This window comes from Aedes aegypti, unplaced genomic scaffold, assembly GCF_002204515.2.
Source record: "Aedes aegypti strain LVP_AGWG unplaced genomic scaffold, AaegL5.0 Primary Assembly AGWG_AaegL5_hic_scaff_915_PBJ_arrow, whole genome shotgun sequence".
Taxonomy (NCBI): Eukaryota; Metazoa; Arthropoda; class Insecta; order Diptera; family Culicidae; genus Aedes; species Aedes aegypti.
This window is the reverse complement of record NW_018736618.1, coordinates 22,576-94,664: the sequence shown is the minus strand read 5'-3', so window position 1 is coordinate 94,664 and position 72,089 is coordinate 22,576. Positions and strand designations below refer to the sequence as shown.

The window sequence follows — 72,089 nt, the reverse complement described above, 5'->3', positions numbered from 1 at the left end:
CTGTTCATTTGGGGATTGTGAAGATGAAAAGCTTGGCCAGATCGTATTTTGGTGGCCATCACTAGACAAAGAAATTGAAGATATTTGCAAGAAATGTGAGTCATGTATCCAGCAGCGACCCGAACGGAGCGATCCAATCTCACCATGGCGTTTGACGAATGCACCCTGCGACCGAGTGCACGTGGACCATTTCTCGTTCCGAGGGGCGGATTACCTGGTGCTGCTGGACAGCTATAGTAAATGGATCGAAGCATTCCCGGTTCGTACGCAGACTTCGAAAGAATCAATCGAGAAGATTTCGGAGTTTACCAGCAGATTTGGTTCCATCGGTACACTGGTGTCGGACAATGGAACTGCGTTTTTCTTCAGAAGAATTTCAAGCTTTCTGTTCATCCCGAGGAATTAAGCATTTGCGTACAGCACCATATAGTCCCTGTTCCAATGGTGCTGCGGAGAATGCTGTGAAGACTGTGAAAATGCGTTGAAGAAGTTGTCATCGGATCCGGCATTCCAGCGTAAGTCGGTGGCGTTACAACTGAGCTCATATCTGGAGATGTATCGTGCCACCAAGCATGCAACAACCGGAGAGAGTCCATTCAAGCTGATGTTTGGAAGAGAGATGAGAATCCGATTCGATAAGCTGAAGGCAGATCCTGAACGACGACAACGTGAGGCGATTGAAGAATACAACGTCAAGAAAAAGAATGTGAATTTCGAAGTAGGAGAAACCGTGTATGCCAGAGACTACCGAAACCCAAGAAACCATTATGGGATGCGAGCGAGAGTCATCAAAAAAGCTTGGTGCAGTCCTCTATGAATGTCTGGTAGCAGAGCTAGGAGTTATCAAGCGTAGGAGTCATCAATTGCTGAAGTATCCATTCGATGACTACGAGGAAGACACGAAGAGAACTAACAATAACGATGTGCAACTTCCAAACGAGCAATCTGATGACGAGATGGACTATGTTTCAATAAGTGAATCAGATGCTGAGGAGCAAACCGTACAACCACGTCCAGCCGGATCATATGTTACCAGATACAATCGAGTGGTAACACAACCACGTCGCTTTGGGGGAGAGTAGTTGTGGTGTATTGAAAGCAATGCTTTTACGCGCTGCAGCAACAAGCAAGGCGGCACAAGCGTGGCGTCGAAAAGCGTAGCGCGTGGCGTTGTTAACTATTGCGGCGATGCAGCACTGCTACCTTGGAGATCTGTTGCCGCCTAGCAACCAGCCGGTTGTTGATTTTAACTGCTATATAAACCTTCCAATTTCTGTACTCTAGTCAGTTTAAGATTCAGCTTCAATAAAGAAACAACTAATCTTCAAACAAGTCTTCATCAAGATCCTACAACAAGCGATACAAGAACAACAAGCCAAAACGTTCAACAGCACCCACTTAGGCGAAACTGAGAAGGTTCCACCAAAATCTTCTCAGCCAAAGCCGACAGATTTTCTGGAGTGGTTGAAAGACAGGAACAGTTCAATGGATAGTTCAGAGCAGTTAGCAGAACCAAGAAAAGTAGTGGTTGATCCTAGCCAACCGAAATCGTCAGAGAGAGCATGGTCGAAAGTAAATAGCAACCGTTTGCCGGTGCATAAATGGACGATTCGGTATGACGGCATGGACAACGGTAAACGCCTGAATGAGTTTGTGAAGGAGGTTGAGTTCAATGCTCGTTCAGAAGGGTTCTCTGAAGATGAACTGTTTCAGAGTGCTCATCACCTGTTCACTAACAAAGCCAGAGCTTGGTTCATGGAGGTGAATGGTGATTACGAATTAGGGTCTTGGAAAGTGTTAGTTCGCGAACTTAAAAACGAATTCTTACCGATTGACATCGATTACGTCTACGAAAGACAGGCGTATAATCGGAAACAGGGCGCCAAGGAAAAGTTTCAAGACTATTACTTGGACATGGTCCGTATTTTCCGAGGTATGTCCAACCCCTGGGATGATAGGCGCAAGTTTGATGTGCTCTTTCGCAATACGCGTGAGGATGTGCGTATCGCCATGCTTGCTGCCAACGTGACCGACGTAGCTAGAATGAAAGAATTCGGTAAGAAGTTTGATGCGATCAACTGGCAACTATACCAGCGAAATGAAAGATTCTTTAATAATAGGCCAATTCGGGTAGATGAGATTAATCACCACCGACAGAATTTCGCAAATAGACAGGATAGATATAACAAAAATGAATCAGATAGGAGGAAGGAATCGGGAAATTTTAGGCAGAATTTCAATAAAGGTAATGGGCAGAAAGGTTATTGGAAGCAGCGCAGTTCGGGTGAGGAAAACCAAAAAAGGGATGAGTACAAGAAATCGGAGAAATCAGACAACAAAACTCACAATCCTCAGAGACAGAAAAGTCCAACTCCAGGACCGAGTGGAAGTAGTGCCTTACAGCGTATTGTCAAGGCTTACATTCCAATTAAGAAGGGCATTTGCTTCAACTGCCATGAAAATGATCACAGTTTTGAGGAATGTCCTAAAGAGAAACATATGTTTTGTTTCAAATGTGGATTCCCTGGATTCACATTGAAAAACTGTCCTTACTGTCAATCAAAAAATACGCACGAGACTGCTCAGTGAGGCAAGTCAGTCTCCCAAATAACGTAGAAAGTCCTCACGAAATTGTCGCGTCAGAAACTCCAGAAATACTGAACCAACTCGGCTATGAGCAGGTACTCGGTGAGAACTCAGGAAGTGAAGAGATCGCAACCATTGTCACGCTGAGCAACGATCCGAGACCATTTGCGAAGGTTGAGATTCTAGGTATTTCTGTGTTAGGTTTGTTAGACAGCGGTGCGGAGAGGACTGTATTAGGTGTAGGAAGTAGGAGGCTGATTAGTTCATTAAAACTGAAAATTAAACCCACGAACACAAATCTGAGAACAGCAGCTGGAGAAAGGTTAGAGGTGATTGGTTCAGCAGGCATTCCAATTAGTTTCAACGGTGAAACGAAGATCTTACCCGTAGTGATTGCTCCAAAACTCAATCGTAGATGCATCCTAGGGTACGATTTTTGGCGAAAATTTGGGATTCGTCCGACGTTTAGCCAGGAAGAATTTCCTCAACTCAAAACCGACCAAAATGTCACGCAAAGGGGTGTCGTTTAAGCCCTTCAAATACAATCACTTGAAATAGACGGAGTTGGTGATCCAGTGGCTACCGCTTCTGTTTCATAAGCAGAAGGTCATGGGTTCACTCCCAGGCCCGTCCCTTTCCTCGTACTTTGTAGTTGTGTCTTTCACTTGATTCTATCTTTCACTCTTAAGGTGAAACATCTCGGAATCTAAAGATGGCCGTCACAATGGGCGACTTGTGCACCTACTCACGTTTTTAAAGGCACAAAACTGGAGAAATAGCAGACACACATTCCTGATCTTCTTATTTTAAGCTTTCTGCTAGTGCACAAATCTAAAATAAAAAGTGCACTGTTGTTAGATGCTTCCTTCGTGAGATTTGTGCCTTTGCAGTTTTAGTGCAATCATGGAAGTTTGATTCAGAACTGTTTCACCTTAATATATCACAGTTGATCTATCACAGTTCAGCAGTGTTGGATCCGTTGAATCTTTTGCATGCTCCTTGTGGGCGAGCGACGGAATCCGGACACAATGGAGTCCAGTTTGCGCTGCGCGGAAGAAAAAACGAAATGCGCCGGTGAAAAAACAAAAAAAAAACGCGTCAGTAGAGTTTGATACGTTGAATCTGTTGTATGGTCTTGTCGAGCGAGCAACGAAATCAGTATCGTGTCCGGTTTGCGTAGTAACCGCACTATCAGTGTCGGTCATTCGTGTATATGTATGCTCGCGTATTCATTTCGATTTATATATTTATCGTTTACCAAAACGAATCCTTTCCCATATCCAAACTCCCAGTGTTTTAGTTCATTAAAACTGAAAATTAAACCCACGAACACAAATCTGAGAACAGCAGCTGGAGAAAGGTTAGAGGTGATTGGTTCAGCAGGCATTCCAATTAGTTTCAACGGTGAAACGAAGATCTTACCCGTAGTGATTGCTCCAAAACTCAATCGTAGATGCATCCTAGGGTACGATTTTTGGCGAAAATTTGGGATTCGTCCGACGTTTAGCCAGGAAGAATTTCCTCAACTCAAAACCGACCAAAATGTCACGCAAAGGGGTGTCGTTTAAGCCCTTCAAATACAATCACTTGAAATAGACGGAGTTGGTGATCCAGTGGCTACCGCTTCTGTTTCATAAGCAGAAGGTCATGGGTTCACTCCCAGGCCCGTCCCTTTCCTCGTACTTTGTAGTTGTGTCTTTCACTTGATTCTATCTTTCACTCTTAAGGTGAAACATCTCGGAATCTAAAGATGGCCGTCACAATGGGCGACTTGTGCACCTACTCACGTTTTTAAAGGCACAAAACTGGAGAAATAGCAGACACACATTCCTGATCTTCTTATTTTAAGCTTTCTGCTAGTGCACAAATCTAAAATAAAAAGTGCACTGTTGTTAGATGCTTCCTTCGTGAGATTTGTGCCTTTGCAGTTTTAGTGCAATCATGGAAGTTTGATTCAGAACTGTTTCACCTTAATATATCACAGTTGATCTATCACAGTTCAGCAGTGTTGGATCCGTTGAATCTTTTGCATGCTCCTTGTGGGCGAGCGACGGAATCCGGACACAATGGAGTCCAGTTTGCGCTGCGCGGAAGAAAAAACGAAATGCGCCGGTGAAAAAACAAAAAAAAAAAACGCGTCAGTAGAGTTTGATACGTTGAATCTGTTGTATGGTCTTGTCGAGCGAGCAACGAAATCAGTATCGTGTCCGGTTTGCGTAGTAACCGCACTATCAGTGTCGGTCATTCGTGTATATGTATGCTCGCGTATTCATTTCGATTTATATATTTATCGTTTACCAAAACGAATCCTTTCCCATATCCAAACTCCCAGTGTTTTCTTGTGGAAGTGCAGAGGACTCCTCGGCTTCTGTAAAGCAAGTAACACGCCAACATTTCCCTCCCATTCCCAAATTGACCTGCATTCGGACGCAGCCGGCGCCGGTATTGTTTATTATAATAATGAGAGCACCAGTACTTACACATTGAGGATGCAACTGATCCCGAGTAGTGTCTGTTGGTTCCCTGTGTAAGTACAGCTGTTCTTGCAATAACGGAGTAGCAACTGCGGGCGGTCAATCATGCTCATGCTCATGCTCACAGTTGATCTATCACAGTTCACAGCATTTGCTACCCGAGACGGAAAAAACCGTTTCCCTACGCTTCCATTCTTCCATCTGTGTGGTACTGAATGAACATTGTCATAGATCTTGTCTTCCAACCCTGTTTATGATGGTTGACAATCAAAAGCCTGTTGAAAGAACTCCGAGAATGTAACATCGGATCGGACATCAAACGATCTAGTAGGCATGGCACAACTTCGACGCCTCACTCCTATAGTAACGTCAGAATGGAATGCAAGGTTCTTCGTGGTGCTCCCGCTTGCCAACAACGATTCAGAGCTTCACATTTGGCGAACCTGCCAGAATTTTAAATAAATTTTCGTTTTTCCTGGAGAGCCTGGATTCGATAGCAAGCGGGAGTGTCCACTAGGAAATGTGTTTGTGTCGAGTGCTTCTTAAACCGCGTGTGAAAATATGTATTCAGAGTGATTGTGGAGTGAAGTTTGAATCTGATAAAAAAGGCATCTGTAAGTAAACAGCAATGTGGTATTTTCTATGAATAATAGAAAACTGATCGGAGAGGAAATATGACATTAATATGCATTAGCCGCTTCACTAGCAGCACTGAAGCAGCAATGTTCTTGTTGTTGCTCTTATTGAACACCAGCATCACCTCAACTATTTGAGTTGCGCGATGTGGGCTTTGAAGTGAATATTTTGTTTTGCATTCGAATTCAAACAGATTGCTTCGATGGAAATATTTGAATGTAATAGAAAGTGTTTCATCTATTTTATCCAATTCAAAGATTATGATCATTTCGAGCTGATTCATCTAAGTTATGAAGTGCGCATTCTGCTCTTATCAGGGACCTATTTTCTGCATAGGTTGAACGGAAAAAGAATAACGTTAGGAACTGAATTATTTTTTGCAGAAGTCAATTGAACATATCCGTACAAAACGTGTATAAAAAAATATCGTATAATTAAGTATAATTTGTAAAATAATGTGATTTTGCAAAAGAGAACTGAAGTGTTAAAGTTATTAGTGGTTTTCATGAATATTAATCAATTAGTATAACTTATCAATTAGTAATTTCAATCGAAAAAAAAACTCCCGTAACATTTATCAACTGTGCAAATTTCTATATAAATAATAATAAAACTTCGCTTTGGTTGTATGTGATCATTTCATCGTTTCTTCTGTGATGATACATACATTTCTATATTTTATCTCCTGCTTTCAAATAAAAACAAAATAATTTCAATAAAATAAAATAGAGTGAAAAATGAATGTAAGTGTGTGCAAATATTCCTAACCACGGGCGATTTTGAATTGGTGTTCCAAAAGTAGATTTTTCGTTCCAATTAATCGATTTTTTTGATATTGAAACAACATGAAATCCTAATACAAGGGATTTGATCTTATTTTGAGTCGTTGTTCATGTAAATTTGCTTACGAGTGAAAAAATCGAATCGATTTAAAAAAAATCGATACAAAGGACGAATCGAATTTTAATCGATTCAGTTTTATCAATGTTTTGGTCAAATTTGACCAATAATGCACATGTTTGTTTTCTTTCTTATTTGCTTCATTACATTGTGTATCCCGTAATGTTTAACGAACAAGTTAAGTGTGAAGCATACTGAATCGGTGAAATTTGTGAATTTTGTGTCGATAACCGGCGAGATCCAAACTATTCAAATCTACTTAATTCATTAGGCTGATACAAATATTAATTTTCTTTTATGTCACCCCCCCCCCCCCCCCTTCAAAAATCCGAAAATTTTGAAGGGGAGAAAAAAAAAGATTCATCATTTTTTTGACATCAGTTAGGTTTTTTAAATTTTTAAAATAAAAAACAAATAAAATAATGATCCAGATGACGAATGAAAAAAGTTTAAAAGGTATCGTTAAAAATAAAAATTCGAAAAAATAACTTTTTTTTCATTTTTATTTTTTTGTTCCTTATTTATTTTTATCTCCCCCCTCGTACCTTCCAAGTGGTCTCGGACATAAAAGGAAATTAATATTTGTATCAGCCTTATTATTTCTAAATAAATGCCATGTTAAAAAAAAAAATAACATGTTTGAAAAAAATATCCTTAACGCGACTGGTGGTTGCTATGGAAAAAATGCCCTTAACACAATTGGTGTATGTAATGCTAAAAAAATGTCCTTAACGTGACTGGTGGTTGCAATTAAAAAAATATTATTGCCGCGATTGGTGGTTGCATTTGGTTTGGTATTTGGTTGTCTTTAACGCAACAGATGGTTGCAATGAATATGTTATTAACTCGACTGGTGGTCGCATACTTGTTCATAGTAACTGCTATTGATGTTGTTAACTCGACTGGTGGTCGTATACTTGTTCCTAGCAAGTATTATTGATGCTGTAAGCTCGACTGGTGGTCGTATATTTGTTCTTTGCAATGGTGGTGTACACTTGCTACCGCGACTGGTGGTCGCATACTTGTTCATAGTAACTGCTATTGATGTTGTTAACTCGACTGGTGGTCGTATATTTGCTCTAAGTAATGGTGGTGTACACTTGCTATCGCGACTAGTTAGCGTTAGCGTTAGCGTAGTTACGGTATACTTCGTAGATTGGATACTAGCAGTATTCATGTTTTTTTTATTTTGATAGTCTCATCTAAACTGCTTCCAAGAACAAGGCTTGGGAATTAACCTTGATCTAGTCGTAAACAAGAATGTCAAAATCATGAATATCGCTATTCCCGGCCACGCCCATCTTTACCGTAACTTGGGATTGAGGAAGGAAATGTTAATGTAGCACTTACTTAATGAGAGGCCACCGACTCAGCGACGCCCTCATAAGTGGTACGGAGTTGGGGGTTGGAAAAGGTATTAGGTCATCAGGATTCGCCCGAAAAGCCGGCGATGGACCCAGAACATTTGTTGTTTAACTGGTTTTAATTTAATCTCTTGAATGCCGGCAATCAAAAGAGAAAAACGTTTTATTTACATTATTTACATTTTACATTATGGATTGAATGTACAACAAGATGAAAGTCAAACACTGATGCTACTCTGTTGAACGCATATATGTCAGTTTATTAATAGCAATATTTTGTCCAAAATTCGTCTTAGATATGTCATTTCATATAATTAGCTTGCCGTTTCTAATGTATGGAACGACATTCAACCGATCAATAATTTCAACGCCATTCTGATTGTGTGGGTATCCTACAGCGGAAAAATGTTTCAAAGTCGCATGTACAAGTGAACAGTTGAGATATGAAACAGTATACATCGGTGAAGTTCTTAGCGATGTGAAATATACATCCTGAATTCCTGAAAGCTTTCGTGATGACGGAAACGATGTGAAAACTCATCACTTCAAACTTTTTTCTGTGGATAACAAATGAGGGACTAATGTGCTTCAAATCGTTATTTATTTCGATTTTTCTGATTGCTATGTATTGAGTATGAGCGACTTGAAAATTTGCACCAAATGATCCCCTTGCCCCACCCTGGTATACTGAAGTATTGCAGGATTATTCCATATGATGTTTTCGAACAACACTCATTGTTTAAAAACATTAGTTACAATTATTTTTGTTTAAAAAACTGAAATCGTTTTATTCTATTCATAAACATATTTGTATCATAGGGTTTCGTTCTACTTCGTCGTAAGAACTACTATTCGTCGTATCAAACTTAAAATGTTCCACTACGGCGGGTATTCCAACTTACCTGCAACATAGATTCATTTTCCGAATGTAATTTTGTGAAAGCTTTTATGATTCGTCCACCTGTACACCAAAAATGCAATGAAACTACTGTATTTCGATAAATAACTTCAGTTCAATTATCCACTTTTCACTTTTTCACCGAAATCGCATGGATGAACACGATTTGAGAGAAATGCTTAGCGATCGACATCAGTCACACCACTTTCGAACACAAGTTTCTTCCCGCTCCCGTGGGTGACTTACTTCGCCGGGCACTTATTTTCACTATGGAAAACCTTCGTACTTCTTCACTGAAGGATTTCATTCCAATCACACGCCGTAATACTTCAATTAATCACCAAACTTTACGAAATTTCCTCAACCGCCGCGTAAAAATACGGTTCCTTTGATTGTGTTGTTTTCGCTGTACTGTGAGCAAATGCCATAATACGGTCAAAAGGAATTGTGTTCATATCTCGCGGAACATTACTAAAGGACCTATCTAACATTGAGAGGCTCTCTTTGTTTACTTTCTCTTTCATTAATAACTGAGTCACATTAACCTCTTCTGTTGCGTTTTTTGTATGAAACGCTAGTCAAGGAAATTGACTTTCGATCTATAGTGAAAAACTTCCTAAAATCTTTAGTATTCCACTGTTATAATCGAAAGAGAACGAGAGAGGAGAGAATCTCTCATTTGTACATAGGTCCTTTAGTAATATTCCGCGAGATATGTTTGGGCTGAATTTTGATGACGAACAATGAATTTTATAGGAAATTAGTATATTCCATCATGTGAAGCTCTGAATGGTCTTATCCACTGGTGTACTAAACTGACTCGGTTGAAGAATTTTGACACTAGAGCGGGTCCAGATCCCGTGGAGATCATACGGGAGCGTGCCCCGCTCAAGTGTCACAATTCTCAGACCGAGTGAATTTAGTACACCGGTGGATTAGACCATCCAACAACAACAACAACGATTCAGAGCTTCACACCATCATTATTACGTCTTTCATTACGCCTGATACATCGGCAGTCTGCTAATCAAACAGCAAGCCTCTCTGCCATAAAAATTACCGCCCCTCTACATCCTTCCCGCATGAACTTGGCGATAGACTAAAGTGACCAGACGTCCCGGATTATCCGGGACAGAACAATTTTTAGCTTGACTGTACAGTGTCAATACTTTTTATTTCAATTAACTTAGTATATGGTACATGTCTTAGATTGAATACGAATGTAAATTATACATCAAATATAGGCAGCGCTTCATTGGGGATGAGATCTGACAAGCGTCCCGGATTTTTTTCGGGACACATCTGGTCACATTACGATAGACGCAGTGGCATATACGGTCTACCGTGGCAGCCAGTTTAATGCATCATCAATTCCTCCCCTCTTTCCCCTCATTGGTCTGCATTCTGACGTGGCAGGCACCATTGTCGCCTAAAAATAGAAGATTACCAGCACTTATACACTGAGAGTGTCTGTTAGTCCCAAACATTCATCCGGTTGGTTCGTTGAGTAAGTGCAGCTGATCTGGCGATACTGGAGTAGCAACCACGGGCGGCCAATCAAGCTCTAGCTAAAGCTTCAAATACAATCACTTGAAATTTCCAGTCTAGGATTCCATAGGGTTAAAAAATTTTCTTAGCTTCGATGTGCACAAAATATTTGTCAACATATGTCCTACCCATGGTTTTGAACGTGTACGCGCCTCACTTTAGTTATAATTCTACAAAAGCTATTTCTTCCCTGGCCAAGAACACAGGGTTTGACGGTGCCAAAGTAGAAGGTGCACCGTAATAATACCCGTCCGTGAAACATATCACCTTACCAATACTGAGTGCGCATCGTACCTTCGTGCTGTGCGTACACGAATTCTCTCTGCTCTTGGAAGTTTTCTTAAAAACTACCTAAAACGGCACTTTTCAGTGTTACTAAAACAGTACTTTTCAGTACTATTTTTTCTACTATTGATCCCTTTACGATCCTTGTTTGGACCCGTGCCTTTGATTTTTCGTTGGACCCGTTGGCGAAAGCTAGCGGTGGTAATCCTTCTTGGACACCGTCTTGGGAAAAAAACCTCTCGAAGGTCACGTCTTCTTTCGTTTATTCATTAAACATGGTATCAACAACAAACAAGGAAGGGTGAATCTCTGAATTCACTACTTACTTCCATAAAAGTGGGTTTCAAAATTGTCGCTACATGTGGCAAGAATGGAAGAAAGAACGTTTCTCCGGAATGCGAACTTTCTTCCAAGGGTGAAATGAATAATGAGCATCAGTTCGATGCTCTAGACAAAATTTCCGAACACCAAATCGAAGCAGCCTCTAGCCCAGGCTCTTTGATTCAAGTGAGGAAGCAAAGAGTGTCGCCTATCGTGGCCAGTTGTGCCGAATTTTGGGGATTTAGGCAGGAGATCTTGAACTCCATTAGGGGAATCAAGGTTTCCTTCCAAATCGCAAAGAAACGAGACTGTCGCGTTTAGCCGGAACTCTTAAAGATCGCGAACTTCTTCTCAAACATCTTGAAGAGAAGAAGCATATTTTTTTACTGATGACGACAAAACTAAACGTTTGTTCAAAGTTGTACGATATATTTTGCTCTCTCTCTCTCTCTCTCTCTCTCTCTCTCTCTCTCTCTCTCTCTCTCTCTCTCTCTCTCTCTCTCTCTCTCTCTCTCTCTCTCTCTCTCTCTCTCTCTCTCTCTCTCTCTCTCTCTCTCTCTCTCTCTCTCTCTCTCTCTCTCTCTCTCTCTCTCTCTCTCTCTCTCTCTCTCTCTCTCTCTCTCTCTCTCTCTCTCTCTCTCTCTCTCTCTCTCTCTCTCTCTCTCTCTCTCTCTCTCTCTCTCTCTCTCTCTCTCTCTCTCTCTCTCTCTCTCTCTCTCTCTCTCTCTCTCTCTCTCTCTCTCTCTCTCTCTCTCTCTCTCTCTCTCTCTCTCTCTCTCTCTCTCTCTCTCTCTCTTCTCCCTCTGCGGCTGACACAGGCCTCTCCGCCTGCGTGTCATCTGTAGTCGATTGCAAAAAAGTTTGGATATTTTTCCTTCATACTTGCACAAATGGAAGATTTCTCCTAATGCTTCCAAAACTCAACTAATAATATTCCCACATAAACCAAAACCTCTTTATTCAGGATGAGAGGGGTTCCAATAAATTGGTCAGATGAAGTTAAGTAACTCGGGCTCATGCTAGATAAGAATTTAACTTTCAAGTCAAATGTAATAAATATGTAAAATGTCTCTATCCTCTCACTAATAGATATTCAAACAAATTTTCAGGACAGCCATGTTGTATGCTGTACCAATATGGACTAGCTGTTGTAATACCAGGAAGAAAGATCTGCAGTGAATTATAGAATATCGAATGTTGAACCATTGGAACAAATGTCAAATAAAATAATTAATAATTTCAGGCAAAAATCGTTACAATTTTCTATTGCCACGATTAATGCGTTATATGTTTAGGTTAAGTTAGGTTAAGTATATTCAAAGCGTGTTTTTTCTCTTATAAGCAGGTGAAATCAACTCACCTGTAAAAAATCTTGAACTGCTACGGCAAATGAAATATAATATGTTGTTAACAAAATGTTAATGAAATCTTAAATTTGTTTTACCTAATTAGGATGATAGTGTTGTCTAATAACACAGAACACCTAGATATAAGAAAAATGAATGTAATGTGTGTAATGATACTAATAAAGAAATTAAAAAAAACCTTACCAATACTTTGGCACACCTCTAACGGTTCATGATTTATCATGAAACGGCTGCATTCAGGCGGAGGATCTGTTAATATGTTTCGGCATATTCTCAGGTCCTCTTCGAACGGAGGGACCGCCAGGGCTCATTAGTTACTTATAAACCAGTGCTGGTTGTTGATGGTTCAGTTCGTTCGTTTAAACGAGCTGTACAATCCTTTGTACTAATCAGTAATGGTGGTTAAGTTTCGAAGCCAACGTGTGTTCAATCGTTTTATAATGCAACATAAGAATGTGTGTTTGGTGAAACTCTGCGTTACTCGTGGTTATAAAATTAGTGACTGTGAAAGTGCTAATAATGTTGTTTGAAAAATTTGAAAATGGAATTGGAAGAGATTATGATAGTTTTGTAAATATACAAATAATATAAATATGAACCCTACTAGTTTAACAATGGCCATAATATATTTTGCAATAATTTCTCTGGAGATAAACACTATGGCCTAGTTCTTCACACATGTATGATAAAAGTGTTTATAATGACAGCAAATGCAGAAGAATGGATCGAAGTGATTTTTTTACTGTAACTTTCTTGATCGTTGTGCTAAATAGTAGTTTGAATAGTAATGACTCTACAGCAACATAAACAATAAAGAAATTAAATTGAATATCTTCTAATTACTTAGTAATGATAACAGATGGTAAATGATAATAACAATGAATTTATATGAAAATGGTGTGATGTAATTTTGATGAAAATTTGTAGTTGTGATAGTGAAAAGTGATATACCTAATGGATAATATATCTGAAGTGTTTTACGTTGTTGATGAGTGATATTCGGTGGTATACGTGATAGTGTCGATAGTGAGTGATAAAATGAAATGGGGAATGAGGACCTTTTAATAAAACTATTTCGTTCTTCACTTTAACCACTCTAGTAGCATTTCGGGCCTTATCATAGTCCTGATATTCATTTATTAGTCAACGGGCTAAGTAAAGCCCCAATGATAAAACTTAAATTCTAATAGTACACGTTTTTAAAACATTCAACAAATGAACATGTCAACACTAATAGCTTTCACTAATAATAACATACAAGAAAGGCCAAATTAAGAAACACTTGAAAAAAACGAACTAAATCTCGTACGGAGCGAATGGCGGGACAAATTGAAGTCAAACAAAGTGGCAACTCTGTTGAATATTCGCTGCATGCCATTGATAGCACCGTGAGTGCTGTAGTTTGTTCGCTGAAGCGGCAGTCGCAGCATAGACCTGTTCCTGAGAGCACGAGGTTGGGCATTTATGTTGATTTCATTCAAAATATACGGGCAATCAATGCGCCCCTGAAGTACGTCCGATAACAGTAACGCTCTTGCCGTATCTCGACGAATCGATAGTGACTCCAGATCGATCAATTGGCAACGACTTTGGTAGCTAGGCAGGCGAAAAGGATCTGACCAAGGTAATCGTCGCAGCGCATATCTCAAGAACCGTCGTTGAACAGACTCGATCCTTAAGACGCCGTTGTTGTAGTGGGGAGTCCAAACAACCGAACAGTATTCCAGGATGGAGCGAGATAGAGAACAGTACAAAGATTTCAGACAATAAATGTCCGTGAACTCCTTAGCTGTTCTGAAGATGAATCCAAGTACTCTGGAAGCTTTACCAACGGCGTAGTCCACATGTTGTTTGAACGATAGCTGTGTATCCAGGATCACTCCTAAATCCTTGACTTGGCTGACACGTTTGATTACTTCTCCTGACAATGTATAACTGTGCAATATGTGCTGCTTTTTGCGCGAAAACGAAATAATAAATAAATAAAAATAGTTTGATAGTAGTCTGAACTACTAGACTGCAAAACTACGGCAAGGACACCAAAACCACTTACGCCACTGTATGAAAACTCAGAAAATGTTGCCACTTCTATTTCACAGCAACATTATGTAAAAAGGTGATATTTTTTGCAAGCTTAGGAAAACTCAGATTTTTCCTTCCTTTTTTCAGAAGTTCCAAAATTAGCAGTGTTGATAAAATTGTGCGTGGAAACCCGTAACCGTAGCTAAATAATGCATCACACAAACATTTTTTCTTTGACAATAGTCAGGATTTGAAAATGGAATAATTAGAGGTATAAACAAAGAAAGATGTGGAATTAATAATTATTGAATTCCATTAGAGTAAAATTTTCCATTAAAATGTGTCTTCTACAGATTTGGTTGCTCTCAATTTCTTTTATACTAGCATTTTCGCCCCCCAAAATCAGTTTTAAAAATTTTCGCCTCCTTGGGCTTGAAAATCGCCCCCAGGGGGGCAAATTCGCTTATATTAGGGATCACTGTTCTAGTCAATCAAGGAGTAGTAACGACGAATTGTACGGTCATCTATGTTTATGCTTATGTCAATTTTATCAATAATACTAATTGTGTTTAAATAATTTTACAATCGTGGGCCTTAACTATAACTAGACTGGGCCTTCCTTAGCCGAGTGGTTAGAGTACACGGCTACAAAGCAAAGCCATGCTGAAGTTGTCTGGGTTCGATTCTCGGTCGGTCCAGGATCTTTTCGTGATGGAAATTTCCTTGACTTCCCTGGGCATAAAGTATCATCGTACCTGCCACATGATATACGAATGCGAAAATGGCAACTTAGGCAAAAAAGCTCTCAAAAATAACTGTGGAAGTGCTCATTGAACACTAAGCTGAGAAGCCGGTTCTGTCCCAAAGAGAACGTAATGTCCAGAAGAAGAAGAAGAACCATAACTAGACATTAGATCTTTCCTTCTTTATTTTTATTTTGCTGTATACGATTATGGGTAGTCATCATTATGAAGAGTACTATATATAAAGAAATCACTAAACAATGGATGATAATAAATAGTTTAAAAAAATGCACTATCTAGTCAATCAGAGTAAGAAAGCTTCATTAGAGCATGACATCTATTTCAAGAACTAGACTGCCCTAGCCTCTCACAGTAGCGGAATAAGGTATACTTTGGTCTCCCACCCTATGTTACTATAAACAGGGACAGTGTAGGTTTTGAAATCGCATTCCGATAGTAAAACAACGCATATATCTGATTCACATTTTATTTAGTTTTATGGTCACGAAAACTACATCTCAGTTTTAAAACACCTTTGACATATTTCACTTGAATTCCACTGTTTGTTTCCGTTATTGACTATCGAGTATTAGGTATTCATCATCTCTGTTCCTTTCAGACTATAATACGACTAGTAAATTCCATTCGTTTAAAAGGTAAATCTGCTTTTATGTGTATACAAGCGAAAGGCTTGATTCACGGTGGTAGATGTAGTTGTAGATAATAAATGAATTACGGCTCAACATTTGTTCCGACTATATTTGGCGATTTTGGTAGATGAGTAGGATAAGACGGGGTAAAATAGGGGACCGAAATTAACTTTTGAGTATGATATGCTTGCTTTTCGGCATAACCAGAATTGCAAAATGTCCTTTATGTCAAATGACTACACCCAGACGATATTAGCCCGGAAAATTATTTTTGTAATTTTGTAGAAAACGAGAAACGTAAAACAAAACACCCAAATAAGGTACAGTCAACTCTTCATAACTCGATATTCCATATAGTTTTTCTTTCTTTTTCAGTTAATATTTATGTGAAGCTTAGGAAACTAGAGAAAAACGTTTTTGTTGATGAAAGAAAAAATGCATCAGAGCAGATCAGTGAATCAATTGTCAACCAACACGCAGCAGCACAGACAGTGTCCACTTCTAATCTTGTTGCAACAATCTTATTCCTCGAACATAATATGACATGACAATGATCGCTCACGTAAAGATTTCCTAGGCTTTGCATTGCCATTTTACAAAACTTTCTCCGTTTTGGCAAACGTTGCTATATTATTGAATAACAAACACAAAACAAATTTGTGTTTGTGTTCAAAATAACTGATTAATCACGAGTTGAAAATGTTGCAACAAAATGTTTTCTATGTTTGTCATACAATTTTTATTGAGATTGTATCACAATCCGCAAAATGATTGTGAACAGGCTTACATTGTTGTTTGTTTTGCGACTGTTTCAATGCCAATTTGATTCACTGGGACAGAAAGATCGATTCTAAAAGCCGCTTGTGTGTAGATGTGCGTACATCTAAACATGCGTAGCACGCAGCTTCCAGCATATGAACGATTTTTTACATTATTTAACACGGCTACCTAGAGGTATATGTTCAATGGTAAACTTATTCGTACGATAGGGTGAGCTTGTGGACACCTGACTACCGATGGACTTGGGGTCCTTATCATAAATTGTGCGAGAATTTATTTTATGTTCAGAAAGTTTGAAGCGTTCTGTCCATCTAGCCCCGACTTAACCCATATTCGCCCAGCGTTCTAAAAATAGGACAGAAGCCCCGAACGCCCAGCGTCCTATAAATAGGACAGTACTTGTAGTGCAAATATCTTGAAAATAAAGAGGTTTAGGAGAAAACTGTCTTCTGCAAAGTTGATCACAGGACTGCTGACTTCCACTTGGTAACTATTTTAATTCAGAATTAATTCACCAGGTGGCGCACAGACGCCAACAAATGTCGCATATATAAGCAACATATGAAATGACTTTCCAGCGTTCAAATATTTGCTTCGTTTATATCTCAGTTCAGTGATCAGATACAAAATTGGTGTCTTCGACAAAGTTGAACAACTAAATAATATCTATTCGCATAGAACCTTATAAATTCGGAAAACACTCCCAAGATGGCGCTAGTGAGCCAAAATTTTATTTGTTTATATCTCAGTCCAGTTATGAGATACACAAATGGTGTCTTTGATAAAGTTGATAAACTAAATGAGAACTATTCGCCTAAAACCTTATTTGTTCGAAAAACACTCCCAAGATGGCGCTAATGGTCGAACATGTTGATTGTTTGTATCTTAGTTCAGTGATGATATACAACGTTGGTGTCTTCGACAAATGTGTTTTACTGAATGAGATCTATTCGCCCGAAAACTTATTAGTTCGGAAAACATTCACTAGATGGCGCTAGTGGGTAAAGATTTTATTTGCTAATATGCTATTGCTATTGTCCAAAAAAATAGTAGTTTGGAAAACTCTTTCAATGCGGCGCTAGTAGTCAAACATATTATTTGCTTATATCTCAATCCAGTGATTGGATACAAAGTTAGTGTTTTTGACAAACTTGAAGAACTAAATGAGACCTATTCGCCTGGAAACTTATTACTTCGGAAATCACCAAAATGGCACTACTAGGCACACATTTCATTCGCTTATACAGTGCTGTTCTGAATAATAGCAGCGCATGTCGATTTTCATACAAAATGCTCAACTTTGACATGCTGTAGTTTTGTTCCCTTTCAAGCAATCGAGTTGAAATTTTCTCCACAGAGCTACAAATATGCCCAATTTTGTAAACACAAAATTTCAAAATTTTCTAAGCCCCTGCCGGAAAGTGAGATACTAGGTGAAATTGTTCGAAAAAATAGCAGTTTTAAAAATTTGAATTACGGCTTGACATTATAGTTTTAAATTGTATATCACTTACCATTGGAACAATCTCCTCCTACTTATCAAACCAACACCTAAACCAAAAATGTTTAAAATATTTGTAGAAGAAAAATTTTAAAATGAAAAACTGCTATTTTTTCGAAAAATTTCGCCTAGTGTCTCACTTTTCGGCAGGGACTCAGAAAAAACTGAAATTTTGTAGTTACAAAATTGATCATATTTGTAGTTCTGTGGAGAAAATTTCAGCTCGATTGCTTGAAAGGGAACAAAACTACAGCATGTCAAAGTTGAGCATTTTGTATGAAAATCGACATGCGCTGCTATTATTCAGAACAGCACTGTATATCAGTCCACTGATTAAATCCAAAGAAAGCTATTCGCCTAAAACCTTCTTAGTTCGGAAGTCATTCTCATGATGTCGCTAGTCGGCAAATATTTTATTCGCCTATATTGAAGTCCAGTGATGAAAAATTTGGTATCTTCAAAAACGATGATCAACTAAAGGAGATATTTTCGCAAAAAAAAAACATATTAGCTGGGAATTGCCTGTATGTGCGAAACATCAAGGAAACAACCAATAAGCAATTGGTCTGCCTAAATCGAAAGGGAGTGAAAAACGAAAAAAAAGACAAATTGACTTATCCATCCATGAACTGAACTCCAAGGGTGAAGGGCGGCTGTCAAATGAGAGTAAAATTAAACAGCCGCCAACTTAAGTCTAGAAGCAGTTTTATGGCTAAACGTGAAAACATAAAAATTATTATTCGCAAAATTACAGGTAATAACTGCGCTTGAAAGATATTGTTTGCAAGCAGTTATTTACTACGCGCTACTGCAGAATCATAAAATTCAAATGTGTCAAAAATCTTGGACCGCGTGGATTCGGTTCTATCGGCAGATTAGACCATATGCATCAGTGATGCAGTAACTTCAACGTTATATAATAATGTTGGCTTCAAATTATTCACGTCTGTAAAGCATGTAATAGTTGGAGTCCAAAATTTGACTGTCAATTGGACTGAAGGACTAACATTTGATTAGCACTAACGAAATTCTGATATTGCCAAATATATATTTCGATCGCTGTCAGATCCAAGCCACACTAATAACTTGACCCAGAAAAAATATTTTGATAATTATTTTTTCATTATCAGCTGGCAAGTGTAATGGAATCTTTTTGAAGACTATTCTGAAACATCTGTAGGTTTTTTATAATCAAAATATTTGACGTAAGATTGTATTTTTGGTATAAATGGTGTAAGTGTGCATAATTGTACATGTACATGTATAGAAATGTATGTATGTCTGTATCTTACTTACGTGGTAGAGCAGAAAATTGAATTCAAGTCACTAAATAATTTAGTTCTGGCATGCATCTTTCGCCTCTGAAATTTTAATTCTTTGAGTTGCAATTTCTTTATCAGGGTACGTCTCTAAATTCGTTACGCAAAGTTTTGCCATACTCATGCTCCTTAATTTTCCTCTGTATAACACTTTTTGTATGGATTCCAATTTTTATATGGGTAGACACGTTTCCTTGTAACCCCCTCCTTCCTCTTCTGTACGTGACGTAATTTATGAATTACCACTCACCTGCAGTATTTTTTTCAACTTGTTCACATTGTAGTTGGTCGAAGAGCATAAAAATATATTTGATTAATCTCGAAAATAAACTTATAGAACAGCTAGATATGGACGACACACTTTCAAGATTTTTTTTTGGATCCCCACATTTTTTTTGGTGAAATAAGGTTTGATTTATGGGAATACGACTACGAATAACAAAAACGGAGCTGAATTCCAATTGTGAGATACCTTGGACGTTAACCTACGCCTTGCTTTTTGAAAAATAAAAATGAATCATGCTGTAATTTGACACTTTGAGCTTTGTAACCTTTCGAGTTATATTCGGTTATAAGAAAATCCGTATTGAATCAAAGCAGATGCAACTAAAAGATTATGGAACTATCTCAGTCGAAAATTTAACAATTGATTTTTTTGTTGAAAGCTTTGTTATCAAATGAAATTCAATTTCAAAATGGTTTTGCTTGACTTGAACAAAAGTTTGTATAAACAGCAAGTTATCGTACACAATAGCCAACAATAAATAAAAATACAAATTATGACATTTGTAGAAGCTACCTCTATAAACATATCAATTACAAGCAAAATTATGCTATTATGGTCAATATGACCGAATAATGAATGTCAACTTAATCTAGATTTTTATAAATCATACAAGCTCTAAACAGGAGGGATGAAAATAATACTCAATATTAAGGTGAAACAATTTCAAAAATTGCACTAAAACTTTAAAGGCACTAATCTCGCGAAGGAAGCATAAGTATTTATAACAACAGCGCACTTTTAATTTTGGCTTTGTGCACTAGCAGAAAGCTTAAAATTAGAAGTTCAGGAACGTTTGCCTACTATTTCACCAGTTTAGTGCCTTTGAAAATGTGAGTAGGGGCAAAAGACGGTCATTGTGACGGCCTTCTTTGGATTTCGAGATATTTCACCTTAACAGCGTTGACGCGAGTCAGATTTCCGGCTTTAAATTTTTTCCAAATCATCCTGAGGGTGGCAAGTTCGAATTAGGATCCAGTTGAGGATCTTTTCTAAATAGATCGATTTTTCTTGGCAGATTACTTTTATGGTCAAAGGGTTCAAAAGTTGTAAACTCAATGTCATTGAAAATTTACCACTGTCAACTACTATTTTTACTAAATCATATAAATTATAGACAATAAAACAACGTTTAAATCCAAAGCACAGCCCATGAGACGATGATAAGAACACCGTTGAAATGTTTCTTACTTTCCTCACTCTCGACTTATTTGTCAATGCAAGAATATTAACGTGTTCAATAAATAACTGTGTTAGTTTGCCAAAAGGGGCAACATAGCTTCCTGCGTAAATCCCTATAAACACCTACTCACATAGTTTTAAGTCTGATCTATTTTAACTAAATGATAACTAAATTATCACAAATCGAATCACATTCGTTCTTGTCAAAGAAGTATCAAACCTCACACGCTGCAGGCAATTGAATCAACTTCAACGGTATTCTTAGCATCAACAATATCGAAACAAAAAACTATAAAGAATTTCGGATACAATCAAAACTATAAATGTAGTTTAAATGAGGTTCCGTATATTCGCGAATAAACGAAATAAATTATACGACGCGTTACGATAGAATTAATACTAACAAATACAGTAATAAACGTGAACATAGTAGATAATAAGTACCGGAATAGTATCACTAAAATAAATATAAAATAGAAATAATGATGATTAGGAACATCTATGACAGGGCTTGTATAAAAAATGTGAAATGAGATTTCTTTGCTGTTTTGACACTGTGAACGAAAGCCTTGTTTAGTGGAACGAAGTAATAATATACTTCCAAGCATAAGTCTTTTGAGACAATTTTGAATGTATGAAGTAAAAGGAGCTTCAGTACTGGTTATAAGAGATTCTAGTGACTTCTCATTTCGCCGCAGAAATTCAAAGCAATATGTAGTCAAAACATAAAAAGTTCCATGGGATCCAATACGGTGATTATGGTTACTAGTCGCTATTAGATAGTCGTTATCAAACTCGTATAGTCTTTCTTCTTGCTGCTGGTGTTGTTGACTATTTTTAGTTAATTTGTTACAAGTTTTCGGGGAAATTATAATGCATATCATGGTTACAATTACTACACACACGACGAATAATAGTAATTTCGATTGTTGACTGTGTTGTACCCCAATTTTTGGGGTACAAAACTTGATAATTGTAGCTATTGTATTGGCTATGAATAGCATCAGCAGCAGGATCCATTTTAGTTACGGACAAATAGGTTTCTTGGGCTTTTTGAGCTCCGTCTCTTCATCTCCTCCACGGCGCGATACTTCGGTGTATCGTTCTCCTTTTAATGACACAATTTTGTTGTCTCGATAACGAATCAGCTTTTTCGGCTCTACTTTCGGTGCGACCGGTTTGTACTCGCGGTGGTCCTCCTTATCAACGTATGAGTATCTGAAATAAATTGAAGCATTATTGATTTTTCCAATTTATACTGTTGAGACAAACATCACCATGCAACTCGCAATGGGCAAAAAGCCAATTCAATAAAAATAATGCAGAACCCATAGTTCCCTGGAATTGACACAAGGAACCAACCAGATACACCCTCAGTGTATAAGTGCTGGTGATCGGTTTTTTTAGGCGACAATGGCGCCTGTCACGTCAGAATGATGACCAATGGGATGAAAGAGGAGGAATTGATGATGCATTTAAAACTGGCCCACAGTAGATCGGGAAGTACCCGTACATCTACGCCAGTTCATCCAGGAAGGTGTAGGGCTGGTATAATTTTATGGCAGCGAGGCTTGTTGTTTGGTTAACAGATGTTTCAGGTGTAAGGAAAGGCGTGAACGGTTATTTTGTCCGTCTCGGGTTCTAGCAAATGCTATGAACTGTGATAGATTAGGAGTGGAAGATAGAAGCAAGTAAAAGATACAACCACAAAGTACAAGGAAAGGGACGGGCCTGGGATTGAACCCATGACCTTCCGCTTATGACGCAGAAGCGGTTGCCAGTAGACCACCAATCCAGTCGCAGAATCCGTAGCTCCCGGAATATGAAAGTAAACCCAGCAATGGAGAGTCTCCATTGGAGACCCGCTCGATGAAAAATAGGAGGATAATGCACAAGAGGATATGGGAGGAAGTACAAATGCCTACTAGTTCGTTGGAAGGTCTCATTTGCCCTTTCTACAAGAAAGGGCATCAACTGGAGTGTGCCAATTACCAAGGGATAACACTCCTTAATTCGGCGTACATAATCAAATTCAAATACAAATTCTGTTCAACAGATTGAGACCTTCTGAGGAGTCCTTTGTCGACGAATACCAAACTGGTTTTCGAGAAGGCCGATCAACGACGGATCAAATGGTTATCCTGCGTCAAATCCTAGATGAATTCCGGGAGTACAACTTGCATCATCTGTTTGTAGATTTCAAAGCAGCGTACGATTCAGTGAAGAGAAACGAGTTGTGGCAAATTATGTCCGAACATGGCTTTCCGGCGAAGCTGATTGGACTGATTCGTGCAACGCTTGATGGATTGAAATCAAGTGTGCGGGTGATGGACCAGATTTCGCCATCGTTCGTAACCTTAGATGGATTGAAACAGGGTGACGCTCTTTCTTTCTTTGGAACACTAGTGACATGCGGTATTGATGTTACCCGCGTATTGCAGCTGCGAGTCGGGCTTTCTACGGGCTCCGTAACCAGCTGAAGTCCCGTAGACTGCAAACGAAAACGAAGCTCGCGTTATACAAGACGCTGATCGTTCCGGTTGTCCTATATGGCCATGAATCATGGAAATTGAAGAAAGTCGACCGGAGAGCTTTCGGGCTGCTTGAACGTTAAGTACTGCGAACAATACTCGGCGGTAAACTATAATACGGCATCTGGCGGCGTCGCATGAATCACGAGTTGTACCAACTGTATAAAGACGTGGATATTGTCAAGCGCATGAAACACGGCAGGCTGCGTTGGGCTGGTCACGTTGCCCGTACGCTGGAAGAACGACAAGCAAAGATAATATTCAACGGAGAACCCGGACGAGGCCGCCGATTTCGTGGTAGACTGCGCACACCATGGCTTTTTGCAGTTGCAGAGAACCTAAGGGCACTTAACGTTCAGGGCGACTGGAAGCGATTGGCCCAGGACCGAGCCCAGTGGAGAAGACTCATCCGGCGCAGATTCATCGTAGCGAATTGTAGCCCATCAAGTCAAGTCTAATCTGCAAGAGCGGCCCTTTTGTCAACGGGCATAGCCCGTACCGCGAACGCGAAAATCAAACGGCAGCAACACCTACTGATGATGCTGTGGCTGATAGACGTCAGTCACGCATGTTGGCAGGCGGTCGACGGCAGTCGATCATATGGACGAGGAAGATGAATATGTACGTGATTCGCTGCTATCATGTCTGCACAAGGATGAAGGCGGACATGTCTGGTAGATCAGGGATGCTGGAGATGGTCAACGAATAATTCCCTCGCTTTGCGTACCAGATAGATCTAAACAAGCTGTACACACGGCAACGTGCAAATATGTCTCATAAAGTAGAAGTAGAGTACATCACGCTGGCAGTGCAGAAGGAAATAGAAGGTCGAAAGTGAGAGTTGTGATTTGACGGCAGTGTTCCAAGACGGACAGTGGGATATGCAACAACAGCAATTACGAGACGAACTAGCACTTCATATGTTCACAGCAGTTATAGGACAGAAAAGATGAGGACTTTGTCAATTGACAATTTTTGCATTCGTATGTCATGTGGCAATCGTATATCATGTGGCCAATGGTAGCGCGGCATCTTGAGGCAACGTTGATGGATGAGGGCGAGCTCGATAGTGTTCCTCTTGAGGACTGCTGGAGAACAGTCAAAGCAGCCATTAACGACGCTGCCGAAAGCATTGTCTGATAAGTGGAACGGAGTCCAAGAAACGATTGGTTTGACGAGAAGTGCCAGGAGGTTTTGGAGGAGAAGAAAGCAATACGGACTGCAATACTGCAGCGTGGTACGTGGCAAAACGTGGAACGATAGTGGAAGTAGCAAGCCCGCCTATTCCGGAAAAAAGCGCCGGCGGGGAGATGGAGTGAAAAATGCTGGAGATGGAGTTGCTGTACCGTTCTTAAAAAATGCGGAAGTTCTATCTATAGTGTCAGGCCCTGCAAGCCAACCGTAAAAACACATCAGCACATGAACGTCAACGAGAGAATACGGACCGGAACAATCGGCAAAGACCACAGCGACGAAAATGGACTAGCGATTGGAAACTCGGTACGTGGACTGCAAATCTCTCGACTTCATCGGAAGCACACGCATACTCTCCGATGTACTGAAGATCCGCGGTTTCGACATCGTTACGCTGCAGGAGGTGTGCTGGACAGCAGCATTGGTGCGAACGTTTAGACATCGTTACGCTGCAGGAGGTGTGCTGGACAGCAGCATTGGTGCGAACGTTTAGAGGTAATCATACCATCTACCAGAGCTGCGGCAACACACGCGAGCTGGGAACAGCTTTCATAGTGATTGGTGATATGCAAAGGCGCGTGATCGGGCGGTGGCCGATTAATGAACGAATGTGCAAGTTAAGTACCAAAGGCCGATTCTTTAACTTCAGCATAATCAACGTGCATAGCCCACACTCTGGAAGCACTGATGATGACAAGGACGCATTTGACCACGTTTTGATCGATGGACTGCACTTCTCCGACATAACCGACGTCAGAATCTATCGTGGCGCTAACATTGACTCCGACCACTACCTGGTGATGGTGAAACTGCGCCCAAAACTATCCGTCATCAATGATGTACGGTATCGACACCCGCCCCGGTACAATCTCGAGCGGCTGAAACAACCGGATGTCGCCAATGCGTACGCGCAGCATCTTGAGGCAGCGTTGCCGGATGAGGGCGAGCTCGATAGGGCCCCTCTTGAGGACTGCTGGAGGACAGTCATAGCAGCCATTAACGACGCTGCTGAAAGCATTGTCGGATATGTGGAACGGAGCTCAAGAAATGTTTGGTTCGACGAGGAGTGCCAGGAGGTTTTAGAGGAGAAGAAAGCAGCGCGGGCTGCAATGCTGCAGCATGGTACGCGGTAAAACGTGGAACGATACAAACTGAAACTGAAACAGCAAACCCGCCTATTCCGGGACAAAAAGCGCCTTCCAGGTGGAATGCCAAGAGATGGAGTTGCTGTACCGTTCTCAAGAAACGCGGAAGTTCTATCAGAAGCTCAACACATAACGCAAAGGCTTCGTGCCGCGAGCTGAGATGTGCCGGGATAAGGATGGGTGCATCTTGACGGACGGACGCGAGGTGATCGAAAGGTGGAAGCAGCACTACGATGAACACCTGAATGGCTCAGAGAACACAGGCACAGAAGGTCAGGACAGCGAAGGCGATGGCTACGTCAGCACAGCGGACAGTGGAAACCAACCAGCTCCTACGATGGGGGAAGTTAAGGATGCCATTCAACAGCTCAAGAACAACAAGGCCGCTGGCAAGGATGGTATCGGAGCCGAATTCATCAAGATGGGCCCTAAGAGTTTTGCCGTTTGTCTGCATCGGCTGATAGTCAGAATCTGGGAAACGGAACAGCTACCAGAGTCGTGGGAGCAAGACGTTATATGCCTTATCTACAAAAAACGGCGACAAACTTGAGTGTGAAAATTAACGTGCAGTGACTATCTCAAACGCCGCCTGTAAGTGCTATCTCAGATTAGTCGTCTATCACCTTTAGCAAACGAGTTCGTGAGAAGTTATCAAGCAGGTTTCATCGACGGCCGCACGACAACGAATCTGGGTTTTATCCGTGCGGCAAATCCTCCAGAAATGCCGTGAGTACCAGGTACCTACGCACCATCTGTTCATCGATTTCAAGGCGGCATCATTTGTGGAAGTCGTGCCTACTATGGGCTACAGAAAAAGATTCACCCCCGCATCAAATGCACGAAGTACACACGCTTATAAGACCGGTAGTCCTCTACGGGCATGAAGCGTGGACGATGTTTGAGGAGGACTTGCAAGCTCTTGGAGTTTTCGAACGCCGGGTGCTGAGAACGATCTTCGGCGGTGTGCAAGAGAACACACGGCGACGGTACAGCTGTGTTATAGGTCCAGGACTCTCAGCATCAGTAGGGACATTTTCAAGGCGATGCTTTTAGTTGTTTCCGCGCCAACGAGCAAGAGGAGATTCGATTTATGGTTGAAGGCGAAAAGGAGTCATGCAACTTAGAGATATTCGTTACACGATGATTAGGAAGAAGCAGCAGGAAAATTTCTTGTCTCGTGTCAACTCTGTGCCCCCGTAGATGTATAGTTTCGGAGTGGTAAACTGGACCAAAACTGGCTTGGAGGCGATAGAACGAGCAGTACGAGTGGCGATCACGTTTCGTAGAAAGCTAGAACCGCCACAACATTTATTACACTGTGTGCGAAGCTGATCACGGTTTCAGCGCTATGCATCTGGCGCAGGAGGATTACCAGCTGAACTGCGGCATCAAAACCGTCGCTAAGATTATCGCAACGAGGAAGCAGAAGGGTTTGCATGGAACACACCCCCATCAACAGCTCGAGCACATCGGTAAGGCAGCGTGCATGGTGTGTACTGCACAAAGACGTGAAGGACCGCTGCAGGAAGTGCAATTCAGTAGGGGAGACTATCGAACATGTTGTTGCCAGCTGTTCAGTATTAGCTGGTTCAGCCTATCCCAATCGACAACAAAGCTGCTAGGATTGTGCACAGACAGCTTGGGCTTAATCACAACTTTGTGGACCGATTGTGGTACCCTGCTACAAGTATCTGTCTGACCCGGCTCTGGAAAATAGTTACGTAAAGCTGTACTGAAATCGCGAGATCATAATAGACATCCTCATTCGAGCCAACCGCGCCGAAAATTTAGTCTACGACAGAAGGATGAAACAAGTACACTCATAGACATCGCTGTACCTACACTTTCACTAATTGGAGATATTATTAGAATGCTAGTGATCTCAGCTGCTAGTGATTCAGTGTGGAGTAGTCATGATTAGGAACATTCTTGATTTGACAAATTTGTCGTTGTACTTCTGACCATATTGTGTTGTCCATCATGCGTTAAGGATTACAATACACTAAATACGACAAAATTTATTTTCGTATACTTGAACAAATATAGCAGTAAGTAAAATCTAGGAAACACACTTCCATCTATCAGCAGGAACGCGTGATACATTATCGGTAGGTTCGTTACTCGAACATGTTTCATAATGGTCACATACGGATTAACATTCTTTTTCTGGGTCTGAGTTTAATTCTCATCCTCTAATAGCACTATCATTGAGAGTTTTCTTTACTAATGTTGCCATTATCGCCCATTGCGTGGCAGGCCCGATGGTACGCTATGTTCAAGAAAGTCAAGGAAAATTCCATTTTGAAGTGATCCTGGATCGATCGAGACTGCTGTGCCATCACACGATTCCTTAGGCCCCCAAAATGACGTCATTTCACAAATAAAAAACTGGACATGTTGCATCTTACCTTGAAATGATTCTATTCTTCAGCTCAGTCTCGTCGATTTGCGGAAGCGATTTGTTGGTTTGCAAATTGTTTGGGATACCTTTCAGGCTCTGCCCTGCTTCCTGGCGATGGAGCAATATTTGCGTAGCGCGATCGATGTCTCCATTCGCAATCAAAATGCAATGCTTAACCTGAAAATCAAACGAAGATAATCTCAATGGAGCTTCGCGGCGTAATGTAGTACAAACCTCAATGAGTGAACTTTCCGGAAACATTTCTTGCAACGCTTCGCACTCGTCGCTGAAAAGATCGCAATTCGAGCTATCGGTTGAACCTGCATCACTTGTTTCTGAGAGATGCTGAACTCGTTTGGGATGACAACCACCGCCATTAGCAGTTTGGTCATTTTCAGAAATTGATGATTGACGACCGCGAAGCTTCTCCTCAGGGAGAATATCGGCCAAGCTCAGAGAACTTAAAAGTAAAATATAATTATAACATCACAGTCATGACTAACGGCGTAAGGCATACTTCAACGATAGGTTCTGCACATCATTGTTGTTTGGCTTGTTGTGTTTCTCTGATAGTTGACTCTCCAGCTGGAATATCCAGGAGCAAACTGTGGCCGGTTCGATGTTGGAAAAATCGTTGAAATACGCCGACATCATTTCGATAAAACCTATAAAGAAAAAGGAATAGAGAACTCTTAGTGCGGTATAATGTAGTAAACCGGACTTGTGAATGTTCAAGAGCGAATATGTTGCTATAAAGCAAAATTCTTCATCTAATTTTAAGGATAAGATCCCATTTGATTTGGCTTTGGTGTATTTTATTTCTTAATGTAGGACTAAGATGTAGGGGTGAGCCCTGCATGACCGGACAGCCTCTACGCCCAGACACTAGACGTTTACATGAACCAAGAACAATTTTAAAACTTTATCGCTACCATATAATACTTATTGGATAGTTATTACTTTACACATACGATAGTACCGACCGCGTAGAGCTATGGAAAATCATGGACGAGAATAGCTTTCCCGGGAAGCTCACAAGACTAATAAGAGTAACAATGGAAGGTGTGCAAAATTGTTTGACGATTCCAGGTGAGCATTCCAGTTCGTTTGAATCACACCGGGGACTTCGATAAGGTGATGGACTTATGTACCTCTTGTTCAATATCGAGAGCCAGGCTTAAAAGCTTCGCGAATCATATGGACATTGTCAGCCGAATATTTGAAAAATAGGCAGACCTGTACATCCTCCTGGAACGCGAGGCAGCAAAAGTCGGACAAGGTACATGTTGATAGGTGGAGTCGATCGCGACAGAGTTCGCCTAAGAAGCAGTGTGACGATGGGCGGGGTTACGTTCGAGGTACGACTTCGTCTACCTTGAATCCTAGCTGACGGCTCTATGTTATCTATGCTGCTATGCTTGGATCCTTGCTGATGGCTGATAATAACGTTAGCCGTGAAATACGAAGGTACATCATCAGTGAAAGTGGAGGCTGCTATGGTCTCTAGAATAAGCTGCGGTCAAAAAAGATTTCCTCATTCACCAAATGTACGTTGTACAAGACGCCCATAAGACCAGTAGTCCTATACGGGCATGAAACGTGAACTATGCTCGAGGAGGACTTGCAAGATCTTGGAATTTTCAAACACCGGGTGCTTAGGACGATCTTATGCGGTGTGCAGGAAAACGGTGTGTGGCGGCGAAGGATGAACCACAAGCTCTCCCAACTCTATGGCAAACCCAGTCAGGGCATGATACAAAAATGGCGGATAGCAACCCTTCATAGATGGTATTCGCTTCGGATACAGTTGGTACAAGAAGATGAGTATCCGAGCTAGGTAGGCGGATATCCTGTGATATGAAAGGTACAACGATTTGGCGAGCATGGCGCAGTACCGGGGAGAAGTGCGGCAACGAATCGAGTATTATGGCGTAACATTGTTGATTCAGTGTTATCTGTTTAGATGTTAACTAAATAAATGAAATGAAATTGTTAACACAGAATATGACATTGCGTCTTAGCATGGACGCTGAGGAAACTAGAAAAAATGTTTCTACTTAGACGGGCCTCCACTGATTATTGTTATAGGCCGCGAAAAAAGCCTTATTTGCTTTTATCTGTGATTCAAACTTATTCTAAATCGTAGTAGCATAAAATGGCATTAATAGTTGCTGCAATATTAATTTGTATTTTCATATATACATAATTATGAATTAGGCAATGCGCTGAATAATATTGAAATTTTATAAAAATTTTGCTTTAACATTTTCTATAACTACGCAGTATGAACGAATTTGTATACGTATCAAAAATATAATTTTTAAATTATCAAATCTTATATGAACAGGCAACTGAATATTAAATTTTACCATTAAAATAGGATGTTTGAATTTTTTAATTTGTTGTTTGTTTGTTTGAATTAAGAGTCAAAATAACGAAAATAATAACTCAGTTTGTATGGCATAAAAGCTAACAAATATCTCGTTTTGCCACTGTAATAACGAACCAGTGACAAAAACTGGGTGTCTATTACCTGGAAAAGCTGGAATTATCAAGGAATTTTAGTCAACCTGGAAAAAAAACCTGGAATTCTCAGGGAGTTTCGATCACAATCAGGGAAATTATTTTGAGGCAGTAATGCTGTGTAGAATATGTACACGTCATAATCCAGAGCAACCATTATTATTGCGGCGCTCATTTTAAATCCACATCCAGCGGCGGCGATAACGCGCAGATAATATGCGCGCCATTCAAACGCAACGTCAAATTCCAAGTAGGCTTGGATTGTTCCGTTCTGCAAGGACGCAAATGTTCCAAAGTTGCCAAATCTGAAACATTTGTTGATTTTTATTTTCACTGCGACGGTATATCGAGATTTTCATATAAACGCATTTCGTGGATTTCTTTTGCTTAGCACAATATTTGCAAGAAAATTCTCTTCAATCGAAAAAAAAATTCGGCTGCGCCGCTATTTGAGCTGTTCAGTGAGAATCCTTTCGAGTATGAACTTTTATCGACTTACCAAAACATGATTGATGTTGATAATATCTCTATATTTAAGGCTCCCCCAAATGAACGCGATTTTTTTACGACGACAGCGACAAACAATCGCCACGATTTTGCTGATGTTTCGCTGCAGTTTGATGATCGTGTCTAAGCCACAGCGATGCGATTTCACAGCGATTTTTGCTGTGGCTGATAAAAATCGCGTTGATTTGGGGAAGCCTTTAATTAGTAAAGGATTAACATATCTAGGGCTGGTAGCAGGTTTCTTTTTAGAGATTATTTTTATGCAGGTCTTTAAAAAATATCTATGTTTGATAAAAGGTCTATGAATTCTATATTTTAACCGAAATGGTCTTCAAAATCTCTTTTTTCCTTATCTTGCTTGCAGATAATTATGATGCAAAATGTCTTCTCACATTTTTCGAGAATAGCTACATTTCCACAGAATTTCTTCCAAGAAAACCCGTAAGGGTTAGTTCCACAGTTTTTGGTAAAATTCGTTCAACGATTTTTTTTTTCAAGAAACTCGACAAGAATTTCTACGGTTATTCCAAAGAATTGCTCCAAAAATTCTTAAAGAAGTTTTTCGAGTGAATCTATTACGAACATTTCAAATAATTCCTTAAATTCGACCTGTGTTTCATTATTGAGTTTCTCTAGAATTTTTTTCCAGCATTCAAGGATTACTGCAGTTCTTTCAAAAAAATTTCAAAGAATTTTTCAAAAAAATCCCCATGAAATATTGAAAAGATTATTTAGGTTTCACACCAGTTAACACTACAGCTTTTTTTTCAGAAATCATCCGATCATTCCTACACACTTTTTTGGGATTTCGTTCAATGGTTTTCCAACAGTTCCTTCACATAAGCCTGCAAGATATTATTCAGAGATACAACTGATTTTGTTTCAATTATTTTAGCAACAGGTAATGAATATCTTCTAAAGTTCTTCAAGAGTGAGTCCTTATTATTCAAGGGTGACTTAAGACCATACACTATATTTAACAGAAGTTACCCTACGATTTGCTTTAGGTTCAGTTCGTGACGTATAACTTTTTTTTTCACAATTTCTCAGCTTTCTGGACAATTTCATTCACATTTTCTTGTAGAAATGCATTGAAAACTTCTGGAAGAATGCTTGAAAAAATAAATCTTAGAAGCAATCTCTGGAGTAATTCCTGGAGGTATCATTAGAGAAATTTCTAATTGAAATTCTAAAGAAATTCTGTAGGACAATCTTGTAGAAAATCCTGAGAAGACCTTGAAGACTTTCTGGATGAATATTCCCACATCTTTCAAACGAAAGTCTTGGAGGATGTCCTAGATAAACCTGTTGGAGAATCACTGAATGAAATTTTGGAGAACTGAGGGATATTTGAAAAATTTGTGAAATAATATATGAAGGTACTCCTGAGTTTTTTTTTGTGAGAACAAACATTTTTGAAAGAATTGCTTAGATTTTTTTTGAGGGTTTTCATAGCAAATAGGTAATCATTAAGGGAGCAGGATCCGTCATTGATTTCGGAATTTTTTAAAGCAGTTTTTTCGTTCAAAATCAATAAAATTTACAGGATAATGCGTTCACTGTATTCTATTCTCCAATCGAAACAGAGTGAACACATTTTTATCGAATAATTTTTAGTTTTGAACAGAAAAACTGCTTTTGAAGTTTCGATGATGATGATGATTACGATGACGGAGCGTTGATCGTTAAATGATCACATGAAGAAAAATGAAAATCTCTTAAATTATGTTATCTATCTTAACATGAAAAAAAAATATTTGTCGTAATGTCATGAGAAATTCCCAAAAAAAATATGTCTAGAAGTATATACAGTCGACTCTCCACAACTCGATATTCTATAACTTGATATACTCTATAACTCGATGGATTTTTCGGTCCCTTCAAATTTCCATACATCGTGCTCTCCATAAGTCGATATCTCTATAAACTCGATATCTCCATTAGTCGATGTCACGTGAGAGGCAATTTTCCCTCCATAACTCGATATCCATTTTTTAACCTTTCTAATTCGGGGAAACTAATACCACTTCTTGTTTGGATGTGAATAAATACTTGCAAGTTGTAATAAAAGTTGAAAAACATGCAAATAATAATAAAAAAAAATGTCAGTATAAATACCGTGATTTTTCGAGCATTTCGAAAAAAGTTACCAAAAAATAGTTGTCAAGAAACTATTAACAAAATAAGAAATACAGAAGTGAATATATGTATATGAAATACAAAAAATTGTTCCTTTGATTTTTGCGGTATATTCTATAACTCGATGATTCTATAAGTCAATGGTCCCTTGAATATCGAGTTATGGAGAGTCGACTGTATATAGCTATTAAATTAAAAACACTTAAAAATAGGAGTATTTATTGAACCTGGAATTATTTGTAAAACCTGGAAATATCATGGAATTTCACATCGGTAAACGAGTATTAGATGAAAAATATCGACAAGAGAATAAACAAAATAAGTTATTGTGATATTGATGACAAATTAATAACTTAATGAGCTTTCACAGATAAGGGTAAATTTTGTTCTTATAAGGTGTTCATTTATTACGTACCACTAAAATTGATAATTGTCAACCCCCTCCCCCCGTCCGTAACGTTTTTGTAATTTTTTTTTTGTGAGAGCCGTGACGCTTGAGCCCTCTAGCGTTACGTAATTTGTGCACGTCGTCTTATGCGTGGTATCCACCTGAAACGTAAAGCACTCCAGTAAAATTTATCTTTTTTACCAAAGTAATTTTGACAGCTGATCCAGTATGAGCGAAGTGTCACTTTTACTTGCGGAATAATTGAGCCGCACATTTTTCGCATTTTTCCGTACGGAAAAGTGACAGCGCCATTTGATTTGTACGATTTGTACGGCAGGCGTTACCGACATTATGAAATCAGCTCTACTTCTCAGCAGCGTACAGCACAAGTAATTTCGGCTGTGGAATCATTCCTTGGCCGTTTCATTAACCGTTATTAATAGTATATTTTGTTATCAATTAGTTATTCGATGATCTTAAAAGATAACATATCAACAACAAATTTTGCCATGATTGCATGTTTTGTTATTGATGTAATATTGAATCTCATGTATTATTAATAAATAATAATAAAACTAGATATGATTGCAAAATGTGTTGTTATTTAATCATTGTTTTGTCATTCACCTCAACCCGGGTTTGCACTTTTGACATTATTTAGGGTAACGGTCGTATTTTAGACCCCCCTAGGAAGTGAATATGAGTTTTCCTCCTAATTTGTTAATTGCACAGCATAACCAAGTCAATGAACTTGCCAACTTGGGGGTAAATGAACACCCTAAGCAATTTTCATGTTTTCTTGCTTATGTCAGATTATTTTTCGATTGCTCAGCATTGGAGAAGGATGTTTATGCAATGTAACAAGTTGAAATATTGTGATGGAAATAGAATTTTATCAACATTATTATAATTTTGAAAATTTCTTTCCACAGAGTCAATGTTCCAAACATGTGAGTAAAATTGGAGGTACTTGGGGTAAAATGAACATACAATGGGGGTAAAATGAACATATACTGAGGGTAAAATGAACACATGCTGGGGGTAAAATGAACATCATTCAAATTGAACGGGTTGCGGCATGATTCTCGGCATTTGGTACATGATCAATGCATATCTCACAGACATTCCGGAATCGATGGAACGTCAAGCCGTGACCATACGGATGGATTTCCATGTCTGTCTTTGTATTTCTTCCTGAAAACACTCGGCATCCGAAATAAAATCCGGCAGTATTCTTGCTGCAATGGTGTTCATATTAATCCCATCTCGAGTGGTTTATTTTACCCCCAAAAAATCAACATCTTCAAATCATTTGTTCTAAGAATTTATAAGATAAAAATACTTCAAATTTCCGTCTACTTATCATAAATACTTTAAAGATATGATGTGTTACGCTGTTCAATAGATTTTAATGATTTTTGTCTTAAAAACCTTAAATTCCACGATTGAAAATTTACATCATATGAGAAAACGGAGAGGCGTACTTTGTTTTTGTTTACTTTTTCAGCTTTGACAGTTCAAGATTGCGCTGGAGTTGTCGAAATAGCTTTTTTATCTGAGGATTCAGGATAGTGCTTCTTTTTTCTGGCGTTACGTCCCAACTGGGATAAAGCCTGCTTCTCAGCTTAGTGTTCTTATGAGCACTTCCACAGTTATTAACTGAGAGCTTTCTTTGCCGATTGACCATTTTTGCATGTGTATATCGTGTGGCAGGTACGAAGATACTCTATGCCCTGGGAATCGAGAAAATTTCCTTTACGAAAAGATCCTCGACCAGTGGGATTCGAACCCACGACCCTCAGCATGGTCATGCTGAATAGCTGCGCTTTTACCGCTACGGCTATATGGGCCCTATGGATAGTGCTATGTTTTGCATAGATTTATAGCAATAATTACCGTGAAACACAAACCTGTTCATTTTACCACCCCCTGTTCATTTTACCCACAGTACTCCTAGAGAATTTTTTTTCTATGAGATAAAAATTCTCACATGACTAATGTGTAGTCCAAAAGACGTAGAAAATAATTTCATTGTAAAGCACTGTTTTTCATTATTTTTGACACCCCCAAAACATTCTGGACCCCTGGCTTTTACATTCGATTGGAAACACAGCCTAAGATGCTGTTTGTTTCATATACTTGCGCATATTCCAATCATTCGATTAACAATGGAAAACCGCAGGAATTTTACGCTTTTAGTCCATAAATTTACAAAACATGTTTATCTACATTAAAAAAAATGTGACAGCTTTAATTTATGTAAGTAACGTGTTGTAACGGTTACATGGATAAACCAGTTGAATTAAATTAATTTTAATCAAAATAAAGACATTTTCCATGCATTAACGGTTTATGTAAGTTTGAAACAGTCGTATCTATCAAAACGACCTGCGAGCTGAGTCAATCATTTGATTTTCATTAGAATGATGCAAATTTTGAAATTTGGCTCACCTATGCTTAAACGGCTTTTATTATGTTAAATAGCATCCAGCATAGCAAGTGATTTGGAAGAAATTTGACTGCACACGCCATTTGAAGTTTTTATGGAGATTACTATGGAAAACGCCAATCTTTTGTGTACAGCCATCTATCTCGCCGTCATAATATTTTATGGAAAAGTGTTTGTTACTCTACTCATGTAAAATTCTTTCAGCTACAACTTTGCCGAAGACCACATTTCGATTGGACATCAGGATAAATTGCTATTCATAATCATGAAGTGGGTTTGCATTTTGCATGCTTAACCAACTGCTCGGCAACAGTGGTGTTCCTGGCGGTTAGAATAGATCAAAGTAATCTAGGCTACTATGTTCTACACTGCCCATAACTGCATAACAGTCACATTTGTCATGTTTGTAGATTTCGAGTTAATACCGTGGAGAGTCATCAAATGATAAATACTTTCGATCATTTTACTGAAATCTGTGAGATTGTTCTAGAAAAGTCTAAAAAAATACCAAGTTGTTTTGTCACATTGGTAATTATAATTGCATAACAGTCACATTGAGATTGTAAATGAGTTTCGTAATGTAGGGGAACACGGGGCAGTATGGACACCCTAAGGAATTTTCCTATTATGACTGTAAAGACACGAATATTATACAGTTTTCATGCGCAGTATGCTTTTTAGAGTTCTCAAGCATTTGTTAAACATTGTTGCAAAATTTTGAAAAAAATATTTTGTTTGCAAAAATGGGTTTAAAAAAAGCTCATATTTGGTAGTCACCATCAAGCTAGCGGGGCAAAGTGGACACCCCCATGGGGCAGTATGGACACCTTAACGTTTATAAGAAAATTGTCCCACGATCATTCCCAAACCTCGAAAAATGAAGTACACCTTCAGGAAACCATAGCGATAGATCACTGTGCCACTGAAAACATGATTCAAACCAATTTACGACATTTTTCGTAGTGATGCCTTAAATATTGCCTCCAGATTAATTTTAATACAGAATTGACGATTTTCAACCGATTTGTGGTTCCGAATCATAATCATTGCATTGCATGCTTAATTGTTTTTGGATAGTTTTGTGTATGAAGTTACATTTCTTTTTCTTTAAAGTGTCAGCTCTACTTTGTCACTCGGTGTCCATATTGCCCCAACAGTACAGGAAATTTTCATATAAGTTTTTCAGTGTCTCAAAGTAGCAGAAAAAAATCTACTATATTTTTGAATTTACCATAAATAATTGAAGATTCAGTCAAGAGCTACATTTTCGGTCAACTTGCAGTCATTTGCTTCTGAAACCTTATTTGGTGAGGTGTGAATGTTATAATTTTTAAACCCAATAAAATCATGCTCCATTTTTTGGTTTAAAATCAATGTATAAAACATTTTTTCTGAAATTTTAGTGGCCAACTTACTTATTCGACAGGCAACTGAAATATTGTTTGCATCTAAAGTGTAAAATTATTCGCATATGCGAAGATACAGGGGGTGTCCATTCTGCCCCGGGTGTCCATACTGCCCCCGGTACACCTAATAGCAATGAAATTTCTATCAGAATTATTTTCTGACTATTCACAAAATATGCGATATGAGTTGTACAAAATATCAGCCTCAATTAAGCACTTTTGAGTTCCTGGTAATTTGTAGAAATTTTAGTTTCCTCCCATACTGCCATAAAATGCACATGTTGTGTTCAATTTACTCAATGCCTACTTTTGTCGAATGTTACAAATATGCAGTTATGGGCAGTACAGCAAAAAAGCAGTGTTGCTCTGAAAGTAATTGAATGATCATCTCAGCAAGGATCAGACTTTGTTGGCAATAATAACAAATTATCCTTACGTCCAATCAAAATGTGGTCTTCGGCAAAGTTATAAGTGGGAAGTGCAAGAGTTCACTAATTTGACGTTTGAGCGGTGCCGAATTCACTCGTTGCCATGGTCACATAAATAAGACGGCACCGCTAAAACGTCAAATAGTGAGCCCATGCATTTGTCCATTACGAGCTGTCAGAGGACGCAACACAAAAGGTTTGCCTTTTCCATAGTAATTTTCATATAAACTTCAAATGGCGTGTGCACAACTAAATTTCTTCCAAATTACTTTTAGGGAGAATGATTTTTATCATAATTGACATCGTTTAAGCATAGGGGAGCACGAACTTCAAAATCTGCATCAGTCTAGTGTTCATCTTACCCGCCTACCCTTATAAACGACCTACAATTTCAAGTAAAAATGATATAGGAAATTCAATTCAAAACATGTTATCAATATGTTTGTGATAACATACTTTGATTATCGAACCTGCTCATTTTCAGGATAATTTATTTTTTCTTACTTGAATTTTTAATTATATACACATCATAAAGACCTTTACAAAATTTACTTTCTGAATAGCAAACACAAAGTACCTTCAGAAACATTAGACAATCAATATCAAATTTTGACTATCATAGAAGCAAATCAATATTGTTTGTATGAAACTAGCCACACCATAAATATTTATCCGATAAATACAGATTACTCGGAATCAAAATACCATATACTTACCTTCCACATCAAAGCACGGATCCTGAGAAGCTTCCTCCAATATTGAGATTACATAGGACAGCACAATGTCGTCAACAATGCTGAGATCGGCATCCGGAATATGAGTGTTTATGAATTGAAAGAAACTGTTTTTCACAACATCGTGCTGTTGAGCAATGTTTGTCATCTGGGAAGGAAGAAAGTATTTTGATGTTAATATGAGGCTGAAGGAAATATCGATTTTTCCTGTAGGTGCTATGTTTTATGCAATATGTCAAGCATTTTCTATGTTGATTTCTAATCGTCTGCTATGCTGTAATTGGGGTTTAAAGACATATACTCCATTTCAGAATATTGTCTTTGATCGTATTAAGAAATAGAAGTTTAAATTGCTTACTTTTGAAGCTTTAATAAAAATGTCTGATACTCCGCCCTATAGTGGAAGCTGAAAACTAATTTCCTATGGTTCTGGGATGTTCTAACTAAAATGGTTTAGTCGCTGTTTCGAACAGAAACGGTAATAACTGTTAAGCTTTTACCACTGGTAATAAACTTAAGAAACGGATTCACGCACTCAAATGAAATATTTTTTGCACAGTACACTCAATTTTGTACATCCAGTAGCAAGATATGGATTTGAACTACACTATAGTAGGATGATAGGTGGACAGTCTCAAACAAAAGCCGATTTTTGATTACAGTTCTGGTCGGCAACATATACATACATCCTGCCTTAGCATACAACTACCCAACGTAAGCTTTACATATATTGCGAGAAGCTGGATGCGAACGCGTTTGTATGCGCAAGTTCAAGTTATAAACGAGGAACGATAGGTACGAGCACAATGTGCATCTTACGTTACAAATACTTCAACACTGTTTAAAAAACAACCTACAGTTGTGTTCAGAATAATAGTAAGTAGTGAAAGCCGATTTTTATACAAAATGCTCAACTCGGACATGCTGTAACATTATTTCCCATTGAGCCATTGGCATGAAATTTTGACAGAGAACTACAAATATGCTCTATTTTATTACACAGTTGTAGCAAAATTTGAATTATTTTAATGTACCGGTTCAGAAGTTAAGCATTAGATGAAATTGTTCAAAATAATAGTAGATTTTGTTTTGTAAATTTTTGTTAACCAAATATTTTGTATAATCAATGCATTTGTAATTGTTGAAATGATGTATAAAAAATATATATTAAACTCAAAAAACAGCAACTATTTGAATTATTCAAACGAATATTATTTTGAGCCTCTTCACATGGTGGTTATCTTTTTGACCAGTGCACATTGGTTCATATTTTCAAACAGCTGGCAAAAACCCCTTTTCCAAACTTATTTTTTAGTTGAAAAACAAAATCAAACATTCATCTAATATAATAGTTGAGAATACATACGAAAAGTTAAAAATAAACATGTTTTTCTACATGTTCAGACGTTAAATAGCTGACCTAAATTTTTGATTAAAAACTTAACTAATCAATTTTCATCGAAACCCGTGAAAAATATGGGTTTCAACATATTTTTTTTCTGATCTCATATAGATTCAAAAGCAGCATTTTTGTTAGAATTTTGCCCTATGACAACCAAAAAATAGTGACTACGCCCAAAAAAGAGTCTTCAACCCTAAATCATGTTCCAAAACACTTGTAATGGCTATAAATAGTGAAATATTAAGAATGCGTAATTTATGCCATGGTTGCAGCATGCCCCAGTTGAGCATGTTGTATGAAAGCCGGCATTCACTACCAGTCTTCTAAGATCATCCTTCTGCTCCAAGATTCAAATAAGCATGCTTTGAATTCAGCTCAATGAGCGGAATCGTTTTGAATCCTGAATTTTTCAATCTCAGCGTGCGGGATTTGTGCCAGGATTCAATCTCAGGATTGAATCATTAAAGCGCACTGGAGATTGATTGAATACAAGAATACAGCACCCTCCCCGAATGAAATAGTACAAAATGTTCCTCGTGTCCAATATGAATATTCGACGTTTCTATGGGGATTGGGAAGCACCGAGCCTATGGAACGAGAAGCGCAGTAGTAAGGATAGCAATAAAATTATATCGGTCATCTGAAACGCCCAAGAGTTGTATCAAACCACCCTACTAGTTGGCTCTACTGAAGGTCATTACCAGCCTTGGTTAAGTGTAATATTTGACCATCACAGCACTATGATTAGTAAATTAACCTTCCAGTCGTCGCGCGGTTTGCCACCGTCAGAATCACCACGCTGTTGTTGTGAACGAAAAGCGAGGTTTTTTCAACAGTGTTGTACAAAATACAACAGCGCGACGACTGAAGTGTTAAGTCGTGGTCTTGTGGATGTCAATTCTAAAATTCTGATACCATTTTATTCATATTCTCTGATTAAAAGCAAGCGGTCCCATCTAAATGGGAAGTCATTTCAGTACATATGTTTAGGTCAGAAAGCTGTCAGAAATTGACGATAGACTCATCCCAAACGTCCTGTCTGACAGGAATTTTCAGTTAACATTGCCAGAAATATCAATGCTGGCTCGATTCATTTCACCATCAAACAATTGATCAAGGATTGAATCCTGGGATTCAATCCTCCCATACACATGGCATGATTCATTGCATGCCTGGATTTGAACCAAAAATGCGCGCGAAACAAATCTTGCTCTGGTGATTTTAAATCTCAGCAGCTCTTGGAAAGGGATTTTTTGAAGACTGTTCACTACTATTATTTCGAACGCATTTTTTGTCACAAATTCAACAATAAAACAAAATTTAAAGAGATGACATGTAGTTTTTTCAACAATAAATTGCTTGTTTGTGTGTAATCAATATGTTTGAGCAGAAATTGAAACTTTTGATTACACTTAAAATTTCTTTTATCTAAAATATTACGAAAAACCCTTTTTTGGACCCGTTTGCCTGTAACTCAAAATTCAAAGCGATGACATATAGTTTTTTTTAACATGAAATTGATTTTGAAAGTCAAGTGAACATGTAAGAGTAAAAAAATCTGATAACACTCAAAATTTATTTTACCCAGAACACCACACAAGAAACATAATTCCTGAGATTTTTTGTCTGTAAATCAAAACTGAAGGGTATGGTATGTAGTTTTTTCGGCATGAATCTACTTGTAGATGTCAACTAAACATGTTTGAGCAGAAATTGAAATTTTTGACTACACTCAAAATTTCTTTTATCTAAAATATTACAAAAGTCCTATTTTTGGATCCCTTTGCCTCGAAATTCAAAGCGATGCCATACAGTCGCCTCTCTACATCTCTATAGGATACTACCTGAAGAATTCTGGAAAACCTGGAATTCTCAGAGAATTTTATTCAACTTGGAAAAAACCTGGAATTCTCAGGGAATTTTGGTCTCACTCAGGGAAATATTTTTGCTGCGCCGCTTAAAAATGCTACTTGAACGATTCAGTTCATTAATAAACTTGGACGTTTTCCGTGAAATGCTTTCAAATAATCCACCATATATTTATCATAAAGTACTAAAATCATTGATTATCCGTAATTCAAAAAAAAAATGTCTTGCAGGTTATGAATCTGCATGATATAAATTTTCAAAGGTAGCAGTAACATTACACAGCTTATCAAAGATAACATTACTAGACTCGACTAGTACATAAAACTGAAGACGGCCTTACAGTTGAGGTCGAAATACGCGTATCTGTCAAAGGATACAAACTCTAGTGAAATTAAATGGTATAGTACTAAATTCGGTTTTTTCATCTACCGTTTTCCAATGCATTTCTGGAATAAAAAACCCTTGGAATCTTCTAAAGTTTATTTAAGGTTCCACACCAGTTAACACCACTGCAAATTTTCCAGAAATTACTCTGATCATTCTCACACAAACTTCTTTGGGAATTCCTTCCGATGTTATTCAAGAAATTAGAATTCAGAAGATTCTACGGGTTAAGCTGTTTCATTGATTTTTTTTTTCAATAGCTTAACAATTGATCTGGGAAATCTTCTAAAACTTCCTCAAGTGTCCAGAAGTTCTTTCAGGGATCCTTGTACATCAAGAGTTATGTACTTTAAACCTTACACAAGTTTCATCAGTGTTTACTTTAGGTTTTCTTCTGGGACATTACTTGTCCAGATTTTTCGTTGAGACTGAAAGCCGCTAAGAAAATCCCCGGTGCAACTCATAACCGTCGAAAGCATCCAGATATCAAGGCTGGTAGCGAGTCACTTTTTAGTGACTTGGTCACTTTTTTTAAGCCAGTCACTTTAAAGTCTCTTTTTTGAAGCCATTTCAACTAAAGTCACTTTTTTGGTCAAAAAGTCACTTTTTTCAACTATTTTGAGCTAAATTTTAGGCCTTTTTTAATTAGGCTAAGTTTTAAGTTAGGTCATCACCAGAACAACTTCATATCAGTTTCAAAACATTGTTTCATGCTCTTTTTAATGTATTCGAATTCTCGCAGCAGAATCTCAATAGATTCATGGTTGGTTCATTGTTTTCTTGTGAAAAAAGTCGATCTTTCATAGAGTTCCATGTAATTTGTAATAGTATCTAAGTTATTCTTAATAGATGTTTATCTTCTATTATCGAACACTACATTTTCAAATATGTATCCTAATTATTCTCGTTGTCTTCCAAATTCGTTTTATTAACCAAACCATCCTGGTATCGCTGTGTGCGTTTGAAATGCAAATATCAAATACGGAAACACCGAACGCGGTTAGATTTTAAAACAAGGAATGCGAAGGCAACGATATATGTAACATAGTTGCTAAGTATCCTTTGGTTACTTTGTGTTACAGCACCTAAAACGTATACTTCTTAGAACAGACTTTATTTGCAAACCAAACCTTCAAAAATGGTCAATAGATCTTAGCTAAAAAAAGATCTTGGCTAAAAAACAACGTAAAAATCTTGTTATCTAAAAAACGACGTTTCATGACCATACGATGCATAACGAAACATTGTTTAACACGAAAACAAAATTTGGCTTTGGTTTCAGTGTACTTTCTTTTTTATTATGCATGTTTTTAAGCATTCATTTAGGAATGTATTTTATCAACTGTTTCTAAACATAAATTTTTGCAGAACCTCTTTCGAAGTTGTTTGAGAATGATACCAAAACATATATTCATGGGAAAATAAATAAAAATGTTAATACAGAAATGCTTCAAAGAATTTATCGTTTTCATTGAATCATTCATGAAATCATGCATGCTTTCTTCGAAGAAATGTGGGGTGTCAAATCCCCTTCTCGGCTTTTTTAATCACTTCGACATAAGGTTTTTTTAAAGCCACAATGTTTATATTTGACAATAATAATAATGCGTGGAATTAAATTATTCTTTATTCTCTAGTATATAGTGTAGAACTAGCCCTCGTGCGTTAAAATACACTCTAATAAAGATTTAAAAAAAAAAAAAAAAATTCTCTAGTATATTACAATTCGACCGACTATAATCCCCAATGTCAAGTGCATCATAAATATTTGAAGCTTAGTGCAAATAGCGCTAATTTAACAGCATAACTCAGAAGAATATCCTATCAAGCCTATCATCGCTAAATGCCCATTCGGTCAAACGTACCTCCCATTTTCTTACTGATGGAAAATTTCAATATCACTCAGGCTTATGTCAACCATTTGTTTTCTCTTAGTCGGCGTTTGAAGGACGCGTCTACGATACATTGGTTTTAAGCAGTATTTCAATCATATTCGATCTTATATCATCATTTTTAACTTGAAATGACCATTATTACATTTTATGTTAGCTTGATCTAGTTACACAAAAAATTGACCTTATTAGGTACACGCGTTGAAGTAGAGTCTAATAAAGCTAAATAGAAAGTATTCTTCTGTGAATATAACATTTCACGGAACTTCATCTATACGCTTATAATTTTTCTAGTCTGAATCTTAAACTATTATTGACTTAAAGTCATGGAAAAGTTTTCGGATCTACACCGTTTACAATGAATGATGTAATTTTTCTTGGGAGTTCGAATCAATATGTGAAATGACAAAAATTTTAATTTCACAAATGTTCCAAATTCTTATAAAATTTTACAAAATGAAATAGGGGAACTTACGTATTCTCGGCAGCCTAAGCCGATGCTGTGCTTCTTTTGTAATTTACTCGGACATCAGCAGACAAATTCCGCGTTTGTCTGTTTACATTTATGCGTCGCTCAATCCTCTATCGATTCACACAGACAGACTTGTCAAAATGCTTTTGGAAACGTTTTTACAACGTTGCGAACATCTCTTGTCAGTGTGACTATTGTCGGCAGCCTCATTCTGTTCGGCAACTTTCCCATAAGAACGTTTTAAATTTGGTTGCCGATAATAGTCGCATGGTGCCGAAGCCGTAAGTCTCCCTACTTGGGTGATATAAAAGACACAATATTTTGGAAAGATTGAAATTTCGCTAAAAAATATTATTTCCGTAAATGTTAATTTTTCTGTTCGAAAGAATTGTAGCCAATACATATCTTGAAATTTTAGGAGTACCGTAAAGTGCCCTAATTCAGCGCATTGAGTAATTCCGCGCATTTCATACAACATTTTTTATATGTGGAAATACACATTGATACTTCAGGAACCTTTAACGCCATTTGATGCTACTTTGATTTAGAATAAGTTTGAATCATGTATAAAAGAAAATGAAGCAGTTTTTTGCGGCGTAAAAAAATAATCAGTGGAGGCCCGTTTAAGTAGAGGTCATTTTTTTTCTATTTCCTTAGCGTCCGTGCTAAGACTGTAGGACACAAACAAACGTGATTTCTTTATTGAACATGTTTTATTTTTCATGCAATATTCTATGGAACTACTTGCTGCAGATATGTTTCTTGATGCTGCTATGAAATTGTATCAAACATTAGCATAATTATTGAGATTTATCCCAAAAAAGTATTGCGCGGAATTAGGGCACGTCATTAGTCCCTAATTCCGTGCACTGCTATTCACAGAACAACAAACAAGTAAAACATGCTATATTCGTCTTCACAGCTGAATATTTATCTGAGGAAGTATTTTCATGCATAAATACGTTTCACAAACAACCGGAATATCGGGAAAGCCCACTTACAGGAAAACTAGCGGCCGTTCAGAAACCACGTGGTCATTCATGGTGGGAGGAACAGTTTGTTCAAAACCCAGGCTCATAAACATTTGTTATTGTATGAACAGTGCAGAATACAGATATACAGACTTAAATTATTTTACAGCAATCCGTGAATTTCACCGTAATCTCAACAGCTGAAAAGTTCGGTGAAATAAATCAAAGGAGTAGGGTAACGGTCGTATTTTGGACCCCTTAAGGAAGTGATTTTAGTTTTGTGTCCCAATTAATTAATTGCACAGCGTTGTGAGGGGCACTTCGGAATACTCGTACAATCACGCAGGTCACGGATTTAACAATATATCTCAATAGTTTATTCCTCTACTCACCACCACTCGATATACGTGATCTAACCACTTCACGGTCTTAACCATTCTCCCCCGTCATCACTTCTTCTTTACTTCCCCGCCCAAAGAGTAACACATCTTCTTCTCGTTGGTACGACGTCAGCCCTCCAGTGATGCCAGACCCTACAACCCCCCTTGGTTTTATTTAAACATTGTTAATGTGGAATATAATCCGAAAACTTAACCGGTTCCTTTCGAACTCGTTTTGAACCCGACGTCTGGTCTTCTGAAGCAACTGGTACAATGTGGCTTTGTTGAGGTTGTAACTCTTCATGATGTAACGTACAAGCCTCCGCGATGTCGTCTGGAGCATTTTGTTGCTGTTCTTCTGGTTCAATTCTCTTAAGGTCTGCTATGTTCCGTCTATAATCTTTTCCGTCTGATGTCGAACGCACCGTTGTGTCAGCCCCACTTTTGCGAACAACAACAAACTCTTCTGGTGCAAATGTAGAGCTCAGCTTATTCTCTTTACGCATTCGCTTCACCAAAACTCGATCACCAACTTCAATCATACTTGAACGGGCACGACGCTTTGAGTCAGCTGCAATTCTCCCCTTTTCCTTCTGGAATCTATCTTTGTCTCGAACAGCTTCATCAGTATGAGAACTGTGAGGGAGTTGTGGAAGCTTTGTGCGAATTCTTCGACCAAACAACAATTCCGAGGGAGATCGACCTGTAGTAGGATGGGGTGTTGCGTGGTACGACAAAATGTATTGACACAGTACACTCCTCCAGTCCTGGCCTAGTTCTTGTGCAATTCTTAACCGCTTCAGGATGGAACGATTTTGCCTTTCAACCTCCCCATTTTGTTGAGGCCAATAAGGAATGGTGTTGACAGCTCGGATGCCAAATTCCTCGCAGAAATTTTTGAACTCTTCACAGCCGGCATTAAACTGTGGACCGTTATCAGCCCGAATTGTGATTGGTACACCATAGCGACAGAAAATCTTTCCTAACTCCTCAATTGTTAGTTTTGCAGTGATTTTATGCATTTCACAAATTTCAACATACCGGCTGTAGTAATCTACAACGACCAGTAACGTTTCGCCATTTGGAAGTGGTCCAAGAAAATCGATCGCTATGTCTTCCCAAGGACCGTTCGGCAACTCTTTTCGAATCATGGGTTGAGGTGGATCAGGAGTTGAAACTAAAAGACATCCTCGGCACTTCTTCACAAAAGATTCTATCGCCATATCCATCTTCGGCCACCACACAGCAGCGCGTAGATGCGATTTCATCGTTCGCATCCCCAAATGTCCTTCGTGGGCGATCTTTATTACCCTCTCACGTAGCGAATTAGGAATGACTATTCGATCAGTCCGTAGCAGAACGTCTCCAAATCGACACAGTTCACTGGCTATCACTCGAAAAGAAAGCGGCAATTCTGCAATATTTCCTTTATCAATCATGTCTAGTACTTCCTGAATTTTAGAGTCTTCTAACGATGCTGCAACGATTTCGTCCCATCTTAAAGCAACAGACGTTGCCGATGATAAGACAACTTGTTTAACAAACATTTCCTCTCTTTGATCAAATGGTACTGGAGCTACGGTACTCAATCGGGAAAGAACATCTGACAAATTCCTTTCACCTGGTATATGGCATACTAGATAATCAAATGCTTGTAGCCGAAGAACCCACCGTTCTATTCTTGCGCATGGGCGTGATCTTTCCGTGAACAAATAAACCAATGCTTTACAGTCTGTTAGGATATCGAACTGGCGGCCATACAAATAAACCTGAAAACGCTCCACACTCCAAACGATGCCTAAGGCCTCCTTCTCCGTTTGGCAGTACCGTCTCTCGGTGTCGGTAAGCGACTTCGATGCACAGGTAACAACTCGGCTATTACCTGATGGGTCAGTTTGAATCAATATTGCACCTAATCCCGTAGGACTTGCATCTGCCATAACTGTAGTTCGGTGTTCTTTGTTGAAAAACCCAAGCCTTAAAACATCGGTCATCGCAGCCTTAATGCTATCAAACGATTTCTGATGTAAACCAGTCCATTCAAACTTAGAATCTTTTTTTGTTAACATTCGAAGTGGTTCATCCAGTGTAGCCAAATTAGGTATAAACTTGTTTAGATAGTTGGCTAAACCCAAAAAACTTCGAACCTCTCCTTCATTTTCCGGCTGTCGGAATGACTGGACTGCGACCACTTTGTCATTTGCTGGAACAATTCCATCAGGAGAAATTTGATGTCCCAGAAAGTCCACTTTGGTTACCCCAAATACGCATTTTTCCCAATTTAGTTCGACTCTGCGTTCCTCAAATCGTTTCAGCACCTGACAACATGATACATCAAACAAAAGTCTTTATTATCTTGAAAATGTCAAATTATGTGTTACAAAAAAAAAACCAAAATGTTTCAATTCACTTCTCAAATCAAACAAATCAAAGCCTACAGTTTTAACATACCTTTTCCAGCCGCTCATCATGTTCCTCTCGCGTGCTACCTTCGATGATCACGTCATCCAGGTACCATGAAGTTCCCTCGCAGCCCGCCAGTATCTGGTCCATCACCTTCTGGAATAGCTCGGGTGCGGTAACTAGACCGAAGGGAAGTCGTTTAAAACGAAACAATCCCTTATTCGTAATGAACACGGTAACGTCACGTGACTCTGGTGCAAGTTCAACCTGTAGAAAGGCATCCTTCACATCTAGCTTACTCCAATACCTTCCTTTGCCTAGTCTAGCTAGGTACTCATCTACGACTGGCATTGGATGTCTTTCACGTAGAACCGCTTCGTTGACACGACGTAGATCCAGGCAGATTCTTGGTTCCCCATTGTTCTTACCGACGACAACAAGGGGCGAAACCCAAGAAGCAGGCCCTTGCTTCTCTTCGATGATGTCCTTGATAAGCAGTTGCTCTAGCTTTCGGTTTACTGCATCTTCTAATGGTATTGGAACCCGCCGAATGGGCTGGAACACTGGCTTGATACTCGGATCCATATGAATCTGAACTTGGACATCTTTAATCTTAGAAAACGGTTTTGTTTCGCTCGTGATTGGATAGACATCCAAACCGACTTTCAGGATGCCCAACTCTTTAGAGGTTTTGTCTCCAAGTAAGGATCGTTGACCACCTTTAACGACGTAAAATTCTGCTGCAACCGAACAATTCCCAGCTTTGACATCAGCAACGAAAGTGCCTAAGATAGGTAGCGGCAACTCACTTGCGTAACCTTTTAGGATACGAGAACTACCCTTGGTACTCTGGCGAACATTGACATTATCGTGCTTCAACTTTTCCCAAACGGTATCCGGAATTAGATTGGCGTCAGAACCAGAATCAACCAGAAGATCTAATTTTATTCCACCAACTTCACACGTCAGAACGTTGGTATCATTGCCGGAATAAAACGCGTAGTATGTTTTACCAGATTGCTGTTCCACAGGGAGTTCAGGAGTAGATGCTTCCTCTTCTACGACATTGATGCGATCTCTATCACCTGCTGACCTAACTACAGACTTCTTTCTTGAATTTCGCAACCGGCAACAAGACTCAAAATGACCAGTCACTTTACATCCGTGGCACACGATGTTACGTGCCGGACACCTTCGATCGGTAGAGATGTGGTCACGGCGGCCACAGTTGTAGCACCGGTAGATTTTCTGACTAAACTTGTTATCCCGTGGATCGCTGAACTTCTTCGAATCGCGTCGTGCACCTCGTTGTGCAAACTGCATCTTGTTTCGATCTTCGGTATACCCAGCGGAGATTTTGTAGACTTGTTGTCCGCCAGCAATTTCTTTCGACTTCCCGTTGAGATCTTTCACTTGAATGTCAATGGATTCCAACGCTACTCCCAGAGCTTCAATCTCGCTAAGTGAACGATCCTGCTGCAGGATTCGGCGCCGTAATTCCATAGACGCACAGCCTTCAATTACCGCATCCGCGAGGAATATCTCTGTCAGAACGTCTTTGATCTCATTCGAATACTTATCAAACCCACAGTCCGAAGCCTGTTGGCGTAATCTCAGCATAAAATCAGCAAATCTTTCTCCCTCCTTTTGCTTCATTTGTTTTAGCTTATGGCGCTCTAGGCAATCTTGCCGACACGGTTGGAAAAAATCATCTAATGCGTTGATAGCCACATCGTACCATTGTTTCTCCAATGACACGAGTGGGAAACTTTCACGATTTGGAAGATTCTGGAAGATTCGCTGAAGCTGTGGACCACCCAAATGCAAAAGCTTGGCTCTCTTTTTCCTTTAGTCCACAATATCGTATGCTTCGAAGTAGCATTCCAACGCACCTTTCCAGATCCTCCACTCATTGTACAAACGATGTTTTTCGATGTCATCACATCGAAACTGCTGTACAGGTCGGCTATCATCCACCTGTAACAAATCCATCCAACAAAACCCCAATCAGACACATTGTATATGCACGTAAATAAATCTTTCCAAACCATATAATTTTATGCATCAAAACAAACTTTCAATTTTAATTCCATCATCTTTTTATTTGTTTTCTAATTTCAAACCCTGATAGACATCATTTTTCATTTTGTGTTCGGTTCGCATTCCATAATACATGCCCGTGGTTGGTTTATCCGACCACCTCCTGTACGACTACAGGTACTGAACAAAACCAACCCGTGATCAATGCGTTGACCACCTCCTATAGCAACAACTATAAGTACTTACATATTTGATCCCGTGATTAACATAATCACCTCCTCTAGCAACAACTAGTGGTCCTTCCTGAAAATCTACCCGTGTTCAACTCATCTGCACACCACCTATAGAAGACTCTATAGGTACATATTTACTTTAAACTATCATTGGCTTGGCTGGATTAATGAAATCATTTCCATTCACTATCTTCATCACAAGCAACACTGTGCATTGCTATGCTCATCGCAAACGGTTGGTCCATGAACATAAACATGTCAATTCTTATTGGAATTCCACACCTAGCGGAGCATGGTATTTGTCATATATGAACACACTAATACACATGCAGGTCAACATTCCTTAGCTCCGCCATTTTCAAACGAAACAAACTCAATTTCCGAAGCCTCGTGCACTTGAATTATTATAAATATTTCCACTTACCATTCTTAATTTCCTCGCCGCCAAATTGTGAGGGGCACTTCGGAATACTCGTACAATCACGCAGGTCACGGATTTAACAATATATCTCAATAGTTTATTCCTCTACTCACCACCACTCGATATACGTGATCTAACCACTTCACGGTCTTAACCATTCTCCCCCGTCATCACTTCTTCTTTACTTCCCCGCCCAAAGAGTAACACATCTTCTTCTCGTTGGTACGACGTCAGCCCTCCAGTGATGCCAGACCCTACAAGCGTAACCAAGTCAAAGAACATGTCAAAATGTAGAGAAAAACTTTCTCTACGAGATAAAAATACCCAAACGGTCATGTAGGATTCAAAAAACGTCGAAAATAATTGAATTGTGAAGCACTGTTTTTCATTATTTTGGACACAACAATACATTTTGGACCCTCAAAGTATATATTTTGTACCCCCGGCATTTTTTTATCGTTTGGCGACAAAGTCCATGACACTGGATGTATAATATGCTTGCACATAGTTTAATCAATTGATCGACAATGGAAAACCGAAGAAATTCTACAATTTTTGTCCAGAAATTTGAAAAACGTTTTTGTTTACATTTGAAACTTTCTGACGGCTTCAATTTCTGTGTGTAACGTTGTGTAACGGTTGCATGGATGCACCGATTAAATTAAATTAATTTCAGATAAAATAAAAACATTTTCTTTGTACAAACGGTTGATGCAAGTGCGGAATAGTCCTATCTTCCTAAATAGCATGCAAATTGAGTTGGTCTTTCGATTTAAACTGGGAAATTTGCAGGAAAATGGCCAAGGGGGTCCAAAATATATAGGGGTCCAAATTATATTGGTTACCCTACGGTAAATTTTTAGTTTTCGGTAAAATTTCACCGGAATCCGTTGAATTTCGATGGAATCACGGTGTTTTATTTTACGAAACTGTTCAGCTGTTGAGATTGCGGTGAAATTCACGGATTACGGTAAAAAATTTAAGTGTGTAGGTAGTCGGGGCGGTTTCGCCAAACTGCATATTTTTTTTAAATTTCTTCTGGAATAACATGCAATCCCCGAAGTTGACAAGGAAGAGGAAAAATATTAACGTCATATGCAGCCCAGATTCCGCTGTCGCGAAACGTCCGAATGCAGCCAGTCGTTTTTATAACTGAAAAATTGAAAAGTATTGTATTCAAAATAAACTGTTAAAAAAACCTCAGTGTTCGGAGCAGTTTTTCCAAAGAAGCTGATCAATCTAAACACAAGACTATAGTTATTTTTAATGTCTGCTACTTTTTCTGGTATGAAATTTCACTTCAAAGGCTTCAGTGTGATGCAATTGCAATTGCATATTTGCTGGGATGTTCATGTGTGGGTTTGAACGGCTTGCGCATGATTGATGGAAACACAGAGATGAATAAGAAAAAAACTCAGCAATGACAGAAAAAGAAGACCGTCTTCGCGAGTCTCGTCTCAGAAAAAGAATATAACAAATGTTTATCCTTATATCATGTGATAGTCGAAAAATTATAAAAAAGTCTACGTTACGGCTCATACAAAACTTTACTTTTTTTCATACAAAAAATGTTATGGAGGGTGGTAGGGTGTTGAAAATGTTGAATTTCAGCGTTACGCAATGAATGGATGCTGTCTTAAATAAATTTAATGTTAATTTGATTGTTTCGCGAGTGCGCGGAATTAGGCATTTTTCTGCGCGGAATATGGAAAAGCGTGTAAAACATGCGCGGAATTAGGCAATTTCAACGAGTGAACTATTTCAAAAAAATCACAATTGTAACGTTTGAATACAGTCTAGTTTATATTTTTCCCATAATCTAAACAGATTTGCTAGCGTTCCACCCAAAAAGCTTTTTTGTTGGTGCAATACTAATTTTTAATTAAGCATTTGAAATGTTTTTTTCGTTAACTGCGCTGAATTACGGCACTGTACCGTAACAATAAAAAAAAATCCAAATATGGTATTCAACTAGACCTACTACCTGCAGCAGATTATATTGAATATTCCCTATCATATTGCATATTGATCGTAAAACAGTATAATAGAATTGAAATAAAACTGATTACGGCTCGATTTGAAAGTCACTTTTAGTCACTTTTTTGCGAATCGAAAGTCACTTTTTAGTCACTTATTTCTCAAATCTGGTCACTAAAATAACTTTTTTCGGAACCACTTTTTGCTACCAGCCCTGAGATATCGAGATATGAAGAGTAAAAATGTATGCAGAATGAAGGGACCGAAAGAATTATCGACATCGACATGTAGAACATCGAGATGTGGAGAGTCGACTGTATAGTGTTTTCGACATGAGCTTTTGGACTGCTCTTGGTCTGTTGTGCAACTTTTCCGAAGACATCAACCTTCTAGCACATCAGGATCTTAAGTTATAGAAGATTGAGGAAAATTTGTCACTAGCGCCATCTAGGGGATAAATTCTGAATTAGATTGGTTACTGCCGGATAGCCATTGATTTGCTGAACAAGTTTGCCGATGATGTGGCCAATTTTGATACCCCAAGATAATCCGGAATAACTCCGGAATCACTGGGACCATATTCCCAAGTTTCCTGGACCATAAACTAGTTTTTCGAGAAGTTCTGAAAATTTCAACAAAATCCATTATGTACATTTTAGTGTGTTTTTTGCGTGTAAGAAGTATGTTGGCTGGATGAAGGTTCAATCCGAGTGGCCATATCCGGTACATTATAGACGGTGGAAAATTATTCACTTAATATGTTGAATATAAGATAATAATGATTTATGCAAATTAAAGTGATAGCCATTGGAAATGAATAAAGATAACTTGACATGTCCCTTTTTTACCCAACAACCAGTACACTGACAACAAATATTTGAATCCGTTAAGTATTCTCTGAGCGGTATTTTTCAGTGCTCCATAAACAGTACTTTTTGTGGGATTCACCGGCGGACACCCAGCAGGTAGCGAAGTGGACAGGCCAACACCGAAAGCGGACGGAATTAACCCGGGGAACTTGCGATAACGAGGAAATAAAACGTACTCGTACCGACTACTGTAGAAACGTGTTTATTGATCGGACTGTTACACGGGAACGAAAATTCACAGGAGTTTTGATTGCACTTTTTCTCTACTGCAGTAATGATTGCAGTGTAGTGGCGCCGGGTAAAAATATTGCCTCACTTATACACTGCTAACACTTTTCAATACTATTTTTTCTACTATTGTCTGGTCCGCTGGATATGATACACTGCGCGGCTGTTGTAAAGTTTCCAAAACGCGCATTTGCCCAAAATTCCACGCGGCAAATGGTCCAGGAAAGGAACAACCGCGTTTGACGAAACACCGCAATGTTATCTCCCATAAGAATGAAGTAAAAAGGGAGCAAAATCGCGGTTGTTCCTTTCCTCTGAGAAACTCCGCCTGTCCTTTTGAGCAAATGCGATAATATTGATCCCTTTTCGATCGTTGTTTGGATCTGTGCCTTCGATTTTTCGTTGGACTCTTTAGCGAAAGCTAGCGGTGGTAATCTGTCACCGTCTGGATACCGTCTTGGGAAAAACCTCTTAGACGGATTCGTCGAGTGTACACTAAGGACTGTTCATTTTATAAAGTGGACACCTTGTGCATGCTGTATCTTTTTAATTTATCAATGAAATTTCAATCGGTTTTCTGCACATCGTTTGACTAGTATTGTACAATGTTGTGATAATAAAAATTCTCCAAAATTAATTAAATTTCACACGAATATGGAACAACGATTAGAACGGTCGGTTTTTGGAGGTTATCAAAATCAATGATTGTTAGAAATTGGCTGGAAAATTCGACAATTTATATTTTTTATTTTCAAAAAGGGCTTGTTCTTCGAAAGTATCATCAACTAGAAGCCTGATGGAAAAAAATCAAGTTATTTTTGGAACAACAATTTTACAGATATAATAACATCATTTTCCCCCTATATTTTTAGAGAAAACCATTTTAAAATTGAAGGGGATCGGTATGAGTAGAATTTTTTTGGTTAAAAGTACGTCCTGACGGAAGTCCTAATATAGTATTAATATGAAAAATGACTTACGCCTTCATAGAGTTACTTATTAAGTCCCCAGGTGACATTTAAAGCACAATAGAAACACAATTGCTTTATTCTTAGAAGACCTTTCAAAGTACATTGACAATCACCAAAATTGGCAACACTGCTGTAATAAAATCGACTTCATTTTGCACCTATTATTTTTGTAATATGTTATTCTGAGATTACCAATTGAAATTTTCGGAGAAAACCATTTACAATTTGCTGCAGATCGATAAATATGCGTACACGATTTTAAAAGTATAAGACTTTTTAGTAAAACTACCATAAACAGTAAAATTTGTGTTTAGGACTGTGGTTTAAACGCACGATTTGGCTCTCGTTTGCACAAATTTAGTTTATTTAGTAAACCAGACCAGTTTTGAACACGCTTTTTACTTTCCTCTTTTGCAGGGAGTGAAAGGATGGTGTATCAGCAAATTTGGCCATAAATGGGTGCATCACTAAAGCTACCTAATGTCAGAGAATGGTAGAATATAGTTGATTTTTTTAAAGCTATACCTTTTGTAGAATAGTAAAGGATACAAACATACAATATGTTCATAAAAATTAGGATTTTTGTTTTGCGAAAAATAATGTTAAACTTTGACGAACAGCTTTTCTTAGGAGTTTTTGGAAAAATTATTTGGCTCTTCAACCAAAAGAATTTTCTAAGATCTTATATTTTAATAGTATTGTAGAATAATAGTTGAAAGATGCACAGAAAACCGATTACGATTTTATCAATAAATAAAAAATATATAGCAAAAACAAAGTGTCCACTTTATAAAATGAACAGTCCTTAAACATGGTTGCAACCAAAAACAAAAGGAAGGGGGAATCTCTGAAAATGGAAGAAAGGACGTTTCTCCGGAATGCGCGCTTTCTCCAAGGATGAAATGGTTGATTTTGATATTTGCATCAAATTGAGCAGTTCGATGCTCTAGATCAGTGATTCCCAAAGTGGGCGAATCCGCCCCCCTGGGGGCGATTTTCAGGTCCAGGGGGGCGAAAATTTGTAAAATGGAATTTGGGGGGCGAAAATACTAGAAGGGGGGCGAAAGTGGATGAAACTGAAAACTTCGATTAATTTGGAGAAGAGATTAAATTTATAAGGAGATTATTTTCTAATAATCTGATGATTCCACATCTAAATCTTTCCCTCTATTTGTTTGTATCTTTCAACATTTTCTTCAAAATCAGGATAGACAAAACTTGAACACACATTGTCAAAGACATAATATGTTTGTAAAACATCTACTTTTTTAGCATAAGTGTTGAAATTCGCTATAAATTATGAATTGGAAACTGAAATTTTCCCAAAACATAACGTATTAATACTTTATTGTATACTAGTGGTCCCGGCAAACTTCGTCTTGCCATCAAGTAGGCTGTTGAAAAATGTCATTGGAGCATCCATACAAAATAACATATTAGTACTCCCCCGTTTCACCAAATTTTCCGAAAACATTCCTAAACTTTTTCGTCGCACGAACACGTCGAAACCCTTCAAGAAGACAAAAGTGAAAGAATTGTGGAAATATGTTGTCCCGTTCTTGAGCCATTTCGTGACATACAAACACCACTCCATTTTTATTTATATAGATTTGTAGTCGGAGATGGTTTGAAAGAGTTCTTAAAGTGATCAATTTAATTTAACTATTTAAATTTTTAGATATTGATTCAAGTATCTAAATTTAATAAGTAGATGTTTTATCTATAAAAGAGCTTCGGAATTGGGCAGCTAGTGTTACGATTATTGGCAGGTCATCACATGAAAAGTTTTCGACAAAACTTGTTACTTATAGCACAAACTATTGAATTAATACAGAAAATTTTGTTTGCATAAATCAGGTGCCAATGATGAAACTAATAAAGACCGTGGACGTTAATCGTGCAACTAAAAAAATATTTGAAGAATTATCGGATAAAAACTTTAAAGATTTAAAAAAACAAAATCTATTTTTTTAACAAGAAATGTTCTTACATTGTAGTCAACAAGGCAATGAAAAGTTTTTTTTTTGAACAAGGAGACACGGGAGACCGTGTTATTTTCCCTATCTTTCGTCTCACTCTAACAATAATCATCAAAACTTTGTGGAAGCAAATTTCGAGTTTTAGTGAACCGATGAAGCTGAAAATTTATCGGGTTGTGCACTACATATATAGAATCATAGTGATTCATTTTCGCATCGATATATGGAGTGGTTCTTGGGATTTGCTTCTTGAAATGGATAGGGTGATTATGATGACGTCCCGTGCGGCCATAATCAATGTTCTTTTTAAAGTTATGGAGTTTTTAAATTCTCAAACATGTATTTCTTAAAATTTCTATAATTTGTTTTACAATTTCAAAAACAACATATTTAATAAATCAAATTACTAAGTTTCGAAATTCAGAAAGTCAGTCTTATTTATTTAGTGCAGTGGGGCAGTGGCACTTAGGTTGTTTGCTGTTATGAATTACTTATCAGCACATCATTGAAAAAACGGTCGTTTATTGAAATTTAAGAAAATCTATCATGATGATATTATGCAGATCTTCAGATAGCGTTAATAATACAAGAATATCGATGAATATGATATGTTTAATTAGCTTCAAAACCACATAATTTTGAAATTTTGACATCAGTAAACTTGATAACTAAATCAATTTTTGATAACTTATGATATTGCTGTGTGCGTTTGAAATGCAAATATTAAATGCGGGAGCACCAAACGCGGTAAGATTTTCTACAAGAAATGCGATGGCAAAGAAAGATTTTCTTGTTAGGTCGGCCTTGATTTTGATAATCGTTGCCAGGTGTCCTTTGATTGATTAGTGTTACCGCATTTGGAGTACATTTGGTGAAGATTTGCACCTCAAAGGCAAACAGCAATATTATATTGGTCTGAATTTTAGCAAAGTAGATCGTCTAATATAAATATTTCGAAAACATATCAGGGGGGCGATTCCAAAAATATATTGGCCTCAGGGGGGCGAAAGTCAAAAAAGTTTGGGAAGCACTGCCTAGACAATGTTTTCGAACTTCAAATCGAAGCAGCATCTAGCCCAGGTTTTTTGATTCAAGTGAGAAGTGATAATTGATCTATTTATTTATTTATTTCTTCTTCATCAACAGGCTATTGAGCCCCAATGATGGTTATTAATAATTGGTTATAATACACAGACTATTCTATTCTATTCTATTCTAAGCGCTTGCACAGCCAATATTGAAAAGCATCCTGGAAATGCCGGAAATTATTCCAGTATTTTCTTGTCAATATTAATATTTGCAGCATATCGTCAATATGTTACAAATATTAAAATGGCCAGGCCCACTGTGCAGACTTGGGTTCACAGTTCTCATTGGACAACACAGTCTACACAAAGTTCCTCCTCTTGCACCAAACACTCCTGCTTCGTCAAGTATAGCACAAAGATCACAAAAAGTTTACAGTCTACACGATGTCACACTTAGCATCGGTTTCCCTCGTCAAAACAGTCATAAAATTCTTCTTGGCAGCACTCCTCCTCAACGGGATGCCCAGCTGGAGTTTTCCGGCGGTTGCCGCTCTCCACAACTCTCAAAGCGTACAGCTCTCCACGAAGATCCGCTACTGCTTGCACTTTCCCGCTGGAACTCTCGATCTGGCACCTGGACTTCACGAAGTTCACTTTTAGTCCTTTTTGTGCCAGCTTACGGACTGAAAGCAATCCACAGTCCAGCTTCGGAACATACAGCACATCTTTCACTTTTACATTGTTCGTGTTTCCATTTTCGTCGACGCACTTCAGGAAGCCTTCTCCAACACCAGCGGATCTCAGCACCGAGCCATCCGCCAAGTACACGTCAACCTTCTCTCTTTCGTCGATCTTATCGAAGAACTTCCTGTTGCTGGTCATGTGGCTCGAACAGCCACTGTCCACGTACCAGCCGTTCCGCTTCCGCTGTCCGCCAACACCAAAACAAATTCCGGGATTTTTCTTCACAGCTTTCTTCACAGCTTTCTTCACTTCCGGCCCTTTTTCTTCCCTTTCACGTAGCTCTGGGCAATCCCTGCGGAAGTGGCCAGGTTTCCGGCAGTAATAACACACTCGCTGTCTTCTTCGTTCTCTGCCTCCATTATGCACTTTCAGCGCACGGTCACTGCGCTCACCGGATACCTCTCGCTTCTCCATCCGTCGGTGGTACTCGTCCATCAGCCGCTGCTTCACAAATTCCAAAGTCTGGTCGTCATCTGGCCGGCTTTCCAAAGCCGTCAACAACCCGTTGTACGATTCCGGCAGACTGCGATACACCATCGCCACTTGCAGCGAACTTTCGAGCTTCTGCCCCGCACACGACAGCCGATCAAACAACTCTTCGATCGCGAACAGGTGCTTCTCCATATCCGCACCTTCTTCGTAGTTAAAACTACACAGCTTCTTTAGAAGCGACACTCGCGACGTCACCGTAGCCTTTTCGTGGTACTTCTTCAAACGTTCCCACACATCGACCGCAGATTTTGCGTCCTTCACTAAGGCTAACTGATTGTCCTCGATGTTCAGAATGATCAAGGCCCTCGCCTTTTGATCTTCTCTCGACCACGCTGCAGTCACTGGCATCGGTTTTTCTTCCGAAACCGTATGCCACAGATCACAACTTATTAATAACATTTCGATCTTCACCTTCCACGTTTGATAATTTCGATTATCCAAACGGGCGATAAAAACTTTCTCAGCCATTTCACAAATATTCGTTTTTCCGTTGGCGCACACTGTACTCACAGCCAACAACACTTCAACCGAACGTACACACTCGACGGCAGTACACACAGACTCCGTCACTACTGTTCGATTGCCACTACGGCTACGGCAACGAATGCACGGCACAAAATGGCAATGTTCTTTCTTCGGCTGCGGGACAAAATGGTGCAAAAAGCCAAACCGGCACTTTCCACCTCGTACTGGGCTTCCTACCAGACGGACAACGGCTCCACTAACCACTTTTTCACTGTCCCGGTCGCAGCTGTTTTTCCGCACAGCAGCAGCTCGACCACTAGCCAAAACGAGCGCAATTGAACGATTCGCTCCCACCGACCGGCATCACACAGGAGAATCGTTCGCGGAACAATTTCACACCGCGACTGTTCCGAGGCAAACTTTTTTTTTTTACCGGTTCTTCCACTCACTGGGCCCATAACCTGTGGGAAGGCTTAACCACGGAGACCCACCAGGTACACAGTGGTACCGACAAAACCACCGGGGGAATTTCGGTAACGTTAACGGGAAAGAACACGGAACAACACCAAGTTGCGTTTGCTCGTCGCGGCGGTCGGTTTATTACTGATCAAACATAACATAAACAACAGTCAACATACAATTCACAGCGCCGGCGCAAGGTAGTGATGATAATCATCGCACTCGCATATTAGGCTGGCCCAAATTCCAACAGGATATTCATCGCAAATGCGGCCTTTTCTCAAAAAGGCCTCATTTCTATATCTGACGGAAACCGAGTTGAGGCCTATTAAACAAACATCAAAATTGCAATGTAGATTGCGAAAAACGTTCCAAATTCACTAAGTAGATGCAGGTTATACTACGGAGCGACTGCTCATTGTATTATTTTATACAGTGGTTGTCTAAACGGCGAACATTATCAAGTTTTCCGTCGGGTTCCTGTAGACTGATGTATTTTGTATCATACTACCTAATAATACCTGTGTCAGCCTGTCTGTACTTCACAAATTATCAACAAAAACACGATTTGGTTTCAATTGCATGAAAAATAACGTTCAATTGCAATATTATTTCAATTGAACCAATTTTCCATACATTTTCTCGACGACAAACTCGCGTAGTACATACATAATGTTCATGGATGACGAAGGGTTCAATCAATCACATATTTAATCGACCGCACGAATCTTCTCTTGCTGTAGGGATCTCCATGTACTTTACTTCACCACTTAACACCACTCCAAATTTCTTATTTCATCATCAATTTTGAATGATTTTCAAAAGGCCACATCATAAGATGATGAAAAAACAAGCCACAACTAGAAGGCCTCAACACATTTTAGAGTAAACAAAGGCGTCAATATTTATAGCTATAAATCAGTTTATCCATCGACTTTCTGGACGATAAAATACATACAATGCTTAAATTCATAATTTAAATTTGATTTATTGTTTGACAAAACAAGATTGCATTTTTCTCTTGTTTACTTTTTGGAGATGACGCCTTTTGAATTGCTAGTCTTGATTTGATTAACATTAGTCGTCTCACGTCACTCGCGGTGAGAGCGACTCGTCTCGACTCACACACTGATAAAAATCCACACGCTCGATCTGTGTGTTTAAAATTATGGATCGATTCATGAACGTCTATATCGATTTGCTATGATTTTCTTGCAAACTTCGTGTGTGTTACACATTAAATTCCTTTGTTTTGCTTCATGGATTGATCCATCAACCGACAACAGGGATTCCATATTTTTTCCACATAAGTTCCCGAAGCTTTCTCTTCAGATTCGTATATGTCAACCTATGGACGCATGGATCATCACTCCAACACGGATTCAGTGTGTTTTGCTTATGGTTATCTTGTGTCATAATCATCATGTTCAAGTTGGTCGATTCATTGATATGCGCAATGAGATTGTTATGATGAAATCCATGAGCTATGCTATCGATTTCCATGTTCAAAGCTTCTAAATTGTTTGTGATCAACCCATGGGATGCATAGTGAACTGAATTGCGGTTGGACCTCGTGTCGAACGACAGTCATCATCATGCTTCCAAAGAGAAGAAGCAAATTTTGAAGCTGAAAGTGTTTGATGAAAATTTGTGAATTCGATTTTTCTTTTATTAGTGAAGTTGACCGATATACGAGAATTCTACCTTTCTATAAGAAAACATTGATTATAATGTATAGTTTAGTAGAAAAATCGGATTCCACTAACAGATTTTCCTGGCTTTCAGTTTCGAAAAAATGGAATATGCTTATCTCTGGCTTCCCAAATTATGGATTTGCGGCGCCCCGCTTGTTGCTGGCTCATGGGTTTGAAAAAAAAAATCAAGAGAGCTTGCGACAAGCAGAGGAGCCTCGGATCCATATTTTGGGGAGCAAAAGTTCTTCTACCAAATTTCTTCTTTCAGTCCCATGACATTTATGTTCTATCACACATGACTATCTAAAGCTACTACATTTCGAATTCAATAAGCAAATCAGTTGGTTTTCATGATTTAATATTTGAAAATTCATGTTTGTTTCACATGACAACCTAATGTTGATACACATGTTATTATACCGTGAAATCAATGATGAAATCCATATGGCTACTACACTAAAATCATGTGGTTTTCCTCATTGCGCAAATCTATAAGTAAAACACACGGCCTTGACGTGTAGATTTTTCTCAGTGCACGCCGCGCAGAATAAGCACGAAATTGAATAGGGTAGGTGTACCAATTATGGATGCAATATGTCAACAGTATGGATAAAAATCTAATTTTAACCGCGTTTCTAAAACGTAAGCATGATTTGTTGATGTTAATTACTAGTTTGAAGCCTTGCGAAACAGTTGAATTAAACAGTTTTAGTACTAAATTAACTTAAAGCTTCTAAAAATTGGTTTTAAAAAGCGTTGTCTTTGTACCAATTATGGCAATATCGTTCCTATCATTCGACATAAAAGTGTACCAATTATGGACTATCGAATATTTGCACGAAATGAAATCAAACATCATCCAGAGCAAATGATAATGCAACGCTAATAAGTAATGAAGTGATTGCTCATAAATGTTTCCAAAAAAAATTGTGTTTAATAGATGTTAAATCTATTTATTGCAATGGATTCATGGGAGGAAATGAATTTTCGAAAAGGAGTCAAAATGTAGTGAAAATGCAAAATATGATACAAAACAGCATTAATGAACTCACATTACCTTTCCAGCGCCTTATTTTAACGAAAAAAGAGCGACAATTCAAAAATCGAGTATCATTGAAAACTCCTCTCTACCATGAAATTAGCATCTTCCGCTTGTGAACGTTTTCGAACGTGTGATTGAAAAATCTAGGTAATTGAGTACAAATCATGAAGATAATGCCTTACCGAACCGTCCCGTCGTGGAAGTCACCCGTAAAATAGCTTTATTTCTTTTATTTTACTGATCAAAAAATGTAAACAAACCGCCTCCAGAGTATCGCCATAATTGGGCTCTCATACACTCTTTGTACCAGTTATCGACATAGTGGAAATAACACGATTTCCAACTTAAAATAGTAGATTTAGTTGCTCAACAGCTAAATTTGTTCATTTGTTCTCACTAGGCAACATACATTTATCGGTTGAAGTAGTTTTACCGGATGAAAACATATATTTCGTGACGGGTGTTCCTTAGCGAACTGCTAAGAAGGTGACATATGTGTGAGGCAAAATTTTTAAATGTTCATTTTTCAAAGCTTATAGCACGAACGTTCTTATCAAGGCTTAGTTATCATCAAAAACAAATAGGTTTATCGTTCCTGTGAATATTAGCCGTTATATTCTATTAAAACAATAAGAAAAATCTCTTTTTGTTCTCACTATTGCCATATTTGGTACTATAGCCATAATTGGTACTTCTACCCTACAAAAAAAAAAAACATGCGGAACCGAGATTAATCGTGACAGCCAATTCGAAATCGCACCCACTCGCGCGCACAGCTTGCTGCGATCATCCTTGGTTGATCGATGTCCAATAGACCTGTTCATATTTGAAAAAATGTCTGGAAATCTTCCGGTCAAGCAGAATTCAGAATTCTCATGCTAAGAACAATGTCTGGTCAAATTTTCAGCTCAATTGATAGAGATTTCACTATGCTTCAAGTTGAAAATGTGTTTTCAGGCTTATTTTAAGCTTTAAAAATCATAACTCAATACTCATAAATGAAAATTACTTGCTATTACCACCTATTGAAAGCTAACTCTATTCTGTTAAGGTTTGTCGAACACGCCAATAAGGTTAAATTAAGTTCAAACATTGTTTGATCGAAATTTGTTCTCCACGGTACCCAGAAATCGCGGTTTTCTGAATATGTATGCTTTAAAAAACACACATTAGCATTATTTTTCCAGGCCCTAGTCGACGGGAAACAAACATAATAAATCTATGAAATCATTAACCTGGGAGGGAGGCACCGATACTACACACGAAATATAGAACAACGTTTGTTTGAACTGCAAGATAACTCCAGCTTTTTTTTTTTTGTTTTTTACAAGGGGGAAATCTGCAAACAGATCCCCTGAGAAGATAACTCAGGGAATGCGGGGATGACGCACCAACGACGACCCGCTAAAACCAGCCTATGCACTGTGCATGAGCAATTCATTTAGAATTGTGCATCGACATGACCCTTGGACTCAGACCCTCATCTCCCCGGAACCACCTTACGGTATTTCTTCGGGAAGGGACCAGTGCATATAGCACAACACGTGTAGCAGAAGTAGCCTAGGCAAACTGCTTCTCCTAGCCGACTTAAACAATGTTACAAGGGACCAGCCTCGGCAGGGCTAATCCTCTGCAGCCAACTCTTGGTCGGCGCGCCATAGACGCTGCAATTCTAACATAATGTGAGTGACAGCCGTAGTTACTGCATTCCAGCACTCGGCATCCGCACACATTCTCTCTATAATATTGTCGGGGGACGTGTCCCCTCCGCATGTAGTGAGCATGCGACCTCTCACAACAATGAAACGGGGGCAATCGAACACGACATGCTCCGCTGTTTCCTCTACACCAGCACAATTGGGGCACGCAGGAGATTCTGAGTGCCCGAACCTATGCAGGTACTGTCTATAGCAACCATGTCCTGACAGAAACTGCGTCAGGTGGAAGTTCACTTCCCCATGGCTTCTACCATACCAATCTGACACATTTGGTATTAGTCGATGGGTCCATCTACCCTTAGTGGAATTATCCCATTCCTGCTGCCAGCTTCTGAGCGTTTCCTCTTTACACGTGTCGCGGACTCCTCTGGTACCCCTTTGGTTGAAGCATTGAACATCTTCCTTGATGATGAGCCCGATGGGCGTCATCCCGGCTATGATGCACACGGCCTCTTTAGATACCGTCCGGTATGCACTTGCTACTCTTAAGCACATTATCCTGTACGTGCTTTCCAACCGCTTTAGGTTTCTGTTCGTTCTAAGCGCTTTTGACCAGATTGGTCCTCCATACCTTAGTATGGATAGCGCCACGCTTGCCAGCAGCTTGCGTTTGCTGGCAATTACAGCAGAGCTGTTAGACATCATCCTCGAAAGCGCCGCTATAGCCGTAGATGCCCTTTTACAGGCATATTCAACGTGGCTAGCGAAGCTCAGCTTGTCATCGATCATTACCCCAAGATGCCTAAGGGATCGCTTGGACTCTATGGTGCAATCACCTACCGAGATAAGCGCCCGTTGCTCGGACTTGCGGTTGTTGACCACCACCACCTCAGTCTTGTGACGGGCCAGTCCTAGTTTCCTAGACTTCATCCATTCCTCAACCAGGGAAATAGAGTGCGCTGCTGTCAACTCTACTTCCTCCATCGATTCACCATAGACCACTAGGGTGATATCGTCGGCGAAGCCAACAATCTTAACACCCGTCGGAAGGGGCAGCCTAAGTACGTCATCGTACATCGCATTCCATAACAGCGGGCCCAGGATTGAACCTTGAGGTACTCCCGCGGTAATTCGAACGCTTTTCTGCCCCTCCTCTGTGTCATACAGTAGAATCCTACCATCAAAATAGCTTTCTAGAAGCTTACACAACTGCACCGGTACCTTGAGGCGGTGAAGCGCGTGTGCTATTGCTTCCCAGCTTGCGCTGTTGAACGCATTCTTCACATCCAGAGTGACAACCGCGCAGTAACGGATGCCGCTCCTTTTATGCTCGATTGCCACCTCAGCTGTTTGAACGACCGACTGGATGGCGTCCAGAGTAGATTTACCTTTTCTGAATCCAAACTGGTTGTTGGACAGGCCGTCCGCACTCTCCGTATACGGTACTAGTCTGTTGAGAATCAGATAACTCCAGCTTGCCAACAACAATCAAGGCAGGCTTGGGGAAAACCGCTAGTTTTCTTTTGTTGTGTACTTTCGATCTTTCCTGACAAACATGGAAAAAGGGCCACAGTTTTCTATGCAATAAATAATAATTTTCATTGGAAAAAGTAAAACGATGCATTTTTCAATGCTTTATATTCAATCAGTTGGAAGGTGACCACGTGACATTACTTACATTTTTTGTATGAATTGATTTTCATTCAATTTTTGTCACTTTTGATTAAATGCGAAAATGTGTTTTAATCAGTTACGCGCTTTTTCCATGTTAGTCCAATGTTTGAGATCTGGGCTCACAGTGACAGTTCGTGACAGCGGAATCTCGGCTCACTATGACGTACAGAAATTTTGTATTGGTTTCTCCCTCCCAGTCATTAACCATTAACAGCTTACATGTTCCTTTGCGAAATAAATTACAAAAAATATTCAAAGGTCGAACATTCCATCCCAACCTGATGATAGTTAAATGGTGCATGACACATGTACCGTCGAATGAATGAATTGAACAAGTTAGCATTGCTTTTTCTTTCCGATTGATGATTGTTTTGACCGTATTTCACTGACTATTCTGAACGATTTGAAAACAATCATTATCGTCGACTGAGAAAAAGCAGTGCTAACGTGTTCATTTTTTACATTCCTTGAAGCTCACAGTACAGTAGTGTTCTTGGCTCACTCACAGCGGATTACGAATGTACTTCCTAATTACCATTTTTTTACAATTTATTTTCGTAAAATAAAAGGTATCTTTAAGGCTAAGTGCCCGTCATTCGATTTGGGAACAATGATGAATTTTCATCTTGCATTTCAAAGTGATAAAACTCAGTCTTGATAGTTTATATTGACTTGAAAAAGTATCACTGTACGCGCCAACATGCATAAAGTAAGCTGATACTTTTTCAGCTGTGTCAGTGCAAAACCAACTGATTTTCTTTGATTTGAAATCGAGAGATGAATTAGTAACAATCATCAACGACGCGTACAAATTTCGATGACGGCCTACTTCGCCTTAAACGGGATTGAGTTTTAGAAATACACAGTCATCATGTTCTGGAAATTCAAAATCCGAAATTTTCATACAAGTATGTTTATCAGGGAGAACATTCCCCAAAAAAGTGATTTTCTAGAACCTTGAAGCACAAACCACAACCAAACTATGTTTAAACTTGCTCCAATCATAAAACCGTGTTCAACAAAAGTTTGTAGAATTGAATAAACTACTATGTAGAGGTATTTCCGATATGTTTCAATGTTCCGTTCAGTAGTTATGAATTTTCAAAGCTTGAAAATAGTCCAAACACACATAATTGATTTGAAGCACATCTAAATTTTCTCTAAATTGACTGAAATTTTGACCAGAAGTTCATTTCGACATGAAAAATCAAAATATTGGTTGACTGAGGAACTTCGTTACATTTGAATAGGTCTAATGTCCAACTAATAATATTCCTATATAATGGGTAGTATCCACTTCGTAAGTACTGTGCAAAAGGATAGGACAAGTAATGGCCAAGAAATACTTCAGCTGTCCAAATTACTTGAGCTGTATCCAGTTGACAAGTAGAGCTGATTTCGTAACATTGGTAACGCCTGCCGTACAAATCAAATGGAGCTGTCACTATTCCGTACGAAAAAATCTGCCGCTCAATTATTCCGCAAGTAAAAGTGACACTTCGCTCATTTTGGATCAGCTGTCAAAATTACTTTGGTAATTAGCAACAAATTGTACTTGACCGCTCTACTTAGGATGTGGATACCAGGCTTAAACCAAAAGCTCATTACTTGAAACCTTCAAGTAGACGTGTTGTCACGATGTGAGGAGTTCCAGTAAACTGTCCAGATGAAATTAAGTAATCTAGGACTTATGCTAGATAAAAATTTAACTTTTAAAAATGACATTGAGGGCATTCAAGCCAAAAAATGTCTTTATCCCCTTATTAACAGAGATTCAAAACTTTATCTTAAGAACAAGCTTTTGAACTTCAAACAAAATATAACATTTGAAAATAATTCTGATTATTGTTACGGTTAATGCGTATATTTAAGTTTAGTTGGGTTAAGTGAATTGAAAGGATTGAAAGTTTTTCTTTTGCTTTCTAATAAGCAGGTGAAATCAACTCTACTGTACTCTACTTAGCTGTAAAATATCTGAACTGCTACGACAAATGACTTCATAATATGTTGTTAACCAAATGTTAATAAAAGCCGAATTTAGTTTTACCAAATTAGAATGATAGTGTTGTTTAACACATAACACCTGGATATTAGAAATGAATGGAATGTTTGAAATGATACTAATAAAGAAATTAATAAAAAAAAATGAAGCACTGACCCTTCTTTTCCGTGCTTTTTCCTACCCTATAACCCACCGAAAGTACAAAGTAAAGTGTACGAGTAAAATCACGTCACAAAACGATCAACTCTCCCCAATATGCCCTAATGCCAAAGTTTTGAACTTTGCGGAAGCTCAGTTCTGCAAAAATTGTACCCACATTCGTGCAAATGCGTAGGGCAATCTGATCACGTAGATGTTTAGAAGGTCACTTCAGCTTAAGAGAGAAGTAGATCGTGTATAGGTAAATGCCCATTGGCGCAGAAAATCAGTTTTATATTTCTCCACTCTCTACCTGGCATGTACCTATACTACAACATGAAGCAAACCGGCTTGGTCACAAGCTACTGCTTTGCTCTTGATCTTTTCTCTGTTCAAACAGTTGATTCTCAACAGCAGTTTGTGCAGTGTGTTCAATGATCTTGTGATCGATCGTTTCATTTTTTGATGGTGTTATTTCCGTGAAAACTTTAAAGTTTAGTTTTCGTAAATTTATGTTGTGCGAGTTGTAGAGTGAAAATTTGGTGAGGCGACTCACATAGTCGTTTTAACTGGACTTTCCTTGCCACAGGGTTACTGGCAAACAAAATCGTTGATAGGATTCTCAAGTCACGTGACTATTCACCTTGTTGGTGCGATTCTGCATCTGCCCACACGCAAGGTTGGCGCGAAAAAAATATATGAACTGACGAACGTATCAGATCAACATGAGACGTAAGTACTGTTTATGTTAAATGATATCCATTTAAACTTATTAGCATATTAAATACATTAATGGGAAAGAATGATATGGCAAACCAATGTTAAATGTTTATCATTTAGTATATGGAATAGGTTTTTGCAACTCTTTTAAAGTATGGATCTCAACTCCGAGTAGACTCATAATCTGAACACTCGGATTTTGCATTGCGATTTTGTTGAAATATTCCACTGAAATAGATAATATAAATCAAATTAAATGTCCATCTATTCCAAACATTGAAAGTTGTGACGATTTTCTAGTTATGGGTCAGTAGAACCAGTTGAGCTAAATTAAATTTCGAAACTACTTATTCCGAATTTTTAAGGCTTTCAAAGCCTTTAAATGCCTTTAATATGTTATCTCTTTGTAAAGTTAAACTGTGATCTATTGAGTATGCTAAGAAATGTTTGACCATGTTTTACTGTTATTTTTACTCATAAGTGTGTAACAATATTTTGCTCCAAGTGCTGGAGTTCATTCTGTCTCATATTCTGAACACTTTGATTCAAATTCCAAACAGCATGAACTATGAACTTTTGAATTAATAATACCACAAATAATTTCATCTGAGCTAGTTGTTACGACCTTGAAGTGCAGAATCGTTACAACTCCTAGTTGTCAATTAGCGTTAAAAACATTAAACTTGAGTTCAACTCAGTTGTGAATGGCGGTCCTTTCCTGGAAAAATCTTCATACAAAATACGAGTGTTCGAAATATGAGTCTGTTCGAAATTTGAGACAAAACGGTACCTATTTGAATACTATCAATTCGTGGTGTCCGAAATTTGGATGAATATGTTCGGAATATGTGACAGAATGGGGCCCAGCCCAGATAGCCGTAGCGGTAAACGCGCAGCTATTCAGCAAGACCAAGCTGAGGGTCGTGGGTTCGAATCCCACCGGTCGAGGATCTTTTCGGGTTGGAAATTTTCTCGACTTTCCAGGGCATAGAGTATCATCGTACCTGCCACACGATATACGCATGCAAAAATGGTCATTGGCATAGTAAGCTCTCAGTTAATAACTGTGGAAGTGCTCATAAGAACACTAAGCTGAGAAGCAGGCTCTGTCCCAGTGGGGGACGTAACGCCAGAAAGAAGAAGAAGAATGTGACAGAATGAGCACAGTGTTCGGCATTTGAATCAAAATGTTGTTCCATACTTTTGCGTAAACATAATAGTAAAAGATAATAAATCAATATTTTTATCAGCTTACTCATTATTTCACAGTTGAAAAAAAAACATGAATATTTCAAAAATATTAGTTGATTTATGCCTACCAGAAGCATCTAACCCGATAACGCCTAAGGTATCCTACAATTGTGCTTAAGTCCCGAAATTGTTATCAATAGCTACGTTCCCATAAAAGAAACATGATTCGGCTGCGCCGATATCAAAACACTCTTTGCATGAAGGTCTTTTCGGGTATGAAATTTGCTCACGATTATTCAAAATTTGAACAACTTGAAAACTAATTTTGGGAAAATAATCTGGAATTCAAAAACAACTTTCTATTTAAAATGTCGAAACAATCATCAGTTTCAGGGCTGGTTATATAGACTTGAGTCCAGTTGTTAATTACACCTATCGTTTGTCTGGTGAGTTGCAAGCTTACTGTCAATGATGATGTCACGCTACACGATAAGTGTTCATCTGCAACAACCAGACAGCTCACCAATCCACCGCGAGGTGGATCGTGCTGAGTTGTTGAGTTGAAGGAGAGCGAAAGAAGGAAGGCACAAAAGTCTGTTTGACAGCTCTGCAGAAAGCGCGTGCGCACGGACAGAGCGCGTGCGCACGGAAAGAGCGCCAGTTCGGCTCGATTTGCAATGATCGGTTATTATTATTATTTTTTCACTATTGGATATTCTATGGTTTGGTTGATCGATGTTAAAGTTTGTTTTAAAAGCAGCTCCACTTATTTTGAAACATATTGCCGTGTACAATAGTAGACAACACAACTAATTTAATTAAAATAATTTGAAATTATAATTAGTACATATACAAAAGGGGAATAACGTTTAGCCTGGTTGTGCATTACGATAAAATCTCTTAACATAAGCAATGCTTGTTGTTGGTTCTTGTGGAAGGATCAACATGTTCGGCTTAACGAATCTTATTTTAAATATCGAATAACACCACATGCAATTGAACAAAAAGGATGTGATTACAATAGACTTTTGATATTTTCAATTCTGAACCACCGCAAAAAAAATATTGGGAATCAAAATTCTCCTGAGAGGGATGATGTGAAAGGAGGCTCATTCTAATTAATATTGTCGTTCAATTATGGGAATAAATTAAATTGTTATTGTTCTATACATACTTATTTATTATAATTACCTGTAAATATTGATACAGCACAATTCAAGTATTTAAATATCAAATAGCAAACATAGATATGGTCGGTGTTCAGACAGACTGAACCAAGTGTTTTTTTCAATCGAGTAAGAAAAATGTACCCCAAACATGTGAAACATCAAAATATTATAGATATTTACTGTAATAATGGAACTTATCTATTTGATGATACATTTGTATCAAAATAACATGGAAGATTTAAAATTGATGGAGTTCTTTACGTATCCTTAGAGCTCCAAAATTCATCTAGTCTGGTCTGTCTAAACACCGACCATATGATTCTCAAAAACTCATGAGAATGGTATTTTACTCTTTGAACTGTTATTTAATTTGGATGTGTTTAAAAGATTTATAAATTTAATTTATTATTGATGTTAC

The 72,089-nt window shown here is 38.6% G+C and overlaps 1 protein-coding gene across 1 annotated transcript; it reads right to left on the bottom strand.

Moving 5' to 3' along the window:
- Positions 1-21,183: 21,183 nt before the first annotated feature.
- On the bottom strand, positions 21,184-39,358 carry LOC5579215 (CUE domain-containing protein 2). Its single transcript, XM_001657293.2, has 6 exons — positions 39,063-39,358; positions 38,687-38,852; positions 28,648-28,795; positions 28,365-28,590; positions 28,138-28,307; positions 21,184-22,077 (listed from the first exon to the last, which is right to left on the bottom strand). The coding sequence occupies exons 2-6, from the start codon at positions 38,850-38,852 to the stop codon at positions 21,885-21,887; spliced, it is 903 nt and encodes a 300-aa protein (XP_001657343.1). The 5' UTR covers positions 39,063-39,358; the 3' UTR covers positions 21,184-21,884.
- Between the last annotated feature and the right edge of the window lie 32,731 nt (positions 39,359-72,089).

Coding starts and splice junctions, on each gene's coding strand:
- LOC5579215 (XM_001657293.2), bottom strand. CDS start 38,852: ATGACAAACATTGCTCAACAGCACGATGTTGTGAAAAACAGTTTCTTT. Junction 28,591..28,647: donor GTGCAGAACCTATCGTTGAA/GTATGCCTTACG, acceptor TTTACTTTTAAG/TTCTCTGAGCTTGGCCGATA. Junction 22,078..28,137: donor AAGAATAGAATCATTTCAAG/GTAAGATGCAAC, acceptor AATTTATTTCAG/ATACTCATACGTTGATAAGG.